The 72,089-nt window shown below is 42.1% G+C and overlaps 1 protein-coding gene and 1 pseudogene across 1 annotated transcript; one reads left to right on the top strand and one right to left on the bottom strand.

Annotated features, from left to right (window-relative positions):
- Nucleotides 1-27,760: 27,760 nt before the first annotated feature.
- LOC122661312 lies at nt 27,761-31,331 on the top strand (the record flags this gene model as incomplete). Its single annotated transcript, XM_043856670.1, has 5 exons — nt 27,761-27,999; nt 28,177-28,617; nt 29,065-29,325; nt 29,896-29,959; nt 30,318-31,331. Coding segments are annotated over 5 exons (2,019 nt in total), but the record flags the coding sequence as incomplete, so codon positions are not given.
- A 12,232-nt stretch (nt 31,332-43,563) lies between these two features.
- Nucleotides 43,564-43,876, bottom strand: LOC122662294 (annotated as a pseudogene).
- Nucleotides 43,877-72,089: the final 28,213 nt, after the last annotated feature.

Genomic DNA, 72,089 nt, shown 5'->3' with positions numbered 1-72,089 from the left:
TCTATTACAAGAAGGAGGGTCACTGTAAAAGAAACTATTGTGCTTACTTGGCAACTTGGAAAGACAAGAAGGCAGATGAAACAGAGGCTGCTAAAGAAGGTATATGTGATGTTCACGTTCTTTATAAGTCTAATTTATCTTTTGAACCGACCAATTCTTGGTTGATGGATAGTGGATCCACTGTTCACATTGCAATGATTTCCAGGGGTTCAAGGAGACAAGGAACCAGGAAAGAAATGAAGTGCATCTTCGGATGGGCACTGAAGCTGAGACCATGGCGTTGGCTGCGGGAACTTTTATTTTAAATTTTAGTTCTGCTTGTTTAGTTTTAAAGGATTGCTATTATGTACCCTCTTTCAAGAGGAAGATAATTTCAGTTTCAAAACTTGTTTTGGACGGATATAGTTTTTCCTTTAATTCTAAATTGATTATTCGTTTTAATAATTCCTTTGTGGTATCCGGATATATGCAAAGTGGTTTGTATTTTCTAGATTACCCTATTAGAACGAATGTTGTTTCAAATGTTGATTTGAAACGGAAAGCAGCTCTAGTGAACTCAACATATCTGTGGCATCTAAGATTGGGTCACATTAATGTGGACCGAATCAGTAGATTGGTGAGGGATGGGCCCTTAGAGAGTCTGAGGGTGGAACCATTCCCCACTTGTGAGTCATGCCTTTAGGGCAAAATGACCAAGAAACCCTTTAGCAATAAAGGTGCTAGAGCCACAGATCTGTTGAAGTTGATACACACTGACGTGTGTGGACCCATAAACATACAAGCAAGATATGGGTATGAGTACTTTATCACGTTCACCAATGATTACTCTAGCTATGGTTACATATACTTGATGCGTAGGAAATCGAAAGCCTTTGATAAATTCAAAGAATTCCAAGCCGAGGTCAAAAGACAACTCGATAAACACGTCAAGTCCTTATGATCAGATCGTGGAGGGGAGTATCTATCGGATGAGTTTAAAGAACATCTCATATCCAAAGGGATAGTTAGTCAGCTAACTAATCCAGGCACACCACAATAAAATGGTGTATCCGAACGACGCAATTGGACCCTATTGGATATCGTCAAGACGATGCTCACTTATAGTGAGCTGCCTATTTCTTTCTAGGGGTACGCTTTAGAGACGGCGATATATATCTTGAATAGGGTTCCATCTAAGTCTGTAGCCAAGACACCCTTTGAGTTGTGGAAAGGGCAAAAGCCTAATATTCAACACCTTAGGGTATGGGATTGCATAGCACATGTGCGAAAGCAATAGCCAGACAAGTTGGAATCCAGGACTTCGAGATGCTATTTCTTAGGCTACCCCAAAGGCATGATAGGCTATTATTTCTATGACCCAGTTGACCAAAAGGTCATTGTAAGTAAACATGTCACATTTTTGGAGGAAGAAATGATGACCCAGAGGTCCGAACCAGTAGTCATAAAAGAGCTATCAGATGGCTCAGAAACATCACTTCCAGAAGTAAGACCAACTGACATATCCACTGAAATACCAACACCTGAGGAACCTCGACGCAGTGGGAGGACTATTAGACCACCCACCAGGCTAACTCTTCTAACCGAAGAGGAAACTGTGGAAGAGTTCCACATGGTATCGGTTGAATCGGATGATGATCTGATGACATACTTTGAGGCTCTAAAGGATGTTGATGCCACTAGGTGGCTGGAGGCAATGTGCTCTGAAATCGATTCGATGCATTCCAACAAGGTCTGGACTCTAGTCGATCCACCAATTGGCGTCAAGCCAATTGGATGCAAATGGATCTTTAAGAGGAAGAAGGGCGCAGATGGAAAGGTCGAAAGATTCAAAGTGAGACTGGTGGCAAAGGGCTATACCCAGAAAGAGGGTATAGACTATGAGAAAACCTTTTCACCAGTAGCGATGATGAAATCCATCAGGATTTTATTGGCTATCACAACACACTTTGATTATGAGATCTGGCAGATGGATGTGCAGACTGCATTTCTAAATGGGTTCCTTCATGAGAAAATCTACATGGAACAGCCAGAGGGGTTCTCTTCCTTGGAGGAAGAAAGAAAGGTGTGCAAATTACAGAGGTCCATTTATGGGCTGAAGCAGGCTACGAGGAGCTGGAACATCAGGTTTGATCAATCAATCAAATTGTCTGGTTTTGATCAAAACATGGATGAACCATGCGTTTACAAGAAGATCAGTGGGAGGGCAGTATGTTTTCTTGTTTTATACGTAGATGACATATTGCTGATTGGTAATGATGTAGGATTCCTTTCATCTGTAAAACAGTGGTTATCCACAACGTTTTCGATGAAAGACCTTGGTGAAGCTAGCTATATCCTTGGGATCAAACTCGTAAGAGATCACCAGAAAAGGATGCTAGGCTTATCACAGGCTACCTATATAGACAAAGCCCTGGCTAGATTTAGTATGGAGAAATCCAAGAGGGGAAGTGTTCCCTTCAGACATGGAGTCAGTCTTTCCAGATCTCAATGTCCTCAGTCTCAGACAGACATTGAAGAGATGAAGAGGATTCCCTCTGCCTCAGCAGTAGGGAGTCTTATGTACGCTATGTTGTGTACGAGGCCAGACATTTTCTATGCAGTAGGTATGGTAAGTCATTATCAATCTAACCCTGGACGCGAGCATTGGAGTGCTGTCAAGAATATCCTCAAGTACTTGAGAAGGACTAAGGAATATTTCTTGGTTTTTGGATCTGATCAGTTGTCAGTAATGGGATACACAGATTTGGATTTCCAAACTGACAAGGATGATAGAAAATCCACGTCCGGGATGGTATATCTAATGGGTGGAGGTGCCATTGTGTGGCGGAGTGCGAAACAAAAGTCTACAACCGATTCTACTACCGAAGCAGAATACCTTGCAGCTTGTGATGCACTAAAAGAAGGTGTTTGGCTGAGAAAATTCCTATCAGATTTAGAGGTAGTCTCTGATCTTGTCAAGGGCCCTATTCCCCTATTATGTGACAACAGAGGGGCCATTGCCCAAGCCAAGGAGCCTAGGGCTCATCAGAGAAACAAGCACGTGCAGCGAAAGTATCACCTCATCAGAGAGATTACCTAGTAGGGTGACGTGAGTATCTCCAAAGTGGACATAATTGAAAATATGTCTGATGCCATGACAAAGGGTTTGTCACCAGGAGTGTTTGAGAAACACATGGAGGGCATGGATTTAAAATGTATGGAGAATTGGCTTTGATGTACAAGTGGGAGATTGTTGGACAAGTGTGTGCCCATCAAACCTGGTTCGGTCCGGTTCAACCCGGTTCACCTTTGTATTGAACATTTATACATTTTAGTTTAACATTGTCACATGCGATATAAACTTTTTGAGCATTATATGTCCGTAAGTTATACTTAAAATGGTAGTCACGACTAGGGTTTGGGCTGGGCACCCTTATCATATGGTCGTCGCATTGGGTATGCCTAGACATGTGATGTTAGGGTACGAATGCGAGTGCTCACATGTTTGATGTGTGCATTGGCGAAGAATCTACTTTGTCAATTCCCTCATGTATTACTGCCAGATGTAGGAAGGGATAAACATGTGTCACCGACACCCTGTACCTGAGGGAACCCTGTCACTACAAAGTGTGATTGCATTCTTTGGTTCATCAATGACTGAGACTCAAGCGAGTCAAAGCCGGTGTTCTGGGAATGCATGAACACTTTGTGAGTGAATGAGTTATCCAACACAGTCACCACTGCCTGATTGGGGAACACCAAGATAGAGACTGTCTGTGCATGGTCGTACCAGAATCTGGATCCAATACCATTTTGGAAATGGTTTTGCAAAATTTATTTTACATAAAATGATACATTATTTATAGTTATTTCAAATAAAGTGTTTTATCAAGTTTTGCGGGAGCCGATCGGATGCACAGACGCTCTTATATGGACATGTACTATGGATTGGGGTTTGGCAGTACATGTGTACATGCCCTAGATTCCATAATGATGGTGTTGATTAGTGGGGGGGTTGTATATGATAAATTGTTATCATAGAGGGAGTTATTTGGAATTTACTAATTTAATTGGCTCTTTATTTAATTAATGAATTTGGTGCTAATTGTAGTTATCCATTAATAATTAAATAAAGAATCTAATTAATACTTTCCCTATTAGATTCTGCTTCTTCACGTAGCACTTTGAGTTTAAACAGAATCGCGATCGAGAGAGAGAGAGTCAGACTCTCACTAGGGCTCTATTAAATCTATCTAGGATTTAATTAAACCCTATTATTATAAATAGGGGACCATAAAACATAGAAGTGGGCAGCTCTCCATGTTTCTGGAGCAGACACTCTCTCTCCTACATTTTTGGTTTCTCTCTCTCCCTCTTGTGATCTCTCTTCTTCTTCTTGCTTCTCTCACCTGCGTTTGAGAGTTAGGGTTTGTGAAACCCTAGATCTGTGCTGAGGTGTTTGAGGGCATCTGGGATTGGCGTGTAGAACCTTGGTAGCACCATTGGAGGTTCAGATCTATTTGCTTGGAGCGCTCAGTGGAGGAAGAACCACTGTCTATTGGAGGAGCAACACTTGAGGCTCACCAGGTTAGCAGTTCTTTATTAATTCCTTCTGTTCATTGATTATTAATATTTATGGGATGCGAAAGAAACTCGAATCGACCTTTTCCGCTGCACATTCGAGCCAGGGATGGATCCCCCTTGCCATGTGATGGACCAGGGATGAGTTTCTTCGTCCCTACTGTGATAATAAATTTTATGGGACACATGAGGGAAGGAGAAACCCTAATAGGGATGCACCAGGGTTCCCATGGGCGGCCATGCAAAGCCCTAAAAATTAAATGGGGCACCCATGGGACACCATGGGCTAACCCAGGGCATGCAAAACCCTGAGGATAAATATCTTGGTCTCCCTAGGGAACCATGGTTTGACCAGCAGACATATGGCTAGGGGATACATGCACCTCAAATACAACACTTACTCGCCAAACCAGTCCTATGCTAGACCTTTTCAGCCACAGGACAATCGAACACGAGGAAAGGTATTTGCGCTGACTAATGAAGAAGCGGGGGTAAACCTCGATGTAATGATAGGTAAGTCCACTGAACACTACTAAATTATAGGGAATGACCTGTGGATACGTGAAACCTAAATTTTATACAAACCCTAGGTACCCTGAATGTCTCAACCATTCCCGAGCGAGTACTATTCGACTTAGGCGCTTCCCACTCTTTCGTTTCTACTAACTTTGCGAGGAGGATGACTGATCAACCAAGGGACATCAGGCATGATTTAGTAGTCAATAAGCCGACAGGTAGTGTCATGAGCCTGAAGGAAGTCTATGACCCTTGTTAGGTAGAAATTTGTGGGAAGAACCAGACCGCACGTTTGATAAAGTTCGATATGAAGGACTTTGACATAATACTAGGCATAGATTGGCTATCTGCCTATGGAGCGAATGTCATGTGTGCAGAGAAGAAGATTATATTCAAGTTAGATGATGGCTTGGTCTTCACCTACCAAAGTAAACCGATGAGAAAGCCCAAAAGATTAACCTTATTTGCCCTCCAGGTGCGGAAGTTGTTGGATGACGGGTGTCAAGGCTTTTTGGCCTCTATGAAGGACACCGAGGTAAAGATAAAGCCTTTGGAGGAGCTTGACATCGTCAGAGAATTTCCTAATGTTTTTCTAGAAGATTTGACCTAGCTACCATTGGATAGCGAGACAGAATTCGTAATTGATCTGATTCCTTGTGCAGCACTGGCATCCAAGGCACCGTATCGAATAGCACCTATCAAGCTGAAAGAATTGTAGGTCCAACTACATGACTTGTTGAAGAAGGGTTTCATATAACCTAGTGTATCTCCCTAGGGAGCACCCGTGCTATTCGTGAAGAAGAAGGATGATAGTATACGGTTATGTATCGACTATCATGAACTATATAAATTGACGATAAAAAATCGATACCCTTTACCGCGCATTGATGACCTATTTGATCAACTACAAGGAGCAAGAGTTTTCTCCAAGATCGATCTTAGGCTCGGATACCACCAGTTAAAGATCAAGAGTGGTGATATTCATTAAACGACATTTATACCTCGGTACAGACACTATGAATTTCTAATATTATCGTTTAGGTTAACCAACGCCCCGACAGCATTCATGGATATGATGAATAGAGTGTTCCATGATGTGTTGGACAAGTTTGTCATCGTATTTATGACGTGTTACAGCATTTGCGAGAACACCAGCTGTATGCCAAGTTCAGCAAGTGTGAATTTTGGCTTCACCAAATTGGATTCTTGGGGCACATCATCACCAAAGACGGCATCAAGGTACACCCTGACAAGGTGAAGGCAGTTCTTGAGTGGGAGACCCTGAAGAATTTGGTGAAGCCATTATCTCTACGGTGAAAAGAGTGAGATCTTTAGTGATCACAAGAGCCTGAAGTATTTCTTCATCGAGAAGGAGCTGAATATGAGACAGAGATGGTGGTTAGAATTGATGAAGGACTACGACTGTGAGATCCAGTACCACCCGACAAGGCCAACATAGTGGCGGATGCATTAAGCAGAAAACCACAAACCGCATCTCTTGCTTCCTTGGTTGTAAGCAAGCAACTGATAGAAGAAGCTCAAAAGTTTGATCTAGAGCTTATGATCAAAGGAACGGCTATGCAGCTAGCAGCTATGGATATACAACCGTCGATCCGGGAGGAGATAATTGAAAAGCAGCCTTCTGACCCCGAACTAGCCAAGATAATCTGGGAAGTGCAGCATGGTGTCTACAAGGACCCAGACTTTTCATTGGGCCATGATGGGGCATTGAAGTTCAGAGATAGATTGTGCGTGCCTGACAATTATGAGGTACAAGACCGAATCCTTAAAGAGGCACATAACTCGCCCTATTCAATCAACCCTGGGAGCACAAAGATGTATAAGGATCTGAAGAAGTACTTTTGGTGGATTAGGATGAAGGAAACCATAGCTATATACGTGCCTGAATGCCTCACCTGCCAGTAAATAAAGGCAGAGACACACTGACCGTATAAATTGTTGCAGCCACTCCCTATTCCTGAATGAAATGGGAAAGAATTACCATGGATTTTGTGACCAATTTACCCAACACCAGGAAAGGGATGAAAGCAATCTAGGTGATTGTAGACGGGCTGACGAAAGCGGGTCACTTCATTCCCATCAGAATAAACTATTCGATGGAAAAGCTCACCCAGTTATACATTGAGAATATAGTCTGCTTACACGGCGTACCTGTCAACATTGTTTCTGATAGGGATCCCCGATTTACCTCAAGGTTTTGGAGAAGTTTGCAGAAGGCATTGGGATCTCAACTAAATCTCACGCTTTCCATCCTTAGATAGACGGATAGTCCAAAAGAACAATCCAGACTCTGGAGGACATGCTCAAAGCCTATATATTGGAAATGAACGATAGTTGGAATGCCCACATACCTTTGGAGCCTACATGTATACAACAATAGTTACCACTCCACCATCGGCATGGCACCGTATGAAGCTCTTTATGGTAGGAAGTGCCAGACCCCATTATATTGGGACAAAGTTGGAGAACAAAAGTATCTTGGGCCCGAGATGATATATGCAACCTGTGAGAAGGTGGATATCATTAGAGAGAAGATTAAAGCGGCCCAATCAAGACAGAAGAGTTATGCTGACCATCGGAGGAAGAATATTTAATTTAGGGTTGGAGAGAAGGTATTCCTCGGAGTGTCTTCAACAAAGGGATTGCTATGTTTCAACAAGAAGGGCAAGCTGAGCCCAAGATTTATTGGTCCCTATGAAATCCTCAATAAAGTGGGACCCATAGCATATCAACTGGAATTACGACCATCCTTATAAGGTGTCCATGATGTTTTCCATGTGTCAATGCTAAGGAAGTACATCAACGACCCGACACATATACTCTCAGCTAAACCTGAACAATTAGATGTGGATATGACCTATGTAGAATAACCTATAGAGATATTGGATAGAAAAGAACATAACCTCCATAACCGCACGGTCGCATTCATCAAGGTTCGATGGGGAAACAGTCCCATAGAGGAAGCATCATGGGAACGCAAAGAGGAAATGTAGGAAAAATATCCCCAACTCTTTGAGCTACAAGGTAAGCCAATTTCGAGGATGAAATTTTTATAAGGTGGGAGAAATGTCAAACCTGCCCCTAACTGGCTAGGAATTTGAATGAAGGACAGGAACCCCTGGCCAATCATCCAAGCACCCTATGGAGCATCACACCAGTAGCTGATCCATTGGGAATGACCTCTTACATACCTGCCAGAAGGTGGATTACAGCTCCATGCTGCTGTATTGCACACTGCATGTATAGCTTAGATTCTAGGTATTCTCTCTCCTCTCCATAAATGTGGAGCCCACACCTGGAAAGATGTGGATTGGACCCTGGGTGAGGTGTAGGTACAAGGCCTAAGCCCTGGGCCAAGCCCCTATGCAAGCACAGTGAGTTTACAGCTTTGTTGTATTCTCTGGGTGATGCACTGGGCGATGCACCTATCACCCACTGAATCGACCAGAGTGGTTAAATTGATTATTTTAAACTCCAAACAAGTGGGGACTATCCATACAGACCATGGACACCCTCTAGGGGTAGGTGGGAGTCTTGGGAACCATAACCTACCCTTGGACCACTATGGACCCCACTAGAGTGGCCAGAATGGCCATAATCAGTTTCAAGAATGCATTTTGAGGGGGCGGCTGACTGCCAAATAGACCTTAAGTTGGACTGATCTATAAATAGGCAGACCCAGCCCAACATTTAAACCCTTACACTGATGAAACCGTGGAGGGGGAGAGAAGAGAGAAAAGAGAAGAAAAGGAAGAAGAAGAGGAAGGAGGAAGGAGAACATGGGTAGGTCATCCAGTCTTGATTCCTATAGCATAGTCAGTCCATTCTTAGGTATAAAACCATGCCCCTATATGCTACTCTACTATTTACTATTCTCTCCTTTAGATCCCTGCCTTTTGGAAGTGAATCTGGCCAAGGATAGACCAGAACACTAGGGCGCTGCCTTGCACTGCCTCAGATATAACATGCAAACCTATTACATGGAAGATCTGAATGTTTTTCATGTGTTTGAACTGCTGTTCCATACCTGAGACTGAGATCAGTCTCTGTGCCAGACTGAACTGCCTTGTTGCACCCAGAACAGGCAGTCTGGGCTTGGATCTATCCACACAAGATGCTCTCTTCCTAGCCCTATGTTGTAACAGCTTCCCACCACCCTATTTTACGTGGAATCCTCCTTGCATGCAGCCCAAATTGTGGCCTTATGCTGGAACACAGCTGGGCTGCTGTTCTCTGAGCTGGCTGGACAACTCCTGGCTGCCAAATGGTGGGCCCAGGCTATGATCATATGGACCATTGGAATTTACTCTTCAGGGGGTCCACAACAGCCCTACATGCATTAAAGATGGACCTAAGCACTGCCCATGCTATAAAATCTCAGTTTTGGAGCCTGTTCACGCTTCAAACAGGCTCTGGGTGACGCACTGGGCGATTGTCATATCGCCTAGAGAATCGCTCAGAGAATGGAAATGGGCTGTAATGCTAACTTAACTCTGTGGGCCTTCACCAGTGGGCCATGTACAGTGTAAGGAGGTGTTAAATGACCAAAAAACCCCTCCTCACATCTATCCACTAATATTTACACCTTGGGTACCCAAGTGGGCCCCACAGGGCCTGGAAACCCTACCAGAGATGGTCCAGCTGAACTGCTGACCTAAGGACTGACTTGTGAGACTGTCGGAACCATGTACTACATGTTACACTGGTAAAATACCAGACTTGACCCTAAGCCACATCTCCAGATGATGCACTAGGACATGGACCCAAAGGCCTAGTGCAAGACCCGGAGAATTCCAAGTGATGCCAGACTAAGCAGCGAGTCAGACCAGTGAGCCTAGATCAATACTAGGACCTCCGAAATAGTTTGATTAATTAAATAATACATTTCTAATTTATCACTTTAGGGTTTGACCCCGCGCTCGAGATACACTGCCAGACTCCAGCCAGAATTGAACCAGCAACAGAACCTATAGGACCAAACCAAGGTGAGTGGAATGTCATCGTGTGTGTAGATGTAACATAATTAGTATGCTAAATTAAATAATTACTTTAATAATGCTATGCTACATATTTAGTTCTTGAATCTTGAAAACTCAAAACAACATTGTGTTGACTGCTGGAAATTATGGTTGAACACTGTATGTTGAATGTGTATGCTAGATTAGATGCCGTAGCCGGCTTGGAAATGAGGCTTGTGGTAGCCCGTAGAATGGGATACGGTTGACACTGCCTGACTCATACAATGCCATATAGATATGGGGTTAGAGTTTCATCACCCATGCTACACACTCTTGCCAACAGGGGTTAAGGTGTTGGATGCCTGTGGGAGTGACCATATATGAGAAAAGAAAAGAAAAGAAATATGATTGCACCGGAATGGTGAATATGGGCTATATGTAGGGCTATAAGCCAGAAAAGAAAAAAAAAGAGTAAAAAGGATGAATGCCTCACAGGTTAATCACAGAGGGCTGGTCGGGCTGACCTTGGTGAACGAATGTGGGAGCTGACTGGTCCTCTCCAACAACTCAATGGGTGTATCCCAGGAAGGGATTAAAAGCCTGCACCAGGGATACATGTATTGGGGATTGTATAGCACTAACCTGCTTTAGTTGTGATGTTAGGGGGCTAATAAATAATTAGACTGCACTTCATGTAGGATCCATATGATCATGATTACATATGCATGCAAGATGATATGTTTCATTCACGGGCTCGGTGGAGCTCACACTCTGTTATACATGTTTTCTGTTAGATGATTCTGCAAGTAGATGTCACTGTGGCGGGGAGGCTTATTATGCGAAGGAGAGCCATGGTGGTTATGACCATATTAGTGTGACCCCAATGGAGGTCATACCGATGATACGAGTATTCTTGGTGACTACTAATGATGGCCCATGAAGGGTGTTGACGCTGATGCTTTTTGTCTTGGGGACTCCTTTTTGTTTTTGACAGGAGTTCATCCCCGTTCCTGCCTTTAGTCTTCTTGTTCTTCTTTCTTTTTGGAGCTTGAGTTACCTCGCCCTGTGTATATTTTTCCTTTTGTTTTAGTTGATGTATATGGTAGTTATAACAGTTCTATCTGTGGGAGTGAGCAAGGGAATGATCAGACTTATTATTGCATATAACATCATTTTTTGTACTGCTACGCTTCTTTTATATTTTAATGTAAATATAGTTTTCTACAGCACTCTGAGTTTTACATGTTGTATTACTATGGATGTGTGTCTGTGAATGGATTAACTGCTTCTAGATCCGTGGGATTTGACGGATTGCTGGCATGCAATTCGGGTCACCTGCCCAATCCTCCCAGGGGGTGGTTTGGGCTGTGACAAGTAAGGCCAGGTGATCCCAGCAGCAGCCAATCCAACATCCCCAAGAAATAAGCATAGGCCGAGCCACCCCAATCTAAGGTCCTCGCGTCGTCGAAATCAAAAAAGAAGTAGACAAGAGAAGTAGCTATGCGGCCTCACTCATCGTAGAAGAGAACATTAGAGATCGGGTAGAGAAGGAAGCTCCTAGTGGCCTGATCTAAGAACTCCTAGGAGGAGTCATCATCTATATCTCGACCGTCCCACTCTTTCTTTAGAGTGGATACAAGCATGACGTGCTCAGTTATTGTGAAGCCAAGAAGCCTACAAATTTCCCCCAGTGACCTCATCTGGTCCGCTAAGGTCAGGGAAACTGATCTCGGAGAAGGGAAGTCCAGTAATCTTGAAAAAGTCTAGGGGAGTAATGGTCACCTCCCTATCCGAAAGATGGAAAGTATGGGTTGATGGCCACCAATGATCTGCAAGAGCCCAAACTACTGCTGTGTCGAGCTTTGGGCCAACCACTTGGGTCATACGGCCAAGCCTCGTCCTATCTACTCTTTCCCTTACCAAGGGACGAAGCTTGAAGTACCATGTCTGAACGTTGTTCGTGCGACAATACTTCTTATAACAAGGAGAATAAAGGTCCTATATAATGAATGGTAGAAATTAAATACTAAACAAACTATATGTCATGAAAGGAAAAGAAGACTTTAGTCACTTACAGTTTTGAGGCCCTGACCACAGATGCTACAACACTTCTGGCGAGCCGTGTCCGCCACACTAGTCCTTGAATACCACTCAGCTTGCGTGTCTCCCAGCGACCCCAAGGCCGGTTCTGCTTCTTCGACGACATGGCAAAGAGAAAGAAAAAAGGCAAAAAGAAACAATAAAGAAAAATGAAAAAAAAAAAAAGGCAAGAGGAAAGAAGCAGGAGAGAGAAAGAGGAGACAGTGCAGAGCCTTAAAGAAAAACCAAAAAAGCAAGAGGGAGGAGAAGTGAGAAATGAGAGGACTCCCCCCTATTTATAGGAAATTGGCCTGGGCATGCCTGGCAGTGCTGCGTGTGGCCAACGGCCCCACACGGTTGCACCGTGCAGTTCTACGAAAAAACAAAATTCTTTTTCTCCCTCTTCACAGGCAAAAGACATCTTCAAGCAGACATTATCAACAACATTCAGCTGAGCGTTGCACATTTTCAAAAAACTGGTCACGATGCCATCCCATCGTTACACATTTTTAAAAAATCCGATTGTGACGTCATCTCATCGTTGCACATTTTCAAAAACTCAGTCGCGATGTCATCTCATCATTGCATATTTCCAAAGAACCGATCGCCATCCATCTCATCATTACAAATTTTAAAAAATTCGGTCGCGATGCAGTCTCATCATTACACATTTTCACAGATCCGGTCGTGATGCCATCTCATCGTTACATGTTTTCAAAGGATCAATCGCGAAGCCATCTCATTGTTCGATCACGATGTCGTCTCATTGTTACACCTTTTAAAAAAAAATCGATCGTGATGCCATCTCATCGTTACACATTTTTAAAAGATCGGTCACGATGCCATCTCATCGTTAGGTCATGATGCCATCTCATCATTACATTTTTTCAAAAAAAAAAAAAAGAAAAAGAAAAAAAATTTGATCGCGATACCGTCTCATTGTTACACATTTTCAAAGGATCGATCGTAATTTCATCTCATCATTCAGTCGCGATGCCATTTCATCGTTACACATTTTCAAAAATTAGGTCATGATGCGTTATCATCGTTACACACTTTCAAAAATTAGCTCGTGATGCGTTATCATCGTTACACACTTTCAAAAGATCGATCTCAATGCCATCTCCTCGTTCGGTCGCAATGCCATCTCATCGTTACACTTTTTCAAAAAAATTTTGATCATGATGCTGTCTCATTGTTATAGATTTTCAAAAGATCGGTTGCGATGCCGTCTCATCGTTACACCTTTTCAAAAAAAGTTCAGTCGTGATGCCGTTTCATCATTACATTTTCCAAACTTTGGTCACCTGTTGACTTTCTGGCTGATAATGACCCAATGATAGGTTTTTATTGAGTATGGTTTTACTATCAATTTTACCAAAGCATGGCTCTGTTATCAGTTTTTAATGAAGATTTATCAATCGATTTGTCAAATGGATTTATCGTTCAACTCCGTCACCTATGAGCAAAAAGGTGGTGATGCATGCCCCCTCCCGGTGACAAAATCAAGCAGTCTTTTGTCTTTTCCCTTCAGCTGTTGACATAGGCCTGGGCCAAAGAGGGGCAAACTGTGGACGCTGAATTTTGTCACCCCTCAGTGATTACGAAAACTGGGCGCAAAAGACTAGCATTGTCCCCCCTGAACTCACCAACATCACAGAAATATAAAAAAACCCCGAAAAGGATGCATACCGTACATACGGCACCACCTCAAACGCATGCACCCCTGCCTGGCAACACCACAGGCATTCACCCCCTTTTCTTTTGATTCTATGGCCCCACACGGTAGCACCGCGGGCTCTGCACGGTCCCACCTGGCAATGTCGTGGGCATCCAACCCCCTTTCCTTCCAATTTTACGGCCCTACATGGTAACACCGCAGGCTCTGTGCAACCCTGCCTAGCAGTGCCGCAGGCCTCCACCCCCCTTTCCTTCTTATTTTTTTGGCCCCACACGGTAACACTGCAGACTCTACGCAGCCCCACCTAGCAACACCGTGGGTGTCCACCCCCCTATTCTTTCAATTTTCACGGCCCCGTAGGGCAGTGCAGTGGGCTCTATGTGGCCCCGTATGTAGTATCGTAGGCTCTGTGCGGCCCCGCCTTGCAGCGCCTCAGGCGCATACCCCCTGGTTCTGATTTTTCATGGCCCTACATGGCAGCACCATGGGCTCTGCGCGGCCCCTCCTGGCAGTGCCGCAGGCGTCAAACCCCTTTTATTCAATTTCTATGGCACTGTTGTGCAGCCCCAGGCACTTTACCGTAGCACTGCCGAACCCAAAATTTATTTTTAAAAAGGGGGTCCCCCCTTAATTGCATATTCAAAGTTTGTGGGAGAGGGGGCACCCCCAAAGCACCAGTTTTCTAGTTTTTCCTAGTTTCTTTGTTTCAGAGTCTTCCCCAACTCGATTACAAGCCTTCGAGCCTCGTTCCTCTATCCAAAGTCCTGGCTATTCGAGTCTAGCTTCCCCTACCCTTTTCACCTAGATTTGGGAAATCTCCCATGGCGTAGCCACTCTATCCGACACTTGAGTCCTGGGTTTCCAAAACCTTGGAACACCATTATTCTGCCCGAGATCCTAAGATCCGGTCCTTGCAAGTCGTTACTCTATCCGATGAAGGACAAAGCCAATCTTTTGCCTTCACCTGAGCTGGGGGACGCCATCCATCTTGCATAATTGCATTTGTTTAAAGCGCACAGGTATATATTTCTTCCATTAACTTTTGGTTTTGACACAATGTAGTCCTTTAAGTAATCTTGTTTATTATACAGTAGTTAGTATAATGTAGTTTAATTTTATTGAATAGTTTGTGCATCATTATTTAGCCATACATGTGGGTATAGGACATTCATAAAGGCATATTCAAAAACTAACATCTAGTAGAAAGATCAGTTTACCCGGGCTAGGTGGGTGCCTAACACCTTCCTACTCTCGTAACCTAACCACTTATCCCAAATCTCTGACCAAACCAAATGAAGTCTTGTAGCCCTTCATAGGGCTACAACAACGGGTCCCAGGCCTTAATCCTAGGTGGCAACTCCATTTCATAATTATTGTATGACCCCCATCTCTAGATAATCATAATCCCGAGAAGACGCATTCCTTCTCTCCGACGAAGGAGCATAATAACACCCTCCATGCAGGAGCTCACAGGGAATGGATCCTCATAGTGGTGGCATGTCCATGATTGTCTTAGTTTTGGTAGGGTCAACTTCAATGCCTCTATGGCTGACTATGAACCCTAAAGTTTTCCAGTTGTGGTTTCAAATACACACTTTTGGGGGTTTAACCTTAGTTGGTATGTCCTAATTCTTTCAAAGAATTTTCTTAAGGCTTTAATGTGTCCCTCTCGTTCTTTTGACTTAACGATCATACCGTTGACATATACCTCGATATCCTTGTGCATTAGGTCATGTAAAATAGTAGTTGCCGCCCTATAATAGGTTGTCTCGACATTTTTGAGCCCAAACGGCATTACTTTATCACAGTATGTCCTACATTATAAAGGATGTTTTTTGGTGCCATTTTGATTTGGTTGTACCTTGAGAACCCATCCATAAAAGATAGAAGGGTGTGTTTGGCCATATTGTCTACGAGTATATCGATGTGAGGTAGGGGAAAATCGTCTTTTGGACTTGTTTTGTTTAGGTCCCTAAAGTCTACACACATTTGTACTCATTCATCTTTCTTAGGCACTGGTACATTGTTGGCCAACCATTCAGGGTATTCCGTCACTTCTAGGAATCCTGCTTTAAGTTGTTTAGTGACTTCCTCTTTGATTTTTAAGATACATTCTGATCTCATCCGTCTGAGTTTTTGTTTTAATGGTTTCATCCTAGGGTATAAAGATAGACGAGGTGTGATAACCCTTTTGTGTTAATTCTGGAGATGTCATCATATGACCATGCAAACACTTCTATGAATTCTTTTAAAAGTTTAATTAGAGGTTGGACCTCTTGTTCATTCAAAGTTAAGCCTATTTTTATCTCTCTTGGTAATTCTGATTATCCTAAATTGATGATTTTGAAGCTCTCTAGGATTGGTTAAGCTCTTTTCTCTTAATGAATTCATTACTTGTAAGTTCGGGATTACCTCTTGAAATATGGGGAGAAGTTATATTAACGGCTTGTTATATACTCAATAGAGTACCCTACAAAAAGATGGATATGTTGTCTTTCGAGTTATGGAACAATCGAAAGCCAAGTATTAAACACTTAAGAGTTTGAGGATGTTTAGCTAAGGTAGCGATACCTAAACCAAAGAAAATGAAATTTGGTTCTAAGATTTTTCATATCGTATTTAATAGGATACGCAATGCACAGTTCTGCATACCAATTTATGGTATTAAAGACCATAGAAGGTGTATTTGAAGAATATGATATAGTCAAGTCCAGAGATGCTGAATTGTTTGAAAATATTTTTTCTAATAAGTCAAATTTGTTGACTAATAAGAATGATAGTGATGATTTGGTCTTAGGAAAAGAAGTGTCGAATGATTTTGGGAATGATCATGGCTTAATTGATGATGATATAAGTCAATTAAGAAGAAGTAAAAGATGAAAGAAATATAAGTATTATGGACATGATGGACAGTTTATCTAATAAATGATGAACCTCACTGGCTTGTCTATCTTATATATAAGGATCCTGGTACCTATAGAGAAGCAGTAACATCTCAGGATATTGTATTTTGGAAGGAAGCAATAAAAAGTGAGTTAGATTCAATCATATCCAATAATACTTGAGAACTTGTTGACTTGCCACAAGAATCTAAAGTATTAGATACTAAGTGGATATTCCATAAAAAATTGAAAGCAGAGGGATCACTTGACAAGTTTAAAGCCAGAACAGTAGTCAAAGGCTTTAGATAAAAGAAAAATATTGATTATTTTGATACTTTTGCTCCTGTAGCCAGAATTATTACTATAAGAGTTCTGATCGCAATAGCATCAATATACAATTTGGTGATACACCAAATGGATGTCAAAATAATATTTTTAAATGGTGACTTAGAGGAATAAAATTATATAAAATAATTGGAAGAAGGTTGTAGTGTACCTGGACAAGAACAGAAAGTGTGCAAATTGGTGAAGTCTTTATATGGACTAAAATAAGCACTAAAATAATGACATGAGAAACAATGGCACCAAAAGAATAAAGTGTACAATGGAAAATGGAGACGTATTCATCTACGCTATAATTTTGTTAGGAAATATATAAGTGAAGAAACAATAGCTATTGACTTTGTGAAATTCGAAAGAAATCTAGCGGATATGTTCACAAAACCACTGCCTACAATACTTCTTTATGAAGCATCTAATGGAATGAGCTTAAAGCCTGTGTTATAGGTCATGTGATGGACACCCAACCTATGTGAAGAGGACTAATCCTAAATTAGATTCAAAGGGTAAAAACAAAGTCACTGGCAAACATGTTTAGTACTACTATATATTTGCTCATTTTGATTAGATGGAAAAGTAGTACCCCCATAATGAAATGAGGATGAGTTATATACTCTTAATTAGCTGAATCCTATGAAATGTGGGGGTGTGTTAACTATGGTGCACACTAGTTAACATAAATGAATGTAGGAGCTATAGCTGCCTGCCGATAAGAGTTTTTAAAAGGAGAACTCTTTTAACATTAATGAGACCAAGATAGAGGACAAGGCCATATAATGTCCAATTTTATATTTAAGACGAGGTCATGAACGTCGACTAGTAGGATATGGATGGTGAGCTAGCTTGTTACACAAAAAAGGAAAGGTTTAAGAAGTCTGATGTCAAACCCTGCCCCTGACTGGCTGAAATTTTGACTGAAGAACAGGAATTCCTGACCAGGCAACCAAGAGCATTGTGGAGTATCACTCCAGTGATTTGGATTAATGAGGAAACTCTATGCATGTCTTCCTACATACCTGTCAGAAGATGGATAGCTGACCCCTGCAGCTGCACAGCTCATGTCATTATGTATGGCCTGGACTCCAGGTAATCTCTATCCTCTCCAAAAAGTGGGACCCACCCCTGAAAATATGCTTAAAGAACCCTAAATGGCATGTGGGGACAATGCCTTGACCAAGGGTCAAACCCCTGTGCAAACCCTACTGTGTTTCAGCCTTGCTGGAACCGCTGGTCGATGCACTAGGCAATGCAGACAAGGCCCAGAGGCATCGCTCAATGTGCAAAACAGCATATTAAATTGATTTTTAATTATGGGGACCACCCATAATGAACATGGGCACCCTCCATAGATAGAAGGGAGTCTGAGGGACCACCTCATACCCTTGGTTCACTTTGGACCCCACCAGTGTGCCCAAAATCACTGTGAATCAGTTTAAAAACTCATTTTCAAAAGGGACCTTAACAGCCAACAGACCCTAGTATGGGATGGGCCTATAAATAGGTGAGCCTTGGGCTCATTTAGAGTTCTTTCTACTGCTCATTTTGTGGGAGAGAAAAGAAGAGAGAAAAGAGAGAAAGAAGAGGAAGAAGAAGAAGAAAGAAGAAGAAGGAAGGGAAGGAGGGGCTGCCACCCATCCAAGGCTGGAACCCAGCATCCAAACATCTGTATAGGTATATAATCCTTGCTCACACCTTCTGGTTTCTTTGTTGATGCTTGTGTTGATGTGTTCTTGCCCTCTGGTAGCCTAGAATAGCTGGGAAATGCTATGGATGGCCTCAGATCTGCCATGCAAACCTGATGCATGAAAGATCTAAGTGTTTTGTGATGTATTATACATCTGTAACACAGATCTGGAACTGATACTGGTTGTGCATGGCTGCACTGCCCTGATTCACTGTTGGCTGGCTGTTTGGAACCATGGAAGCAAGCCCTGGCTACATGAGACCAAGCCCTAGGTGGTAACAGCCTTGAATCACCATTTTACACCTATTTTCAGCTTAACATATAGCTAAAACTGAGTTTCATACCAGAAGAAAACCCTGTGATACTATTCACTGGGCTGTCTGGGCAGCCTCTGGCAGCTAAGTGGTGGGCCCAGTGGAAAATCCACATGGACAATATTGAGGATCACCCCTAGGGGTACCTAGCACCCTAACATGCAAGGGGAGATGATTTGGGCACTGCCCACAATCAACAACCTAGGAATCTCAGCCAGATGTCGATTTGAAGACTCTGGGCGATGCACTGGGTGATGCACCCAACGCCCAGAGCCATCGGCCAGTAAGTGAAACACTGCCATTTTGGCATTCTGACTTGGGGAGCCTTACCCATTGGCCATGGTGCAGTGTGGAAAGGTGGAAAATGACCTAAAAGCCCCTCTTCACATCTGTCCATATGAAGGTTTGGCTTAGGAACCCAAGTGGGCTCCACAGGTGATGAAAACCCTACCTGTGCTTGGTTCTGCAGCACTAACAAGCTGTGGACAGCACAGTAAGCCTATTATGACCTAGGGTCAGGTACAATTATTGAGAATGACCATTTTACCCCTAGACCACCATCTCTGGATGATGCAATGGGACATAGGCCTAAGGTCCAATGCAAGGCCCAGAGAAATCTAAGTGAAAACCAACTGAACACCGGGTCAACCCAGTGAGCTTAGGTTAACCCTAGGATTACCAGAGATAGATTGGAAACTTAATATGACAATTTCTCATTTATATCTAGGATTTGATCCCGCGCTCGAGGTCTACAGCCAGACTACTATTGGAACTGAAATTGCAACCGAGTTCTTAGAACCAGACTCAGGTGAGTGAAATATTATTGTGTATGTACATGTAACTGTGATGCTATGCCGATAACTAAAATTTATATTATAAATGCTGTGTTATTTAATTCTGTTCAATTTCTCAAATTACTGCACAATGATTGTCTGTTGATCAACACTATGAATATTATCTGATGATTGTGAATGTTAGATTAGATGTCGTAGTCGGTTTGGAAATGAGGCCTGGTAGCCCATAGTATGGGATGTGGTTGACACCACCTGAGTCATATGATGCCATATAAACATGGGGTTAGAGTTTCATCACCCGTGCTACGCACCCTTGCCAACAGGGGCTAAGGTGTTGGATGCCTGTGAGGGTGACCATATGTGTATATGAGAAAAGAAAGAAATGAAAATAAATGAAATGTGTTTGCACCAGAATGGTAATTATGGGCTATAAGCCAGAAATGAAAAGAAAAGAGAAAGGATGGATTGCCCTACAGGTTAATCACAGAGGGCTGGTCGGGCTGACCTTGGTGAATGAATGCGGAAGCTGACTGGTCCTCTCTGACAACTCAATGGGTGTATCGCAGGAAGGGGTAACCAAGCCCGCACCGAGGATACATGTATTGGGGATTATAGTCGCACTGACCTGAATTAGTTGTAATACTAGGTGGCTAATAAATAATCTGGACTTGCATATCATGTAGGATCATGTGGATTGCGGTTGCACGTGCATGCATGATGATATGTTTTACTCACGAGCTCAGTGGGGCTCACACTCTGTTATACATTATTTTTCTTTAGATGATTTTGCAGATCGATGCCGCTATGTCATGGAGGCTCATTACGAGGAGGAGAGCCTTGGTTATTATGATGATATTGGTGTAGACCTCGACGGAGGTCATGTTGATGATGCGTGCATTCTTGGTGGTCATTGATGAAGACCGTTGAAGAGTGCACTTAATGCTTTTTGTCGGGGGACTTCTTTTTGCTTTTGTTAGGAATTTATCCCCGTCTTGCTTGTGGTTTAGCTGTAGTTTTTCTTACTTTCTTTTTGGAGTTGAGTCAGCTCACCCTGTATATATATATATGTATGTATTTTCTTTGGCTTTGTTTCTTGTCAGCTTTACTTTCCAGTTTGTGGGTAGTTTGGGAAATGTATCAGGACAAACATATGTATGTATATATTATCATCATTTCCCATATCGCTATGCTTTCTCTTTGCTATTGTAATTATAGTTTATCTGTAGCACTCTGATCTTACCTGTAGTAATGTGATGAATGTGGGACTGTGAATGTAATAACTGCTTCTAGATTTGTGGGATTTGGCGGATTGTCGTTATGTAATTTGGGTCACCTACCTAATCCTCCCAGTAGGTGGTTTGGGGTGTGACAGAGCTTAGCATCAGAGTGTGAGGCTCTTCATACATTCACGGGATGCAGATTTGGGTTAATAAGCTACCACCACTAAAACAAGTAATAATTAAAAGCTATAGGGGAGGTAAATGCAATTAAGTAAAAGATGCATAATTTTCATTAAAATAAAGACAACTGTGGCTGAGCCACTACATCAGTTGATTGAAAGTATTACTTCAATAATTACATAAGCTGAAAAAAAAAACTAAAACTAAATACATCCCGAACAAAGGAAAGTACATAAGCTAAAAAAAAATGAGATACGTCTGAGCCACGTAGCACTGAGTCAGAAGATGGCTGGAAGAACTACCCCGGTAGAGGTAAGTCGCTCGAAGGAGGCTGTGACTGGCGTGAGTCAACATGATAGACTCTGTCCCAAAAGTCCAAGCACTGCTCGACAGATCCTACCCTGCTCTCCAATGATGTGAAGCCCTCTCCAATGATGTGAAGCCTTGATCCATCCTGGTCGCTATGTCAGAAAGCTGGGTACTGAGGCCCTGAAAATGTGACATCATCTGCACCGACTCAGAAGGCCCTGGAACCTGAGAACTGGTAGCACCTGTCGCCTCATAGGCAGGTAAGTCTATAAACTATGTGCCAACACCCTCGAAGTCGCCCTGACCCACAACCTGCTCATCAACCCCCTGCTCCTCTCCATGGTCGCCCTGGATGTCTCCCTCAATATCTCCCAGCTCCACATCCTGCTCATCATCACCTGGCATCCCTCCTAGCCCCTCATCCTCTGGTGGATCCTCTCCCGGTACTGTTATCTTCAGTGTTGAGGTTTTATCAATAGGCCTGGATCTATCCTTCTCCATGTACTGCCCCGCCAAAGGAACCTCAAAATGCCGGAAGACTAAGGTAAGGAACTTCCCATATGGAAGAAGGTTCCCATCACCTAGGTTCTGTGCATGATATAACATGGCCTGAAGTAGAAAATAAGGGAGGTTTATAACCGGACCTCCTCTACCCGCTCCTAAAAGGCAATAGGTGATGTAGGCCCTCATCATAGATATGCTACCTCTGTTCCCGCCCTTCGGGTAGATATTGTAGGACACACATCTACTAATCACTCGAGCACTGGGCTTGTAGGAAGCCTCAGACTTGGGTGTATTCTCAGACCCAGTCAGTGCTTTGAAGACCATCCTCCTAGTCTCCAAAGAAAACATCTTAGAAATGTCCATCCTAGGCTTATAGTAACACCTCTCTCTAGTGTTGGCTAAGCCCAAAATCCTTGCCGGTGAAGCAGTGGTCAACCTAATGTCCACCCCCTTCACTCTACCTCTACTCTCCAACCCAAACTCTTGTGCCCCAGATGGCACCAAGTTGCAGTAGAAGTACCGAACCAAGTTGGGATAACAAGGCTCGGTAGGTGACAACATAGAGGCCCAACCTAGGGCATTGAACCTAGCAAAGAGACTATACTGGTGAAAGTCTTCCACCTGAACAACCCAGCCATTTACAATTTTTAGGGATTTAAAGTTCTTCCAATCTCTAAAATGCTTGTACCTATAGAAGAGGAACCGGTCAAACTAGGGCTCCTCCGAAGAAGAATCATCTCTAGGTGAAGATGGTGGCACTGTGGATGATGATGATGAGGAATGATCACTCTCCACCCGAAGTCTCTTCTGGGCATGCGGTGGCTAGTGGACATTTTGCTGCAAAAAGAGAAGGAAAAAGGGGTAGTTAGGGTAAGGAAATCTAACAAAAACCCTAGCTAAAACAAGATGGAATAAAAGAAAACCTAATAGGAGAATGTAACCAAGGAATCTTACCTAGGCACGCGTGGATTCGTAGGGAACTCGAAGGAATGTGAGGATTTGGTGTGGGAATAGTCACACTACCCTCCAATGAGTCTCTCCAAGTGTTTAGGGAAGTTTAGAAGAAGTTAGGATTGAAATGGGCCCCTCTCAGACTCATATACCTGCGCCCCGATTCTCTAGGCGATGGCACTGGGCGATGCATCCAACGCCCAGAGACATCGCCCAGTGAATGTATTTGGCTGATTTTGAAGTTTTAGCACATGGGAACTTGGATTTCACCTATAATAGCTTTGTTAAACATAAAAATAAATATTTTCACTAATGTGTTATAAAAAAAAATAATAATAATTAATTAAGCAAACACAAATTTCATGAAAATAAGGGAATACAACTTCTACTTGGGGATCTTAGTAAAGCACATAGGAAATTGAAATTCCTTGTTTATGTGTTTAATATAAATACTTAAAATATATATGTGTACTTATGACAATTGGTGTGTGTAAAATATTTAGTTATTATGTGCTTGATATTGTGATGTACGAACTGAGTGGAGTGCTGCTATGCAAAACCAAACATAGCTATGTAGGTTTGTTGTAATACGCATTTACGACATCTAGGGAGCGTAGATCTTACCCTATCCAAAGTCTAGGATAGCTAAGAATAGGGTCTCATAGCTTGCTGATGAGCACATTTATGTGTGAAATTTTAGGGCATAAATTATACATTTTACCACATTGGACAGAGTTACTCGGTGCTTTCTTGTGCTTTTCAGGGTTTAGGTGAATTCTTGTGAAAATGAAGGAGATGTTTTTAAGCTTTTTAGAAGTGTAAATGGATGCATAGCCCATCGAGTCAGCTTCGTAATGGTTCAAACGACACTTAATTCCGAGTTGAAACGAAGAAGTTATGGCCGTTTCCGTAACGACGCGTGAAAATGGTCTGCGGGGGTTTATTTATAATTATTGACAGTCGGATGGGGACAAAGTGAAGCGGAAGTTGGGATTTTAGGGGCCTTAATGCAATTATCAGAAGTTACTTTACTGTACCCAAAAGATTCCATTTGGAAGGCTCTGGACAGTCCAACTTCAACTTAAGATATCTTGGGCTCCCCAACTCCGAATTGGATGAAATTTGGGTCTATTTTGTGTGATTTTTCGCAAGGAACACAATGGTGAGACCTATATAAGCACCCCATGCTCCACATTTTCTGAAGGACAGAATGGGTATTTTATTTATTCTTGAAGGAATCCTAGTCATCACCCTTACTCTCTCTCTCCTCCAACTTCTCAAGGGCACTTCTGGAATTCTACTTGGGATAGATTTATAGTTTCTCATCTATGGAAGGTTGAAAAATCAAAGATGCTTTGATTTTATTGCTTGGAGAAGATATCTACAAAGAAAAGGAAGCACTTGTTAGAATTGGAAATTTATTTTTCTAGAAATCGAAGGTCTATGTAAACAATCTTCTCTTCTTCTTCTTTCTATTTTTTTCTTTTTTCTTAGGATTCAAGGCATTGTAAAAGAGGAAAGAGAAAAGAATATTCTCTTTTCTTAGGGAATATTTCTCCTACACTTCCATCTTCTCTCTTCTCCTCTCTTCCACCTATAAATACCCCCTACCTCTCTTGTAAAAATTGGCTCATTCACTTAGTGAAATTTCTTCTCTTCTTCTCCTTCTAATTTGTGATTTTTGGCTTTTCTAAGTTCTAGTTTGCTTTTATAATTTTTAGTTAATGGTTATAATAGGTTTAGTTTATACTTTAATTTCAATTTAAGTCTTCAATTGGGTTGTAATTTCTTAATTCTAGTTTAGGTTTTAAGCCTTCTAGTCTAAGTTCTTAAGTTGATGACAAGACTTGAAGATTTAGAAGAGGAGGCCATGGTAAGTTTATGCAAGTATTCAAGCTTTTCATTTACATTCATGCAAGCACATCCAGGTTTTACTATCTAAACTCTCAATCTCATTCTCCATCTCCTCTATCTCTCTCTATCTTCTTCTTCTTCCCCCTCTATTTCTTTTATTTTAATTTTATATGATTGTGGTTTATGGATGCATTTTTATTCCCTTAGTTCTTTTTATGTGGTTAGTATGTGTGGTTGCATTTTTATTCCTTTCAATTCGCTTTAGTTTGATAGGTTAGATGCTCATGTGTTAGGACGCCGATTTAATCCCTTAATTTTGTTAGATGCTTATGAGTTAGGATGCATTGATTTTCGTTAGTTTAATTAGTTTAATTTAACACTTTAATTTGATTCATTTTGCATTACTTTTAAGTTAGTTAAATAGAGTGGCGTATATCTCCTCGTGTTCGACCCGTAGCTACGATTGACCCGTACGCTTGCGATTTTATTTTAACTCAAACAAATTTTTGGCGTCGTTGCCGGGGAGATTACTGTTCATTTTATTTATCTGATTTTTAAGTAGTTCGAAGTGTTTTAGTTTATTATTTTCTCTTCTTTTTTTTAAAAAAAAAAAAAAAACCAGTTTTTGAAAACCTCTTCTTGTTTTTCTTCTGTTTCAAATAGTGTGCGCCCAATCTAAAGTCCTTCATATGCTTCAACCCTCCATCTTTTGGTGTCCCTCATAGGATTAAGTTACCTATGACGCTACATCTTGACTTGGTTGGGTGGATTGACATGTGACTTATCTTTGGAGGTGACCACTCTTGATAACAGGAAAGTGACATAGTGAGAGTGTTGGAAACATAAACGTATAGTAGACCTCCATTCTACATTAGAATCCATATTGGAGTCGCACGTAGGTGGCTATAGAAGACTATACGGGTTCCCTTGCTGTCAACCTATATGGCATCCTTACAGCTTTTGAACCATTGTTTCGCTTTTTTGAGGGATAGAGATGCACTATTTACCTTGGGCTCCCTCTTGTTTCTAGTTTTTTTTTTTAAGTGTTTTATTTTTCTTTAATTTTTCTAAAGGAGACCTCATATCTGTTTAGGTGGCTAAGGTGTGGATTCGTGATTCAAGTAATCGTCTTATTAGAAGACCACCTTCTCTACCACCTTTGACCATGGGTGACCAACAACCCAAGACTCTTAAGGATAGGTTTTACCCCACCAGGGCCGCACAACCCTTATGCATTAGTCTGCCTGTTGTTACAGGGAATAACTATGAACTCAAGACCAACTTCATCAGCATGCTACCCCATTTCCATAGGATGGCTAATGAGGATGCGTATCTCTTCCTTAGGGAATTTAAGGAGGTCTGTGTTCTAATTAAGGTCCAGAATTTGACTGATGATGCAGTTAGGCTTAGGTTTATACCATTTGCCCTGAAAGACCAGGCCAAGAAGTGGCTCTATGGACTGCCAACAAACTCCATTAATACATGGGATGAGTTCACCATTGTCTTTTTGAGAAAATTCTTCCCTCTTCACAAGACCAATAAGCTTAAAAGTGACATCCTCCAGTTCAGGCAAAAACCACATGAGTTCTTTTCTAAATTCATGAAAAGATTCAAGGACCTCCTCTTAGAATGCCCTCACCATGGTTTTGACTTGTGGCAGCTATGCCAAATTATTTATGAGGGTATTGATTATCAGACCAAGCAACTTGTAGAGTCTATGTGTCCAGTAGGCTTTACTTCTTTTTCTGAGGAGAATGATGCATGGACATTCTTAACCAACTTGGCTGATAAGACTAGGGAATGGGAATCTTTCCAAGAGGCTGAAAGGACCACTAAGGGGTATCTCATTGAGGGTATGCCAGCCAAGGAGGCCAAACTTGACAGCCTCATAAAACGGTTGGAGTCCATAGTTCTTAAAGAGTCTATACCAGTTAATCCGGTCAACCAGGTCAACCATGTGTCGGTATGCAGTTGGTGCCAAACCCCTGGACACCTTTCTGAGGAATGCCCCAACACCTTAGTTGGCAATTCCAGCACTGAGAATGTAAGTGCTCTCTACCAAAATAACCCATATAGCAATACTTATAATCCAGGATGGAGAAATCACCCCAATTTCTCATGGAATCAAGGGAACCAAGCAGGCCCATCCAACTTTAACCATCAAGGCCAGGTTGGTGCCCAAAGGCCCAACTATGCACCACAAAGCCAAGGAATATCTCCTAACCCCTTTCCCTCTCGTCCTCATCTAAGACCTTCTATTAATTCTGCTAGGCCTCCTCTCCTTGCACCTTATCAACAACCCCCAGGGTTTACCAATATAGGAGAGGCAACAAAACTGAATGAGATGGACAACAAGATAGCTCTTCTCATGACAAGCCATAATAACATAAAAAAACAACTCACCCAGCTTGTCACAATCCTGCATGAGAGGGAAATAAGGAAGTTACCTAGCCAGCCTGAGCCAAATCTTAGGCATCAGGTTCATATTCAGCAAGGTACCCAAGCTCCTCCAAATAATGTTGCACAAGGCCAATAGCACCAAGGGCCCTCCAGACAGGTAAATGTTGTTTATGCTTTAAGGAGTGGCCGTGAGTATCAACAGGCTAGTGCACCTCAGTCTTTATCATCTCATACTCCTGTTGATTCTCCCCCTTCTGAAGAGGTCATCAAAGTGCCTACTGTTTCAGGTTCTTCTGATGAACCTAAAGATATACCAGATGATTTGGTTGAGGAAACCAAAGAGGATTCTGTTGAGGAAGTTAAAAAGACCAACCCTGAAAGAATTTATACCCCACCTGCCCCTTTCCCAAATAGGTTGGTTAGCAAGAAGTCTCCTTCTGTGGAGAAGATATTGGATGTGTTCAAACAGGTTCAGGTGAATATCCCCTTGTTGAATGCTATTGCCCAGATCCCCGCTTATGCTAAAGTCCTCAAAAACTTATGCACCCAAAAGCGGACCACCAATGGGCCCAAAAAGGCATTCTTAGCTGCTAACATTAGTTCTCTAATCTCACAGCCAGTAGCAGCCAAGCATAAGGATCCGGGAAGCCCCACCATCTCTTGCACTATAGGCCATACTACTATTGATCATGCCTTATTAGACCTTGGTGCAAGTGTGAACCTCTTACCTTTTTATGTCTACCAACAACTAGGATTGGGAGAACTGAAACCGACCAAAATTACTCTTCAACTTGTAGATCGGTCGGTTAAAGTTCCTAAGGGAATGATTGAGGATGTCCTGTTGAAGGTTGGGGAATTTATTTTTCCTGTAGATTTTATTGTTTTAGATACCCAACCCACTGCCAACTTCAAGGACCAAATCCCAATCATATTGGGTAGACCATTCCTAGCTACCAGTAATGCTTTAATCAATTGCAGGAATGGTCTCATGAAATTATCTTTTGGCAATACTTCTATTGACTTCAATGTGTTTAGGTTGGGCAAGCAGCCTGACATGGATGAAGAGGTGCATATGCTTCAAGGATTTCCCAATGATATTGATACATTCTTTGAGATTGATTTTGATTCGGGATTTCAAGAATGTATGCAAGAATTGAAGGGTGTTGATGATACTCCCTTATTTGAGGTCTGGAGCATCCAACCACCTTTGGAGCCCCTTGGACCCCTATCCACTTCCATTCCCAAATCCTCTATTATTGAGCCCCCCACATTAGAGTTGAAGGCATTGCCCTCCAACCTCAAGTATGTCTTCTTAGGACATGATCATACTCTTCCTGTTATTATTGCTTCTGATTTGACTTCTATTCAGGAAGAAGAGTTGATTAAGCTTCTAAAGGACAATAAGGAAGCCATAGGTTGGACCATGTCTGACATCAAAGGTATTAGCCCCTCCATTGCTCAACATCATATACATCTGATGGAGAGTTCCAAACCTTCTAGGGAACCCCAAAGGAGGGCTAATCCTGTGATGAAAGAGGCAATCAAGAAAGAGATCCTAAAATGCTTGGATCATGGCATCATTTATCCTATTTCTGATAGCCAATGGGTGAGACTTGTGCAGGTTGTGCCTAAGAAAGGAGGAGTCACTGTAGTTGAGAATGCTAATAATGAGTTGATTCCAACCCGTATCCAAACGGGATGGAGAGTGTGCATTGACTATAGGAAATTGAATGCGGCAACTTGGAATGACCACTTCCCCTTACCTTTTATTGATCAGATGTTAGAGAGACTAGCTGGCCATGAATATTATTGTTTTCTAGATGGTTATGCAGGGTATAATCAAATTCCTATTGCTCTAGAGGACCAACACAAGACCACTTTCACATGCCCTTATGGAACCTTTGCTTACCGGCGTATGCCTTTTGGGCTTTGCAATGCCCCTGCTACATTCCAAAGGTGCATGATGAGTATCTTTTCTGATATGGTAGAGCACTTCCTAGAGGTGTTTATGGATGATTTTTTTATTCACGGGTCTAATTTTTCTAATTGCTTGCATCATCTCTCTTTGGTTCTTAAAAGATGCATAGAAAAGAACTTGGTCCTGAATTGGGAGAAGTGCCTCTTCATGGTAAAGCAAGGTATAGTTCTTGGTCACATTGTGTCCAAAGAAGGGATCAAGGTTGATAGATCTAAGGTGGACCTTATTGCCAATTTACAACCACCCAAGAGTGTGAAGGACATTAGATCTTTTCTTAGCCATGCAGGTTTTTACAGGAGATTCATCAAGGACTTTAGGCAGATAGCTAGACCTCTCACCTCTCTTTTGGCAAAAGACTGCCCATTTGATTTCTCTTCTGAATGTCATGATAGTTTTGAGCAATTGAAAAGAGTGTTGACTTCAGCCCCCATTATTTAAGCTCCAATTTGGACAGTTTCATTTGAACTTATGTGTGATGCCTCTGATTTTACTATAGGGGCTGTTCTTGGGCAAAGAATCAATAAATTGCCCCATGTGATTTATTATGCAAGTAGGACTCTTAATGATGCACAGCTTAATTATACCACCACTGAGAAAGAATTTTTAGCTGTTGTGTTTGCTTTAGAGAAGTTTAGGCCCTACTTGGTTGGATCACATGTGATTGTTTATACTGACCATGCAGCTATCAAATATCTTATGCAGAAGAAATATGCCAAGGCTCACCTCATTAGGTGGGTCCTTTTGTTACAAGAATTTGATCTTGAAATTAGGGATAAGAAAGGGTGTGAAAATTCGGTTGCAGACCATCTATCCGGCTGCCTAATTCCTTGATGTTGATTCTCCAGTCAACGAGAATTTTCCGATGAGTATCCGATGGCGGTGTCTAGTGAACCTTGGTTTGCGACATTGTTAATTATCTGTTACTGGTGTGACACTGCACATTGGTCCACCCAAGATAAGAATCATTTTTTCACAAGTTAAGTATTTCTTTTGGGATGATCCTTATCTTTTTAAGACCTGCCCGGATCAAGTAATCCGGAGATGTGTCCCGATCATGAGCAACAATTTGTCTTATCTTTTTGCCATGATCGAGGCTTGTGGAGGCCATTTTGGGCCTAACAAGACTGTGGCCAAAGTTTTACAGTGTGGATTTTATTGGCCTAGTCTGTTTAAAGACGCTTTTACTTATTGCAGGGCATGTTCTTCATGCCAATCCTTAGGGCGTCTTACTAAGAGAAATATGATGCCCCTCAACCCAATTCTGGTGGTTGAGGTGTTTGATGTATGGGGTATTGATTTCATGGGGCCTTTCCCTAATTCTTTTGGTAACCTGTACATATTACTTGCTGTGGACTATGTGTCCAAATGGATTGAGGCAGTTGCTTGTAAGACCAATGACCACAAGGTGGTTGTGAAATTTTTGAAGGAGAACATCTTCTCCCGTTTTGGTACTCCCCGGGCTCTCATTAGTGATCAGGGCAAGCATTTTTGTAATCGGCCTTTTGAGGCCCTTATGAAAAAGTATGGTGTCGTCCATAAGTTGGCCACACCCTACCATCCCCAGACCAATGGCCAGGTTGAGGTTTCAAATAAGCAGATCAAGCAAATTCTTGAGAAAACCATCAACTCGAACCGCAAGGATTGGTCTAACCGATTGGTAGGTGCATTGTGGGCCCATAGGACAGCCTTCAAGACCGATCTTGGTCAATCTCCGTACCGTCTGGTGTATGGAAAGGCATGTCACTTACCTGTAGAGATTGAGCACAAGGCCTTTTGGGCTATCAAGAAGCTTAACTTTGACCTACGCACTGCAGGTGCCCATAAGAAACTCCAACTATCTAAGTTGGAAGAGCTTAGGAATGAGGCATATGAGAATGCCCGAATTTACAAGGAAAAAATCAAGGCTTTCCATGATAGGCACATTTTGAGAAAATCTTTTGAGGTAGGCCAGAATGTTTTGTTGTACAATTCTCATTTGCATATCTTTCCAGGTAAGCTGCGTTCTAGATGGGATGGCCCCTATATTGTTCAAAAAGTTTATCCTCATGGGGCTGTTGAAGTCCTCAATCCAAGTACAGGAGCTACTTTCAAGGTCAATGGCCAAAGATTGAAGCTGTACATAGAGATGCCTACTCCAGTTGACGAAGAGGTCATGAATCTCCATGAACCTCTTTACCTTGACCCCTGATATCCTGGTATGTATCCCCTCCCTTGTCCTTATTCTTTCTTTTCTGCATGCATTGAGGACAATACATGAATTAAGTGTGGGGGGGGGGTGTGTTGGACTTTAATTGTGAATTTTGTGAATTTTGATTGTGGCGATAGTTTTTGGGTATGTGCATAAGTCTCTTCGATTTGCAAAGCGAGAGTGAGAGGGAATTAGGTGCCCTCCTAGCATGCGAAATAATAAAAAATCCCTTTTCGGGGATGGTAGTTGGTTTGTATCCGGTGATGGAGATTGAGTTTGAAAATATGAGTGCTACTTCATGTGATGGTTAGATTCCTCTATGTGTTTATGGACCCCTTTGATCTTTTGGCTAGTAGTTGAGACCAATTTGTTTGTGGCAAGGCAAGGCATGAAAGTGGAAGTGAATGAAAAAAAAAAAAAAAAAAAACAAGGAACGAGAAAAGAAAGTGGAATTCCTTAGGACTAGACAGGAGACTTGTGCCTCATGAAGCGGGGTGACTTGATCGAAATTCCTTGGAAGGAAACTCAACAAAAAAAAAAAAAAAAAAACTCTTGCATCAATGTCTCAATGTTTTATGGATATATGCAAAAAGCGAAGCTACTAAGTATTTGGGTGTCTGGTGTATGCTCCACCATGTCATTCAGAGAACAGTAGTGGAGTAGAAATAGAGTTTGTGGTTGAGAAAGAAAAAAAACTTTTGGCTTAATGCCTGAAAAAAAAAAAAAAGTATGGTCAACAATACTCAATGCCTAAGTCTTTGGTTCCATCGATGCTATGGGGGGTTTACTTGAAGGTGAGTAGTGTTCAGAAAATATGAGGAGATCCCTTGAACTTGATGCATGCTTGTTACTTGAATTGATGTGGGGTGATAAAATTCAAGTGTGGGGGAACCTTTGGCTCCTTGATCATTAGTTGAACACTTTTTGGGATTATGTGCACTGTCCTACTTATGCCATGATTAAAATTTACAACATTTATTTACAATTGAATTTTGGGTGTATATTCACTACAAACACCCACGAGACACAACTCGTCCACTAGGGGTAACCTAGGGGTTTAAAGGCTTGTTGCAGATGCTAGGTGCAACCGTGATTCCTACGAAAGTGAGTTAGGATTTTTTGCATTCTAGGTTAGTTTTTGTTTTTGCTTTACTTGAGGACAAGTAACGTTCAAGTGTGGGGGAATCTGATGAGCACATTTATGTGTGAAATTTTAGGGCATAAATTATACATTTTACCACATTGGACAGAGTTACTTGGTGCTTTCTTGTGCTTTTCAGGGTTTAGGTGAATTCTTGTGAAAATGAAGGAGATGATGCTAAGGAGATGTTTTTAAGCTTTTTAGAAGTGTAAATGGATGTATAGCCCATCGAGTCAGCTTCGCAATGGTTCAAACGACACTTAATTCCGAGTTGAAACGAAGAAGTTATGGCCGTTTCCGTAACGACGCGTGAAAATGGTCTGTAGGGGTTTATTTATAATTATTGACAGTCGGATGGGGACAAAGTGAAGCGGAAGTTGGAATTTTAGGGGCCTTAATGCAATTATCAGAAGTTACTTTACTGTACCCGAAAGATTCCATTTGGAAGGCTCTGGACAGTCCAACTTCAACTTGAGATATCTTGGGCTCCCCAACTCCGAATTGGATGAAATTTGGGTCTATTTTGTGTGATTTTTCGCAAGGAACACAATGGTGACACCTATATAAGCACCCCATGCTCCACGTTTTCTGAAGGATAGAATGGGTATTTTATTTATTCTTAAAGGAATCCTAGTCATCACCCTTACTCTCTCTCTCCTCCAACTTCTCAAGGGCACTTCTAGAATTCTACTTGGGATAGATTTATATTTTCTCATCTATGGAAGGTTGAAAAATCAAAGATGCTTTGATTTTATTGCTTGGAGAAGATATCTACAAAGAAAAGGAAGCACTTGTTAGAATTGGAAATTTATTTTTCTAGAAATAGAAGGTCTATGTAAACAATCTTCTCTTCTTCTTCTTTCTATTTTTTTCTTTTTTCTTAGGATTCAAGGCATTGTAAAAGAGGAAAGAGAAAAGAATATTCTCTTTTCTTAGGGAATATTTCTCCTACACTTCCATCTTCTCTCTTCTCCTCTCTTCCACCTATAAATACCCCTACCTCTCTTGTATAAATTGGCTCATTCACTTAGTGAAATTTCTTCTCTTCTTCTCCTTCTAATTTGTGATTTTTGGCTTTTCTAAGTTCTAGTTTGCTTTTATAATTTTTAGTTAATGGTTATAATAGGTTTAGTTTATACTTTAATTTCAATTTAAGTCTTCAATTGGGTTGTAATTTCTTAATTCTAGTTTAGGTTTTAAGCCTTCTAGTCTAAGTTCTTAAGTTGATGACAAGACTTGAAGATTTAGAAGAGGAGGCCATGGTAAGTTTATGCAAGTATTCAAGCTTTTCATTTACATTCATGCAAGCACATCCAGGTTTTACTATCTAAACTCTCAATCTCATTCTCCATCTCCTCTATCTCTCTCTATCTTCTTCTTCTTCCCCCTCTATTTCTTTTATTTTAATTTTATATGGTTGTGGTTTATGGATGCATTTTTATTCCCTTATTTCTTTTTATGTGGTTAGTATGTGTGGTTGCATTTTTATTCCTTTCAATTCGCTTTAGCTTGATAGGTTAGATGCTCATGTGTTAGGACGCCGATTTAATCCCTTAATTTTGTTGGATGCTTATGAGTTAGGATGCATTGATTTTTGTTAGTTTAATTAGTTTAATTTAACACTTTAATTTGATTCATTTTGCATTACTTTTAAGTTAGTTAAATAGAGTGGCGTATATCTCCTCGTGTTCGACCCGTAGCTACGATTGACCCGTACGCTTGCGATTTTATTTTAACTCAAACACTTGCCTAGCCAATCAAAACACTTTAGACGCTAAGGTACCTCAAGCCAACCCAAGTAAATTTTTATTGATTCTTAGTTATGTAAATTCCATTAGACATGTACTTAATTCTTTTAATTAAGTATAACCTGACGCTTAGAACCATTTTCCATGACAGGACCCATTACCTCAGCCAAGGCTAGAGACCCCAGCACCATGCAGTAAATTAGGTACTTGAGAAGGAGATTGATCAGAATATGTGAAGTACGAGCACGTGCTGAGAACCAGCTAGTAATTTATTTAGCCCTAGCAGACATTAGAGCCTGTGGATCAAGCCACCTACCTATACTTAGCAGACGAAGTTAGAAGTGACATAGCCTACCTCTACATGCAGAACATTATTACCAGTTGGAAGTTACAGAGATTGCCTGTTAGACCAGGTAAATAATTAAAAGCCTTCTATTTAAAAATTTGAAATCTCTCATATAGTGTCATACATAGCATACCATTACATAAAATATTTAAGAAGAGAAACAAAACACAAAATGAAAGAAACACCTCATAATAAACAAAGACAACATATCTAACAATCTGCCTTACTGGTGCGGTTCATGAAATTCACTGGAACTATGGACTAGGTTTGTACCTACACTAGCTAGGAAATAATTGTTGACCCTGATGAGCGATATTGGAATATTGAACATGCTCCTCTTTTCAGAGAAGCCACAATGGTCAACACAATAAGAAGTTCTCGTGGTGGTCGCAAAGGGAAACAACCTTGTGTTATACCGGAGGTTGAACTGCCAAATGGGACTAAGGTTCAAAATTTTGAAGCATCAGCTGCTTCGTCAGAGGCACCAGCGGCTGCACAAGTCACTGGTGCAGTACCTCAGCCAAATGTGGCAGCCGGCGATGTGACTGCATTCATGACCACTATGATGTGGACCATGCAACAACAACAAGAATTGCTTGGTCAGATGTCTACACAGTTTGCAACCATGATGCATGAACGTGTGGCACCACCACCACCACCCAACCGGCCCGTACTATTTCCATCGCCTATACCTCAACACTTAGCGGAGAACTCTACCGCCAAGGTTATGGAGAGATTTAAGAAACTCCAACCGCCTGCGTTTTCCAAAATAACTTCCGAGGCAATGCAGCCGGAACGGTGGCTTAGTGCCCTAGAGAAGGCATTTGAAGTACTGGAGTGTACGGACGCACAGAAACTAATATGTGTGGGTTATCAGTTGCAGAATGAAGCCGAAGCTTGGTGGAAAGCTACTAAGCCTAACTTGGAAGCTACTCACCCAAACCCCACGTGGGAGCAATTCAAAGAAGTTTTCATCAAGAACTACTTCACAAAGAGTTTCAGGGATACGAAAGAAGCAGAGTTCATTGCACTGGTGCAAGGGACCAAGTCAGTGTTGGATTACCAACAATGATTTGAAGACTTGTTCCATTTTGCTCCAGAGCACCTGGAAGGGGAAGTTAGTAAGGCCAAGAAATTTGAGAAAGGACTCACAAATGAGATTGGATCAGTACTGTCAATTATGGACATTTGGGATTATGCTCAAATGGTCGACAAGACAAAGATGATGGAAGATAGATTTAAAGAGAAAGAGAAAGAGAAGGCTATGACGTCGCTTGGGTTGAACAAAAGGCCAAATAATTTTCAAACATTTGGATGGCCAAATAAAGCTTATCGAGGAACAAGTTCAAGCCCTAATCCAACTCCATATTGTAGGCCGAACGTGGGTCAGAACCCTTTTCGCCCCACTTTCAATCGACCTGCTCAACCAACTACGAGTTAAGCGACAACAGCAGCTTCGCCGACCAGCACAAAGTCAAGTTAGCCAAGCCTCAACACCTGCTGTTCCAACGTATAAGTGCTATGTGTGCAATAAGGAAGGGCATATGGCTAGAGATTGCAGATCGCGTGGGTATAGCAGCAACTCGCCAAATCAGCCCTACGCTAGACCTTTTTAGCCACAGGACAATCAGACGCGAGGAAAGATGTTTGGGATGACAAATGAAGAAGCTGAGGTGAACCCCGATGTATTGACAGGTAAGTTTGTTGAACACTACTAAATTATAGGGAATAATTGGCTTACTTCATGTAACCTAAACTACCTACAAACCCTAGGTACCCTGAATGTCTCGACCATACCTGCACGAGTGTTATTCGACTCGGGCGCACCCCACTCTTTCATCTCCACCACTTTTGCGAGTAAGATGAAAGATCAACCAAGAGACATCAGGCATGAATTAGTAGTCAACACACCAATGGGTAGTGTCGTGAGTTTGAAGAAGGTTTACGACCCTTGCCAGATTAAGATTTGTGGGAAGAAGCTAACTGCACAGTTGATAAAGATGGATATAAAGGATTTTGACATGATACTAGGCATGGATTGGTTATCCATCTATGGTGCAAATGTCTTGTGTGCAGAGAAGAAGATAGTGTTTAAAATGGATGATGGGCTGGTTCTCACCTATCAAAGTGAACAAAGAAGGAAACCCAGGAGGATAACCTTATCAGCACTCCAAGCACAAAAGTTGTTTGATGATGGATGCCAAGGCTATTTGGCCACTGTAATAGACATAGAGGCAATGATAAAACCCTTGGAGGAACTCGAAGTCGTCAAAGAATTTCCTGATGTTTTTCCAGAAGATCTGACGTAGTTACCGCCTGACCGCGACATAGAGTTCGCGATTGATCTGATTCCTAGTGTAGCACCGGTATCCAAGGCACCATATCAGATGGCGCCATTCGAACTAAAGGAGTTGCAGGTTTAACTTCAAGACCTGTTGAAGAAGGGATTCATATGACCCAGCGTATCACCCTGGGGAGCACCCGAGCTATTTTTTAAGAAGAAGGATGGTAGCATGCGGCTGTGTATCGACTACCGCGAGTTGAACAAGCTGACTATTAAAAATCGATATCCGTTGTTGCGTATTGACGACCTATTTGATCAGTTACAAAGAGCAAGAGTTTTCTCCAAAATCAATCTTAGGTCAGGATAGCATCAATTGAAGATCAAGAGCGGTGATATTCAGAAAATGGCATTTCGAGCCCAATATGGACATTACAAATTCTTGGTTTTGTCATTCGGATTAACCAATGCCCCGGCAGCATTCATGGACATGATGAATAGAGTGTTCCATGATGTGTTGGATAAGTTCGTCATTGTATTTATTGATGACATTCTGGTGTACTCCAAGAATGAGGAAGAACACGCTTGACACCTTACCTTCGTGTTGCAGCGGTTGCGAGAGCACCAACTTTATGCCAAGTTTAGCAAATACAAATTTTGGCTACGTCAGATTGGATTCCTGAGACACATCGTTACTGAAGACAGCATTAAAGTGGATCCAGGAAAGGTGAAAATGGTTCTCGAATGGGAAACCCCAAAGAGTGCCACTGAGATCCGAAGTTTCTTAGGTTTGGCTGGTTACTACCAACGGTTTATTGAAAATTTCTCACGGATTTCAACACCCATGATAAAACTTACCAAGAAGGGAGCCAAATTTGAATGGAATGAAGCATGCGAGAAGAGTTTTCAGGAATTGAGAAACCGATTGGTGACAGCTCCAGTCTTGACCATTCCGAATGGTATCGGAGGAATGGTGGTATATGCTGATGCATCTAGGACAGGATTAGGTGGCGTCCTAATGCAGAAAGGTAAAGTAGTCACCTATGCCTCCAGACAATTAAAAGAACACGAGAAGAATTACCCCACTCATGACTTAGAGTTGGCAGCAGTAGTTTTTGCGTTAAAGATATGGCGGTATTACCTATATGGTGAAAAGAGTGAAATTTTCAGTGATCATAAAAGTCTGAAATATTTCTTCACCAAGAAGGAGCTGAACATGAGACAAAGACGGTGGTTAGAACTGGTGAAAGATTATGACTGTGAAATCCAGTACCACCCTGGTAAGGCCAACATTGTTGCTGATGCATTGAGTAGAAAATCTCAAACTGCATCTCTTGTTTCCTCAGTTGTAACCGAACAGTTAGTAGAAGAAGCTCGAAAGTTTGATTTGGAACTCATGATCGAAGGAACGGCTATACAGTTAGCGGCCATGGATCTACAGTCCTCGATACGAGAAGAGGTAATTACGAAGTAACCATTAGACCCCGAGCTGGCCAAGATCATTTGGGAAGTACAACAAGGTGTCTATAAGGACCCAGGATTTTCTTTGGCCGATGATGGCGCATTAAAGTTTCGAGACAGACTGTGCGTGCCTGATGATTTTGATGTCCAAGACCGAATCCTTAAAGAGGCGCACAACTCACCCTATACAATCCACCCCAGAAGTACAAAGATGTACAAGGATTTGAAGAAGTATTATTGGTGGATGGGAATGAAGGAGACCATAGCGATATATGTGTCCAAGTGCCTCACCTGTCAACAGATGAAAGCAGAGAGACACAGACCGTATGGTTTATTACAGCCACTTCTTATACCTGAGTAGAAGTGGGAAAGGATCACCATGGATTTTGTGACAAATCTGCCCAACACCAGGAAGGGCATGAATTCGATTTGGGTGATCGTACATGGACTGACAGAGGCAGCTCACTTCATACCAATCAAGATAAGTTACTCTATAGAGAAGCTTGCCCAATTATATATAGAAAATATAGTCCGCTTACATTGCGCGCCTGTCAGTATTGTGTCTGACAGAGATCCTCGGTTTACCTCAAGGTTTTGGAGGAGTTTATAGAAGGCAGTGGGATCTCAACTGAATCTTAGTACAACTTTCCATCCACAGACGGACGGATAGTTGGAAAGAACTATACAGACCTTGGAGGATATGCTTCGGGCCTGTGTCTTGGAAATGAAAAGTAGTTGGGATGCTTACATACCTCTGGTGGAATTTGCATACAATAATAGCTATCACTCCACCATTGGCATGGCACCATTTGAAGCTCTATATGGACGAAAATGTAGAACTCCGTTATATTGGGATGAAGTTGACAAACGAAAATATCTCAGACCTGAGATGATACAAGCGACCTGCGACAAGGTGGATGTTATAAAAGAAAAGACCAAGGCAGCCCAGTCAAGATAGAAAAGTTATGTGGATAATCGAAGGAAGGACATTAAATTTGAAGTCGAAGAAAAAGTATTCCTTTGAGTGTCTCCAACTAAAGGATTGCTACGTTTTAATAAGAAGGGCAAGTTGAGCCCAAGATTCATCGGTCCTTATGAAATACTCAATAAAGTGGGACCCGTAGCTTACCAACTGGCACTACCACCATCCTTGTCAGGTGTCCATGATGTTTTCCATGTGTCAATGCTGAGGAAGTACATTAACAACCCGACACATGCACTATCAACTGAACCTGAATAGTTGGATGTGGATATGACCTACAAAGAGCAACCTATAAAGATATTGGACAAAAAGGAGCATAACCTCCGTAGCCGCACCGTCGCTTTTGTGAATGTTCGATGGGGAAACAATCTGGTAGAATAAGCTTCACAGGAACGTGAGGAAGAAATGAAGGAGAAATATCCCCAGCTCTTTGAATTGCAAGGTAACCAAGTTTCGGGAATGAAATTTTTGTAAGGTGGGGAGAAATGTCAAACCTTGCCCCTGACTGGCTGGAATTTTGACTGAAGAACAGGAACCCCTGACCAGGCAACCAAGAGCACTGTGGGGTATCACCCCAGTGATTTGGATTAATAAGGAAACTCTGTGCATGTCTTCCTACATACCTGACAGAAGATGGATAGCTGACCCCTGCAGCTACACAGCTCATAGCATTATGTATGGCCTGGACTCCAGGTAATCTCTCTCCTCTCCAAAAAGTGGGACCCACCCCTGGAAATATGCTTAAAGAACCCTAAATGGCATGTGGGGACAATGCCTTGACCAAGGGTCAAACCCCTGTGTAAACCCTACTAAGTTTCAGCCTTGCTGGAACCACTGGTCGATGCACTGGGCGGTGCAGACAAGGCCCAGGGGCATCGGCCAGTGTGCAAAATAGCATATTAAATTGGTTTTTAATTATGGGGACCACCCATAATGGACATGGGCACCCTCCATAGATAGAGGGGAGTCTGAGGGACCACCTCATACCCTTGGTTCACTGTGGCCCCACCAGTGTGCCCAAAATCACTGTGAATCAGTTTAAAAACTCATTTTCAAAAGGGGCCTTAACAGCCAAAATGACCCTAGTATGGGCTGGGGCTATAAATAGGTGAGCCTTGGGCTCATTTAGTGTTCTTTCTACTGCTCATTTCGTGGGAGAGAAAAGAAGAGAGAAAAGAGAGAAAGAAGAGGAAGAAGAAGAAGAAAGAAGAAGAAGGAAGGGAAGGAGGGGCTGCCACCCATCCAAGGCTGGAACCGAGCATCCAAACATCTGTACAGGTATATAATCCCTGCTCATACCTGCTGGTTTCTTTGTTGATGCTTGTGTTGATGTGTTCTTGCCCTCTGGCAGCCCAAAATAGCTGGGAAATGCTATGGATGGCCTCAGATCTACCATGCAAACCCGATGCATGGAAGATTTGAGTGTTTTGCATTGTATTATACATCTGTAACACAGATCTGGAACCGATACTAGTTGTACCTGGCTACACTGCCCTGATTCACTATTGGCTGGCTGTTTGGAACCCTGGATGCAAGCCTTGGCTGCATGGGACCAAGCCCTAGGTGGTAGCAGCCTTGAATCACCATTTTACACCTATTTTTAGCTTAACATATAGCTGAAACTGAGTTTCATACAAGAAGAAAACCTTGTGATACTATTTACTGGGCTGTTTGGGCAGCCTCTGGCAGCCAAGTGGTAGGCCCAGTGGAAAATCCACATGGACCATATTGACGGCCACCCCTGGGGGTACCTAGCACCCTAACATGCAAGGGGAGGTGATTTGGGCACTGCCCATAATCAACAACCTAGGAATCTCAGCCAGATGTCGATTTGAAGACTCTGGGCGATGCACTGGGCGATGCACCCAACGCCCAGAGCCATCCGCCAGTGAGTGAAACACTGTTGTTTTGGCATTCTAACTTGGGGGACCTCACCCATTGGCCATGGTGCAGTGTGGAAAGGTGGAAAATGACCTAAAAGCCCCTCTTCACATCTGTCCATATGAAGGTTTGGCTTAGGAACACAAGTGGGCCCCGCAGATGATGAAAACCCTACCTGTGCTTGGTTCTGCAGCACTGACAAGCTGTGGACAGCACAGTAAGCCTATTATGACCTAGGGTCAGGTACAATTACTGAGAATGCCCATTTTACCCCTAGACCACCATCTCTGGATGATGCACCAGGACACAGGCCTAAGGCCCAGTGTAAGGCCCAGAGAAATCCAAGTGAAAACCAACTGAACATTGGGTCAACCCAGTTAGGTTAACCCTAGGACTACTAGAGACAGATTGGAAACTTAATATGACAATTTCTCATTTATATCTAGGATTTGATCCCATGCTTGAGGTCTACAACCAGACTGCTGTTGGAACTGAAATTGCAATCGAGTTCATAGAACCAGACTCAGGTGAGTGAAATATTATTGTGTATGTACATGTAATTCTGTTCAATTTCTCAAATTACTACACAATGATTGTCTGTTGATCAACACTGTGAATATTATCTGATGATTGTGAATGTTAGATTAGATGCCATAGTCAGCTTGGAAATGAGGCCTGTGGTAGCCCGTAGTATGGGATGTGGTTGACACCACCTAACTCATACGATGCCATATAGACATGGGGTTAGAGTTTCATCACCCATGCTACGCACCCTTGCCAACATGGGTTAAAGTGTTGGATGCCTGTAAGGGTGACCATATGTGTATATGAGAAAAGAAAGAAATGAAAAGAAATGAAATGTGTTTGCACCGGAATGGTGATTATGGGCTATAAGCCAGAAATGAAAAGAAAAGAGAAAGGAATGGATTGCCCTACAGGTTAATCATAGAGGGCTAGTGGGGGCTGACCTTGGTGAACGAATGTAGGAGCTGACTGGTCCTCTCTGATAACTCAATGGGTGTATCGCAGGAAGGGGTAACCAAGCCTGCACTAGGGATACATGTATTAGGGAATGTAGTAGCACTGACCTGACTTAGTTGTAATGCTAGGTGGCTAATAAATAATCTGGACTTGCATATCATGTAGGATCATGTGGATTGTGGTTGCATGTGCATGCATGATGATATGTTTTGCTCACGAGCTCAGTGGGGCTCACACTCTGTTATACATTGTTTTTCTTTAGATGATTTTGCAGATCGATGCCGCTGTGGCATGGAGGCTCATTATGAGGAGGAGAGCCCTGGTTATTATGATGATATTTGTGTGGACCCTGATGGAGGTCATGCCAATGATGCGTGCATTCTCGGTGGTCATTGATGAAGACCGTTGAAGAGTGCACTTGATGCTTTTTGTGTTGGGGACTCCTTTTTGCTTTTGTTAGGAGTTTATCCCCATCTTGCTTGTGGTTTTGCTGTAGTTTTTCTTACTTTCTTTTTGGGGTTGAGTCTGCTCACCCTGTATATATATATGTATGTATTTTCTTTGGCTTTGTTGCTTGTCAGCTTTACTTTCCAGTTTGTGGGTAGTTTGGGAAATATATCAGGACAAACATATGTATGTATATATTATCATGATTTCCCGTATCGCTACTCTTTCTCTTTGCTATTGTAATTATTGTTTATCTGCAGCACTCTGATCTTACCTGTAGTAATGTGATGAATGTGGGACCGTGAATATAATAACTGCTTCTACATCCGTGGGATTTGATGGATTGCCGTTATGCAATTCGGGTCACCTACCTAATCCTCCCAGGGGCTGGTTTGGGGTGTGACATCTGACTTTACGTGTACTCTGTAGCGTAGTTCATCAGACCTATTGTAGGTTCAAATCCAAAAGATACCTCCAACAATGTGTCCTACTATGTCTAAATTTACTCAGTAGTCTATTCTATTTTATCGATATTTTGAAACATGTGGGGGATCGTTGGATTTTATATTTCAAAAAGATTCCTTTTTGAAAAGTTAAAGTTTTAAATTATGAAAACCCCTTCCTCTGCTTTGTTTCGTTTGGAAACACTTGTGTGTGTGTATGGTGACTTGAACCATGGACCTCTTGTATAGACTTGTAAGGGGAACATTTTTTTTTTTTTCGATCGAACCTGATTTCTGTTAAATTGCCAAAATGTTATAGCGAAATGTATCAATATAATCATTGATTAATGTAAATTCTTCACTTTACTACATATTGACTTAGCCCCCTTTCTTCTACCAAAAACAACCAAAACTCAATGAGATAATGAAAAACCCTAACCCTAACTTCCAAACCCATAAAAGGGTCCTACCTTGCCTCTTAAGAGCATAAACCACATCCATGGTTGTCACGGTCTTCCTGCGAGTATGCTCTGTGTAAGTAACCGCATCACGAATAACGTTCTTGAGGAAGATCTTAAGAACTCCTCAAGTCTCTTCATAGATCAAACCACTGATACGCTTGACACCTCCACGACTTGCGAGATGAGGAATTAAAGGCTTTGTGACGTCTTGAATATTATATCTTAGTACCTTCTGATGCCTCTTTGCTCCTCCCTTTTCCAATCCCTTCCCTCCTTTGCCTCTCCCTCACATCCTCACTTCACTCTCACACAAAAGGATCTACTGCAACTCTACTGTTTCTCACCCTGGTTTTTGAAATCTAACGCTTTGCTGGTTGGGAAAACTTTTATTTTGAAAATAGTATGGGAAACTTGAAAAGGCATAAGAACCTCTTCAAGTTTAGTCCCACATTGGTTATGGACATGTCGAATGGTGAGCTTATAAGTGTTCATGTAGCTTATAAGGGACATAGGGTTCCCAAGGGAAATCTCCCTTGTCCCATGTGTGAGGATGGGATCCGGGGTGCTTTTCACACACACACATATGCATGCACTGAGCTAAGCCAGATCGGATTGGACCATGGCCAAGGCTGAGGTCAGGGTCAGGCACGGGTACAGGTACGGGTGTGGGTGTGATGACATTATATATTCTTTTTTGGTAAAAGAGATATATGCACCACATAGATGTACCCATACGTAGGGACATGGTATATACATGCACCCATTCGTAGGGGTTTCTGTACATAGGGTCGTACATGTATAGTACAATACAGTAATGTGTAAAGACACATCTATAGATACATGTACAATATGCCTATAAATACAGAAGGCCATTGGGCTTCCAGGACATACAAAACGTGCAACTGTTTTTGTTCTCTCACTCTCTCTCTTCAAAATAGTGCTCTCTATATTCTATTTTATCTCTTTCTTCTTCTTTTGGACTACTGAGTATTACCTTCAGATACTCTGTATTGTAATCACATTAGGGGTGTTGCCATCTGTGATTGGAGTGGTTTTAGCTTGGAGGTGAGAACGTAAAGGTTAACCTGGTTCTACACACATTCGGGGCATTCAAATACCATAAGGAAAGTACACTTTGTACGAATCCATTTGTGCTGTTGTTTGCTGTTTTTGAAGATACAAGAAGATAGTCATCTAGGTACTATAAGTTGATTTATTTTTGTTGTTTTATTTGATATTTCATTTGGTCATACTTTATATATATATATATATATATATACAGATTCTATCCCCCCAGGGTTACTATTAATTAAATATTGACGGTTGCTCGCTTGGTAATCTAGGCAGGTCTAGAGCTGGGGGGATTTTTAGGGATTGGTTAGGCTCCCCTAAAAGATGCTTTGCGTATTATGAAGGAGTTGGGACCAATTTCATGGCAAAGTTTGCCACATTTTTCAAAGGTCTCTAACATGCTTCATCAATGAGAATGACTAATCTTTGGATTGAAAGCGATTCTCAATCTATGGTAGATCGAAATAAAAAAATTCCATGGTGTTTTCAGGAAAAAATGGTGGTTTTCTCAAAAACATCTTAGATAGAATCACATGACAGGTCTCTCACTGCTACTGTGAAACTAACTCTGTGGCAGACAGGTTAGCAAAATATGCAGCAGCAGCAAGAGTAACAGCAGTTTAGGAGTCAGTCCCTCCATTTATTCTTCATGATGTTAACTGGGATGCTCAAATGAGACCCAGATACAGATTTTGATGAGTTTTCCCTTCTCTTTTGCTTGATTCGCTTCTCTGCTGATGGCCATGCCGAAGATGGAGTAGTGGACCAATGGTGTTTCTCATTCTATTGTACCATGTTCTTTATCTTTTATTAAAATACTTTTAATGATCTTTAGAAAAAAAAAAATCAATTCTTATACCGGTTGCTTAGAATCCTATTTCTAACACTTGGGCTTCAGAATTAAACTGCAATGTCACACCCCGCTCCCTACACCTAGAGATGTGTGACTGGAATGCCCCAGTATTCCACATCAAGCCCCAAGGATCACACTTTGTTGTGCCACATTCATTGCCCCGACCAAAGAATCATAATTCAGAGTTGCAGTGAAAGATAGATAATATAGAAATGTTAACAATAATTAATAGGTTTCAAAGCTAAAGTGATATCATATATGTAAGTGTCATTTTATTCCAATGGTAGCATTGTCTCCCACTAAACATAAGTATAAAGATTAAATCCAGCCTTTAATTACATTATTCCCAAATAACATACTCAAATAAACATAAAGTAAAGTCCATGTCCACTGGGTCCATGGCCTGCACTACTGTGCCTTCTAGGCACACGCCTCACAAACTCTTTCCGCTCCATGATCCTCCTCACCTAGAACTCCCCAGGCTTCGAACACCTCACTACCTTGGGATTCTTGATCAACCTCAATTGGTCCAACGACAACTACATCCATATCTAAAAGAGTGGTCCCTTGAGGGATGAACTTCCAACTAACCCTAGTGAGCAATTAGATCACACAAGCATACGCAGCCAATCATGAATGCATAATCCATCAGGATGCAAAGAATGAATAATGAGTTCATTTTAATATTATCCACCTAACAAATAGAATGCCTAAATCTCTGGGGTAAAGTGCTACTATAACATCCCTTAGGTGGGATCCCCGACCTCCGGAGTCCACACAGATAACTATCCAACAATGGCACCCGAGTTGTGGTTGGAAACCTACGAGACCAGAACCCCTCACTGGGTTGTCCGCAAGCTCTCGAGACAACCCTAGCTCTCACCCAAATACTAGTGTTCTATTGAGAATTTCACCCCAGTCTGTAGCAAGTCACCATCAGTTACCCAATACCTTTCCCCCTATGGGTAAGGGATGTAGCACAAAGGAATATGATCCTAACCATATTCATCTATATGAATAAAGGTGCAAGCATACATATAGGCCAGATGTCGAGTCCATAATGCCAAAATACCAGTCGGCCCAACTATTCTTTTGCCCCATCTAGGTTACGCATACACATACAAGTAGATTGGGTGTGATATCGAAAACACAATCGTCCGGTCACATCCCAATCCAAATCCACATTACCAACACACATCACAATTCACCATTCACATTTCTATCTCATGGCAATCACAAGTCCGGCATCACTCACGACACTTGGATCCCATCAATAACATTCACTATGCATTCGCATATTCATCTCATTCACCAATTCACATGTAACCAATATCACCATAATCCATATCACATGATTCATAATATTTTTCGTAATCAATAGCATGTCTTAATTCTCTAGCATTCAACATGATACATGTATCTCATAATCACAATGCTACTTCATCCCCATAATATTTGAAATAAACAACACATGTCTCCACATATCCACAATCATATAATAGTTAACATGCATATGAATGAATAACATCCTACGCAAACCAAAATACTTCACAAATTAAATCTAAGTATCTAATCTACTCACAATCGTAGAAGCGTAAGCAATCACAAGTTATGTTATGTGCAGTGTACACCCTCCATCATAGGTGTACATTACCCTAACATGTCATCATACAAGTGTGAAAAAGTGAGAGAGTGCATGGATGGAAGGTTCGGAGTTAAAACTCTAAAATAGTACCAAAATAGCTTGGGCAGATGATGCATCGTTCGCCTACTATATAATCCGCCCAGGCCAAAAATGCTGCAAATTGCCTTGAGCTCGAGTCCAGCTTTGGCCAGTGGACATGGGGCCAACAAGGGTCTATGGTGAAGTGTTATTAGCCTCCAAGGAAGCTATCAAACATGAGGGTTTGATCCAAATAGGATCCATAAGGTATGGACTTCGTTTTCAACACCAAAATCCCAAAAAATGGAGGTCTACAATGGGGTTTCATGACATCTGAGCTAAAGGACTGGGAATGGAGCATTCCAAAGTACCAATTAATGCTATAAGCATACAATTAGATAAATAATTATAATGAAAAGCACTAAGGTTTGGTAGGAGATTGGATGGATTCCAACATCAAGAATCCCCTAATTTGGAGTTTCTTCAAGGGCTTTCATGGCAACTAAGCCATGGGACTGGGGATGGATGATATAAGGTCCACTTGTTAAGCTTCTAGCATCTAATAAGAGGTCTACTACAGTAGGGCAAGAAGCACTAAGGTTTGGCTAAGGATTGGATTCGATTCCAATCAAACCCAAAGGAGAATAGCCTAGAACTAGCATAGTTTAACTTACTTATAATGGGGTTAGCTTAGGATAGCAAGGGGGCAAGCTTCTAGGCTGGGATTGAGCTACAAATCCCCCTTCCCACGAGCTCCAAGGTCTAAGGGTATCTTCTAGGTTGGCTGAAGTGAAGATTGAAGCTCAAGTATGGCTCCAATGGGAGTTGGGGCTTCTCCAACGCTTCCTCCTTCTTCCTTCTTTCCCCCTCTAGCTTAGCTCTCCATGTGTCTCTCTCCTCTCTAGGGTTAGGAAATGGAAGAAAAGAGGAGAGGCTGGGTTCTTTCCTTGTTTAGCTAAGGATCCTAGGCCTTGTTTGGTTGGGGTTGGTTTTAAGGTCCAAAATGGGTTTAAGCCATGTTATTGGTCTAATAGGTCTTAGGTTTATGGTCTTAGGGTTTAGTTAGGCCACATGGGTCATGAATGGTCTAAAATAACCAAGGGCTAAGCTCTGGCCTACCAAAATAACATTCACAGAGAAAGTTTTACACTGGGATGATGATGCACCTGGCAGATCATGTATCATCCGTAGGGTTTGACCCATGCCCATAGTTTTGGCCATAACTCAGTCGATACATAATAAAATGATGCAATTCAAAATGATTTTTAACTAGACTTAAAGGGCTACATTTTTTATGCAGAAACCTTTAACAAAATCATAAGGTAAGGCCATCAAAATTGGGTTTGAATATGGCTATTATGCAATGACCGCAAACTAAAATCAAATTGACTCCGATGAACTCGCCTACATCAAGGATGTTTTAGGTAGGAGTTGAGAGAGGTTTTAATAGGGGTTGTCCACAATTATTAGCATCTTCAAAACATACTAAATTAGGCAAACACAACCACTCGGATTTGGGCACGGGTGTAACATTCCCCACACCTTATAAGAATTTCACCCTCGAAATTGGCTTATAGGATGGGTTGAAGAATTATGGGTACGTTGCCCGCAATTCAACCTCAAACTCCCGAGATGCTTCCTTGTCGGAAAGACTGTTCTAATGCACCTTTGCCTCGACAAAGGGATGGTTCCGAAGGTGGAGTTTCTTTGGGTTCAAGATCTTGGTTGATTGCTTCTCTTGAGTTAAGTCGGCGGCAAGTTCGGATTGCTACTGAGTTAAGACACGAGTCGGGTCCAGGAGGTATTTCTGCAACATCGATACTTGGAAGACATCATCAACTCCTGCCAATAATTGGTCAGTTTCAAACTACATGTGTCACACCCCCATCCCTCGACTTAGGGAAATGTGACAGGAATACCCCTATATTCCACACCGAACAATAGGATTGACATACATTGTTGTGTCATGTACACTACCCGGCTTCTCATTCAATGAATAAGAAGGAATCAGAGTTAAGGAGGAAGAATATAAACATAATTATCACAATTGATTGGGAGTTCTGTGTGATACCTTATAAGTAAATTAAATAGTTTAATTCAAATACCTCAACTCATAGGTATAACACCAGTACTAATCACCATATAAGAGTAACAAAAGAAAATTAAGTAATATGTCATTATTACATCCATCCTCAAATTCATAAGTACGAAGTATCAAATCCAAAGTTCAAGCCCTAGGATCAAACTAATACCCCTCATGGGTGCACTCATCGCAAAGATAAATCGACGTTTACTCCGACTCTGGCTGAGCGCCCCAAGCCTCAAAGTCCTCGCCTAAGGGTAACATCGAATCTCCCTCAACTGTGTCCGCTGTCCCTATATCCACATCTAAAAACAAGATTCCTGAGGGATGAGTTTACAAAGCCCAGCAAGCGATCAAACCATCCACAATATACAACAATAGATACACTATCAATGCATGCTAAGGTATGCATATCACATATGATGCATGAATGCTTTTACCCAATTTCCCACCTAGCAACAAGATTCTAAGTCAGGTCAAGTACTACAATAACACAGGCAGCATCGTCGGCAAATGGTACCATAAATGGATGACAATTAACGGTGCCATTATTGGATGACAAGTAACGGTGCCATATAAATGGATGGTATTCTGACCATGTCAACCCCAAGTTACCAAGAAACCCGTAAGATCGGACCCACTCACCGAGTTATTTGCAAGCCCCCAATACAAACCCCATCCTGGAGTCATCAAAATACGGCATGACTTCATGGTGGGCTACCCCAAAATACGGTCGGGACCCATGGGCTTGGCAGACACCTACACCCCTGTCGGAAGGGTCGTAGTACTGGGTATATCATCACCTAGCCAACAAACAACTATTGAATGCAATATTTATATTTATAATCCCACACTATGTGAATGTAGTTTGGAGATTGAGTCCATAGTGCCTAATCTGGAGGTCACCGCCCTCTCGTCTCTCCAGCTTATACCCAAACCCAAATAACAATATGGCGGGTGTGATACCAAAATAATGGTCGGCTAGTCACCACCTAAATCAAATCAATAAACCAATTAATATGAAGAATTATATACATATAAAACATTCTACAATATGCATGTCTCCTTCTCAATATTACCAGCATGTAAAGCTGATCATGACTCCTTTTATATAGAGTCTGATTCCATTAACTTAAATATATTAAAGATAAAGCAAACATGCGTATCATACTCATAGCCAAACATCATGCACACCTAGCTTAATGCCTAACGAAAAACATGCCATAAAATAGTTCATGTGTTCGATCCACTCACAGAAGTCCACGCATAGGTGATAAGGGCTTTCGTGCAATGTACGTCCCTCCCACTTGCGCATATCAACCTAACATGTCATAAAATGAGTGTGCAACAAGTGAGAGGGGGCTCAACTAAAGTCCCAAGGCTAGAAGCACCAAAATAGAGCAATTTGGTTTTGGCGAATGATGCCCTATATAACCTGGCAGATCATGCATTGTTCGCCAGACTCAAGAGAGCTATATTCAACTCAGATGGCATCCAAACTGAGGCCAATGGTCAAGGGTTCTTCGAGGATAGCATGGGGGTGTTAAGGGTCCCTAATGAAGTCATTAGGTCAGTAGATATGACTCCAATTAGTATCCAATGGGCTGGAACTTGATCCAAGCACCCAACATCCATGGAAATGGTGTTCCAATTGGGGTTTCCAAGCTATTTAAGCTAAGAACTGAGGGATTGGTCCCTTCTTGGATATTAATTGATGAAATAAAGCCCAAATCAAAGGTCTAGGTCCTTAGAAATCGAAAGCCCCTTAGTTGGAGCATGGGTTGGACATCTATACATGATATCTACATGGATTAGCATAAGAACTAAGTGGAAGTGATGGCTTACAATGAGTTCCAGCCAAGAGCAACAAGAGAATGAGTTCCTAAGCTGAGCTTGGGCTCCAAGACACCATTTCCACAAGCTTCTAATCCATAGGTGAGTGAAGGGCTGGTTGGGGAAGAGGTGTGAGCTCAAGGTTAGCCCAAATGGAGGTGGAGTCCTTCCTCTCTCTCTCCTTCTTCTCCCTTCTTCCTCTTCCTCCCTCCTTGGCATGCTCTCCACGTTTTCATCTCTCTCAAGGGTTGTGAGATGAGTGAAATAAGGAGGGATAGGGTTTGGTTGGGTTATATGAGTGGTTTAGGTCATGTTTGGCTTGGGGATGTGTTTAAGGTCCACAAATGGGGTTACACTAAGATGTAGCCCAAACAGGTCATAGGCTTATGGCTTGCAGCTTAATTGGGTCCCTTGGGTCCCAAATAGCCTATGTTAAACATTGGCTAAGCCCTGAGTCAAGGCAAGGTCGAACCAAGTGGTTCTTAGCCACACAAAGACAATTCTAACATCTAACGGATCATGGGCTGGTGGCTCATGCATGATCCGCCAGTTTTCTGTTGCATGATCTGCCATCCCAGATGGCAGTTCAGGGGTCCCAAAGTGTTAAGACCTTTATGAGTGAGCCCCAACCAATGAGGGGGTATTAATGGGCATCAATGGAGGAGGTTGTTACATAATTTCCCTCAGGGGTATATGTTTGACTTTAAAATAATACCGCAAGCGTATGGGTCAATCATATCTATGGGTCGAACACGAGGAGATATATGCCACCCTACTTTACTCACTTTAAAGTAATGCAAAGTGAACCAAATTAAAGTGTTAAATTAAACTAATTAAACTAATAAATTAATGCATCCTAACTCACAAGCATCTAGCGAATTAAATTGGCATGAATTAAATTGGCGTCCTAACACATATCCATCTAACCTATCAAACTAACGCGGATTGGAAGGGATAAACTGCAGCCACACACCACAACCACATAAAAAAAAATAAAAGAAGAAGAAGGAGAATGAGATAGAAGAAGAGAGAATGAGATAGAAGAGAGGGAGAATGAGATTAAGAGTTTAGAGAGTAAAAACCAGGATGTGCTTGACACAGACTGAAATTGCTTGCATGAATGTAATTGAAGAGCTTGAATACTTGAACAAACCTTGCATGGCTTCCTCTTCTAAATCTCCAAGTCTTGTCATCAACTTAGGAACTTAGACTAGAAAGCTTGAAACTAAACTAGAATTGTTACAACCATATTGAAGACATAAAATTAAAGCATGAATCAAAAGCATTATAACCATGAAATTGAAAGCATGAAATCAAACTAGAACTTAGAAAGCCAAAAACTAGAAGAAGAGAAGAAGAAATTTCACTAATTAATTGAACCAAAAACTGAATTAAAACTAAACTAAAACTAACTTAAAAACTGAACTAGAACTAACTAGTTACAACCCAAATGGCAAGGGATATTTATAGGGGGAAGGAAAGAGGAAGGGAGAAAAGGGAAGAGGGAGAGAGGCCTCCACGATTTTGGGGGCTCTCTCCTTCTAAAAATCGTGGAGGGGAGAGAGAGAGAGAGGGAGAAGAGAATCCAAAAATAGGAAATATTCCCTTCTCCTTCCTCCTTTACAATACTTGACTCCCAAGAAAAAAGAGAAAAAAGAGAAAAACATAGAAAGAGGGGGAGAAGAGAATCCTAGCTACATAAACCTTCTATTTTTACAAAAGTAACTTTCCAGTTCTAACTTGTGCTTCCTTTTCATTGTAGAACCAATGACATCAAGGCATCTTTGAATTTTCAACCTTCCATGGATGAAAGAATATTTTTCAAAAGAAATCTATCCCAATAAAATTCCAAAAGTGCCCTTGAAAAGTTGGAGGAGAGAGAGAATAAGGGTGATGACTAGGATTCCACTCAATCAATTAATCAAATACCCATTAAGTCCTCTAGAAAAATCGTGGAGTGTGTGAGCACACCCTCTAAAAATCATGGATAGCTGTGGGCCTTCAAAAATTGTGGAACCCTGTGGTAGTGTGGGTCCCCCCCATGTGGGTAGCAGTCCTTCTCTCTCTTTGAAGAATGAAAAGTTGCCGAAACAATCCTGTACTTGTAGTAGATCTCCACCATTGTTTAGAAGTACCTTCGTTAATGTCAAAAATGTCCTTGGGCAGTGGCAAAAATGACTATGGGCTTACACTACAACTCCTTTCTGACCCATTATCCTTTCTTGGCCTAAAAAGAATAATCGATTGCACGGTGGCATAAACGAATGCATACTTACGTTCCGTCACGTCCATCTTGCTCCAAACAAATGGCAACTTTACATGTAACTTGGGACATGCAGCTCCCGATAGTCCAGAATAGCCCAAAATAGCCCAAAACCTAAAAAGCACAAGAAAGCACCAAAGTAACTCTGTCCAATGTGGTAAAATGAATGCTTTATGCCTTAAGATTTCACACATAAATGTGCTCATTAGTATAATTGGAATTAAAATAGTGTAAATTGTATATACTTTCAATCCTCCAAAGGGGGTAGCCCCGGGGGAAGGTTGACATGTGCAGAGTTGTTGATGAACCTTCCTTGATCCCTATCAAGAAACCTCTCCTTAGCGGGCTCACCATCCGACATATTGAAGATCTTATAGGTTGGTTTCATGGTGATGTTCCAGAGGTCCTCAACATAATTGAGCTCCGCCCCTACACACATGCTTAAGTTAGTAAAGATTTGGTTACGAGTGTAACATTCTTCCCACCATATCAGAAATTTCATCCCTGAAATTTAACGTACTTCGCCCTCAGTTCGCTCTCGAGCTCCCAGGATGCCTCCTGATCGGCGTGGTTGCTCCAATGCACCTGAACATAAGGGATAGAGCGGTTCCGAAGGTTATACTCCTTCTGCTCCAATATTGTCACCGGCCATTCTTCATAAGTCAAATCTTCATTTATATTCGAAAGCTCCTGGGAAAGAACATAAGTTGGGCCCAAGACATATTTCTTTAGCATGGACACGTGGAACACATCGTGAACTCCTGCCAAGGTAGGAGGTAGGGCCAATCTATATGCCACCTTCCTAATGTGAGCTAAGATCTCATACGGTCTGATCTATCTCAGACTCAACTCCCCTTTCTTCCCAAATCTCATCACCCCTTGGGTGGGTGAATGTCACACCCCAAATCACCCCCTGGGAGGATTAGGTAGGTGATCCGTATTGCGTAACGGCAATCCGCCAAATCCCACGGATCTAGAAGTAGTTATTACATTCACGGTCCCACATTCATCACATTACTACAGGTAAGATTAGAGTGCTGCAGATAAACTACGATTACAATAACAAAGAGAAAGCATAGCGATATGGGAAATGATGATAATATATACATACATATGTATGTCCTGATACATTCCCCAAACTACCCACAAACTGAGAAGTAGGTTGACAAGAACAAAAGCCAAAGAAAATACATACATATATATATATATATATATACAGGGTGAGCTGACTCAACCCCAAAAAGAAAGTAAGAAAAAATACAGCTTAACCACAAGCAAAATGGGGATAAACTCCTATCAAAAGCAAAAAGGAGTCCCCAAGATAAAAAAGCATCAAGTGCACTCTTCAACGGTCTTCATCAATGACCACCGAGAATGCACGGATCATCGGCATGACCTCTGTTGGGGTCCACACCAATATCATCATAATAATCCGGGCTCTCCTCCTCGTAATGAGCCTCCATACCACAGCGGCATCGATCTGCAAAATCATCTAAAGAAAAATAATGTATAATAGAGTGTGAGCCCCACTGAGCTCGTGAGCAAAACATATCATCATGCATGCACGTGCAACCACAATCCACATGATCCTACATGATATGCAAGTCCAGATTATTTATTAGCCACCTCGCATTACAACTAAGTCAGGTCAGTGCTACTACAATCCCTAATACATGTATCCCTGGTACGGGCTTGGTTACCCCTTCCCGCGATACACCCATTGAGTTATCGGAGAGGACCAGTCAGCTCCTGCATTCGTTCACCAAGGTCAGCCCAACCAGCCCTCTATGATTAACCTGTAGAGTAATCCATTCCTTTTCTCTTTTCCTTTCATTACTGGCTTATACCCCATAATCACCATTCCGGTGCAAACACATTTCTTTTCATTTCATTTCTTTTCTTTTCTCATATACACATATGGTCACCCTCACAGGCATCCAACACCTTAACCCCTAATGGTAAGGGTGCGTAGCACGGGTGATAAAACTCTAACCCCATGTCAATATGGCATCGTATGAGTCAAGTGGTGTCAACTGTATCCCATACTACGGGCTACCACAGGCCTCATTTTCAAGCCAACTACAACATCTAGTCTAACATTCATAATCATCAAATAAAATTCACAGCGTTGATCAACAGACAGCCAATGTGTAATAATTTGAATAATTAAACAAAATTAGATAACACAACATTTATAATTTAAGATTCTTACTGCCAGCATAATAACACAGTTTCACATACATATATGATAATACTTCACTCACCTGAGTTTGGTTCTAAGAACTCGATCGCAAATTCAGTTCCTACTGCAGTCTGGTTGTAGGCCTCGAGCACAGGATCAAATCCTAGATATAAATCAGAAATTGTCATTTTAATATTCCAATCTATCTCAGGTGGTCCTAGGGTTAACCTAAGCTCACTAGGTTGACCCGGTGCTCAGTTGGTTTTCACTCAGAATTCTCTGGGCCTTGCACTGGGCCTTAGGCCTATGTCCCGGTGCATCATCCAGAGATGGTGGCCTAGGGGTAAAATGGTCATTTATAGTATTAGCACCTGACCCTAGGTCATAATAGGCTTACAGCGCTGTCCTCGACTTGATAGTGTTGCAGGACCAAGCATAGGCAGGGTTCCCAAGTCTTGCGGGCCCACTTGGGTTCCCAAGGCATTCCTTCCTATGGACAGATGTGTGGAGGGGCAATTTGGTCATTTTCCACCTCCCCATATAGTTATCTGACCAATGGGTGAGGTCCCCCAAGTCAGAACACCAAAACAGTAGCAAATCCCTCATTGGGCGATGGCTCTGGGCATTGGGTGCATCGCCCAGAGTCTTCAAACCGAGATTTGGCTGAGATTCCTAGGTTGCTACTCATGGGCAATGACCAAATCATCTCTCCATGCATGTTAGGGTATTAGATAACCCCAGGGGTGATCTTCATTTTGGTCCATGTGGATTCTCCACTGGGCCCACCACTTGGCTGCCAGAGGCTGCCCAGACAGCCCAGTAAATAGTATCACAGGGTTTTCTTCAGTAGCAGATCTGGATTTTGGCCACATGCAAGGCTGGAAACAAATGTAAAATGATGATTCAAGGCTGCTACCACCTAGGGCTAGGTCCCATGCAGCTAGAGCTTGCATCCAGGGCTCCAAACTGCCAAATAACAGTGCATCTGGCAGTGCAGCCATGCACAGCCAGATTTCAACTTCAAGATCAGCAGAACAGATCTGCATTTTTACTTAAAATTCTCAAATCTTCCATGCTTCATGCTTGCATGGCAGATTTGAGGCAGCTCTAGGCTATTCCTAGCTGTTCTGGGCTGCCAGAGGGGAGAAAATCATCCAAAGCACAGGCATTCCAAGGGAGCAACAAGTAGGGGCAGTGATTATATACCTGAGCTAAGCTTGGGTGCCACGAAATCTGAGCTCAGATGTGTGAGCTGCTCCTCCCTTCCTTCCTTCTTCTCTTGCTTCTTCTCTTTCTTCTTCTTCTCTCTCTCTTTTCCTCTCTTTTCTTTCTTATCCCTTCCCCACGATTTGAACAGTAGCCAAGGGGTCTAAATGAGCCCATGGTACTGCTATTTATAGGCCCACCCCTTACTAAGGTCTGTTTGGTTGCTAAGGTCCATTCCCAGAATGCATTCTTGACTACATTCTCAGCCATTCTGGGCACACTGGTAGGGTCCATAGTGGTCCAGGGGTATGAGGTGGTTCCTCAGACTCCCCTCTAGCTATGGAGGGTGCCCATGTCCATTATGGGTGGTCCCCACAGTTTAGAATCATTTAAAGATGTTGTGATTCTAGCAAGGCTGAAACTCAGTGGGTTTTGCACAGGGATTTGACCCATGGTCAAGGCATTGTCCCCACATGCCAATTAGAGCCTTTTACACACATTTCCAGAGGTGGATCCCATAGTTATGAAGAGGAGAGAGGGGTCAATTGTCTATCTTATGACAGGTATGTAGGAAGACATGCATAGGGTTTCTTCATCAATCCAAATCACTGGAGTGATACTCCACAGTGTTCTTGGTTGCTTGGTCAGGGGTTCCTATCCTTTAATCAAAATTCTAGCCAGTCAGGAGCAGGGATACTTCGCCTTCATTTCCTCTTCACATTCCCATGAATCTTCTTCTATCGGGTTGTTTCCCCATCGAACCTTCACAAAGGCGACCGTGCGGTTACAAAGGTTACACTCCTTTCTGTCCAATATCTCTGTAGGTAACTCTTTATAGGTCATATCCACATCCAACTGTTCAGGTTCAGTTGATAGTATATGTGTTGGGTTGTTCATGTATTTTCCTCAGCATCGACACATGGAAAACATCGTGGACGCCCAACAAAGATGGTGGTAATGCAAGTTGGTATGCTATGGGTGCTACTTTATTGAGTATTTCATATGGACCAATGAATCTTGGACTCAACTTGCCCTTCTTGTTAAAACGTAGCAATCCTTTAGTTGGAGACACCCGAAGGAACACCTTTTCTCCGATTTCAAATTCAATGTCCTTCCTTCGATTATCCATAGAACTTTTCTATCTTGACTAGGCTGCCTTGATCTTCTCTCTTATGACATCCACCTTGTCACAGGTCGCTTGTATCATCTCAGGCCTGAGATATTTTCATTCACCAACTTCATCCCAATATAGCGGAGTTTGACATTTTCGTCCATAAAGAGTTTCGAATGGTGCCATGCCAATGGTGGAGTGATAACTATTATTGTATGCAAATTCCACCAGAGGTATGTGAGCATCCCAACTATCGTTCATTTCCAAAACACAGGCCCCAAGCATATCCTCTAGAGTCTGAATGGTTCTTTCTGACTGTCTATCTGTGTACGGATGGAAAGTTGTACTAAGATTCAGTTGAGACCCCAATGCCTTTTGTAAACTCCTCCAAAACCTTGAGGTAAATAGAGGATCTCTGTCAGACACAATACTGATAGGCATGCCGTGTAAGCGGACTATATTTTCTATATATAATTGGGCGAGCTTCTCCATTAAATAACTTATCTTGATTGGTATGAAGTGAGCTACCTTTGTCAGTCCGTCTACGATCACCTAAATCGCATTCATGCCCTTTCGGGTATTGGGCAAATTGGTCACAAATTCCATAGTGATTCTTTCCCACTTCCATTCAGGTATAGGAAGCGGCTGCAATAATCCATCCGGTCGGTGTCTCTCTACTTTTATCTGTTGACAGGTGAGGCACTTGGACATGTATATTGCTATGGTCTCTTTCATTCCCATCCACCAGTAATACTTCTTCAAATCCTTGTACATCTTTATACTTTCGGGGTGAATTGTATAGGATGAGTTGTGTGCCTCTTTAAGGATTCGGTCTTGGACATCATAATCATTAGGCATGCACAATCTATCTCAAAACTTTAGTGCGCCATCATGGGCCAAAGAAAAGTCTTGGTCCTTATGGACGCCTTGTTGTACTTCCCAAATGATCTTGGCCAGCTTGGGGTCCAATGGTTGCTTCGTAATTACCTCTTCTTGTATCGACGGCTGTAGATCCATGGCTGTTAATTGTATAGTTGTTCCCTCGATCACGAGTTTCAGATCAAACTTTCGAGCTTCTTCTACCAACTATTCGCTTACAACTAAGGATGCAAGAGATGCAGTCTGAGATTTTCTACTTAATGCATCGGCAACAACGTTAGTCTTACTAGGGTGGCACTGAATTTCACAATCATAATCTTTCACCAGTTCTAACCACTGCCTCTGTCTCATGTTCAGCTCTTTTTGGGTGAAGAACTACTTCAGACTTTTATGATCCCTGAAGATTTTACTCTTTTCACCATATAGGTAATGCCGCCATATCTTAACACGAAGACTATCACTGCCAACTCTAAGTCATGAGTGGGGTAGTTCTCTTCGTGTTCCTTTAATTGTCTGGAGGCGTAGGCGACTACTTTACCTTTTTTGCATCAGGACGCCACCCAATCCAATCCTGGATGCATCAGTATATACTACCATTCCTCCGGTGCCATCCAAAATGGTCAAGACTGGAGCTGTTACCAATCGGTTTCTCAATTCTTGAAAACTTTTCTCGCACGCTTCATTCCATTCAAATTTGGCCCCCTTCTTTGTAAGTTTTGTCATGGGTGCCAAAATCAGTGAGAAATTATCAATAAACCATCGGTAATACCCGGCCATTCCTAAGAAACTTTGGTTCTCAGTGGCACTCATCGGAGTCTCCTACTCGAGAACCGCTTTCACTCTTCCTAGATCCACTTTAATGTCGTCCTTGGTAACGATGTGTCCCAGGAATCCAATCTGATGTAGCCAAAATTCACACTTACTGAACTTGGCATAAAGTCGGTGTTCTCGCAACCGTTGCAACACGAAAGTAAGGTATCGAGCGTGTTCTTCCTCATTCTTGGAGTACACCAAAATATCATTGATAAACACAATGATGAACTTATCCAACACGTCATGGAATACTCTATTCATCATGTCCATGAATGTTGTCGGGGCATTGGTTAATCCGAACGTCAAAAAAAGGAATTAGTAATGTCCGTAACGAGTTCAGAACGCCGTTTTGTGAATATTGCCGCTCTTGATCTTCAATTGATGGTATCCCGACCTAAGATCGATTTTGGAGAAAACTCTTACTCCTTGTAACTGATCAAATAGGTCGTTGATACGCAGCAACGGATATCGATTCTTGGCAGTCAGCTTATTCAGCTCACGATAGTCGATACACAACCGCATGCTACCATCCTTCTTCTTTACGAATAACACGGGTGCTCCCCAGGGTGATACACTGGATCGTATAAATCCTTTCTTTAGCAGGTCTTGAAGTTGAACCTGCAGCTCCTTCAGTTCGATTGGTGCCATCCAATATGGTGCCTTGGATACTGGTGCTACACCAGGAATTAGATCAATTGCGAACTCTATATCGCGATCAGGTGGTAGCTGCATCAGATCTTCTGGAAAAACACCAGGAAATTCTCTGACAACATCCAGTTCTTCTAAGGGTTTTATCTTTGCCTCTGTGTCTATCACAGTGGCTAAAAAGCCTTGGCATCCATCGTCTAACAACTTTCGAGCCTGGAGGGCTGATAAGGTTATTCTCTTGGGTTTCCTTCTTTGTTCACTTTGATAGGTGAGGATTGACCCATCATCCATTTTAAACACTATCTTCTTCTCTACACATAAGACGTTTGCACCATAGGTGGATAACCAATCCATGTCTAGTATCATGTCAAAATCCTTTATATCCAGCTTTATCAACCATGCGGTTAGATTCTTCCCACAGATCTCAATCTAGAAAGGGTCATAGACCTCCTTCAAACTCATGACACTACTAGTCGGTGTGCTGACTACTAGTTTGTGCCCGATGTCTCTCGGTTGATCTTTCATCCTACTCATAAAAGTGGTAGAAACAAAAGAGTGGGTCCTGAGTCGAATAACACTCGTGCAGGTATGGTTGATACATTCAGGGTACCTAGGGTTCATACATAATTTAGGTTACATGTAGTAAACCAGTTATTCCCTATAATTTAGTAGTGTTCAGCAGACTTACTTGTCAATACATCGGGGTTCACCTCAGCTTCTTCATTCGTCATCGCAAACACCTTTCCTCGCATCCAACTGTCCCGTGGCTGAAAAAGGTCTAACGTAGGGCAGATTTGGCGAGTTACTGCCGTACCCACGTGTTCTGCAATCTCTAGCCATGTGCCCTTCCTTATTGCACACATAGCACTTATAGGGTGGAACAGTAGGTGTTGAGGGTTGGCTTACTTGACTTGTTGTTGGTTGGGCTGGCAAAGCTGTTGTTGTTGCTTGACTCATAGCTGGTTGAGCAGGTTGATTGGAAGTGGGGCGGAAAGAGTTCTGACCCATGTTCGGCCTACGATACAGAGTCGGATTAGGGCTTGAACTTGTTCCTCAATAAACTTTATTTGGCCATCCAAAAGTTTGAAAATTATTTGGTCTTTTGTTCAACCCAGGCGACGTCGTAGCCTTCTCCTTCTCTTTTTCTTTAAATCTATCTTCCATCGTCTTCACCTTATTGACCATCTGAGCATAATCCCGGATATCCATAATTGACAATACGGATCCGATCTCAGTCTTAAGTCCTTTCTCGAATTTTTTGCATTACTAACTTCCCCTTTCAGGTGCTCTGGTGTAAAATGGAACAGGTCTTCAAATCGCTATTGGTAATCCAATACTGACTTGGTCCCTTGCACCAGTGCAATGAACTCAGCTTCGTTCCTATCCCTGAAACTCTCTGGGAAGTAGTTCTTGAAGAAAACTTCTTTAAATTTCTCCCACGTGGGATTTAGGTGAGTAGCTTCCAGGTTAGGCTTAGTAGCTTTCCACCAAGCTTCGGCTTCATTCTACAACTGATAACCCGCACATATCAGCTTCTGTGCTTACGTGCACTCAAGTACTTCAAATGCCTTCTCTAGGGCACTAATCCACCATTCCGGTTGCATTGCCTGGAAGTTATTTTGGAAAATGCAGGCAGTTGGAGTTTCTTGAATCTCTCCATAACCTTGGCAGTAGAGTTCTCTGCTAAGTGTTGAGGCACAGGTGGTGGAAATAATACGGGCCGGTTGGGTGGTGGTGGTGGTGCCGCACGCTCATGCATCATGGTTGCAAACTGTGTAGACATCTAACCAAGCAATTCTTGTTGTTGTTGTATGGTCCGCATCATAGTGGTCATAAATGCAGTTACGTCGCCGGCTGCCACATTTGGCTGAGGTTCTGCAGCAGTGGCTTGTGCAGCCACTGGTGCCTCTGACGAAGTTGTCGATGCTTCAAAATTTTGAGCCTCCGTTCCATTTGGTAGTTCAACCTCTGGTATAACACGAGGTTGTTTCCCTTTGCGACCACCACGAGAACTTCTTCTGGTGTTGACCATCGTCGCTTCTCTAAAAAGAGGAGCATGCTCAATATTCCAATATTGCCCTTTGGGGTCAACAATTATTTCCTAGTTAGTGCAGGTACAAACCTAGTCCATAGTTCCAGTGAATTTCATGAGTCACACCAGTAAGGTGGATTGTTAGATACATCATCTTTGTTTGTTATGAAGTGCTTCTTTCATTTATTATATTTTCTTTCTTATACATTTTTATGTAATGATATGCTATGCATGACACTATATGAGAGACTTCAAGTTTTTAAGTGAAAGACTTTTAATTATTTACCTGGTCTAACAGGCAAGCAATTCTAGCTTCCTACTGGTAATAATGTTTTGCACGTAGAGGTAAGCTTTATCGGCTCTAATTTCGTCTGCCAAAGATAGGTAAATGGCTCGATCCACAGGCTCACTAACGTACGCTAGGGCTAAATAAACTACTAACTGGTTCTCAGCACGTGCTCGTGCTTCACGTATTCTGATCAATCTCATTCTCAAGTACCTAATATATTGCATGGTGCTAGGGTCTCTAGTCTTGGCCGAGGTAATGGGTCCTGTCATAGGAAATGGTTCTAAGCACCAGGTTATACTTAATTAAAAGAATTAAGTACATGTCTACTAAAATTTCAAACGACTATAAACAATGAAAATATTTTTGGGTTGGCTCGAGGTACCTTAGCGTCTAAGTGTCTTGATTGGCTAGATAACCTATTGGATCCTATTCTTGGCTAACCTAGTCTTTGGATAGGGTAAGATCTACGCTCCCTACACATCGTAAATACGTATTACAACATACCTACGAATCTATGTTTGGTTTTGCATAGCATCACTCCACTCAGTTTGTACATCACAGTATCAAGCACATAATACTAATTATTTAAATACAAATTATTTCTTATAGGCATATATGTGTTTATCTATCATTAAATATTTAGGCACAAAAGAAAATTTCAAATTCCTATGTGTCCTGTACTACAACCTCCTAAGAGATGGCTATATTACCCTATATGGGTTATTAAGCAACAAATGAATTGTTTTATTCATCAATACATATTTTATTTTCCATTATTTATATTTTAATATTATTTTTTTTATTATGATTAATTTATAAAAGTTTATATTTTCATGTTTATTAAGGTTAATTTAGGTAATATCCAAGTTCCTATGTGTTAAAACACAAAATCAGCAAAAATATAATCACTGGGCGATGTCTTTGGGCGTTGGATGCATCGCCCAGAGAATCGGGGCACAGGTATATGAGTCTGAGAGGGGCCCATTTCACTTCTAACTTTTTCTAAACTTCCCTAAACACCTAGAGGAGCTCTTTGGAGGGTAGTGTGACCATTTCCACACCAAGTCCTCACATTTCCTTGGGTTTCCCACGAATCTTCGCAAGCTTAGATAAGATTTCTTGGCTACATTCACCTATTAGGTTTTCTTGTTGTTCTTCCTTACTTTAGCTAGGGTTTTGTTAAATTTCCTTGCCCTAACTCCTTCTTTTCCTTTTCTTTTTGCAGTAAAATGTCTACTAGTCACCGTACGGCTAGGAAGTCCGTGGCACAGAAAAGGCTTCGGGTTAAGACTGAGGATTCATCATCATCCACAGTGCCACCATCTTCTCCTAGGGATGATTCCTCTTCGGAGGAACCCGAGTTTGACCGATTCTATTTCTCTAGGTATGAGCATTTTAGAGATTGGAAAAATTTTAGATCCTTAAAAATTGTAAACGGTCGGGTAGTACAGGTAGATGACTTTCACCAATACAGTCTCTTCACTAGGTTTAACACCTTGGGTTGGACTTCTATGTTGACACCTACTGAACCTTGTTATCCCAACTTGGTTCAGTACTTCTACTGCAACTTGGTGCCATTTGGGGCACAAGAGTTTGGGTTGGAGAGTAGGGTGAAGGGAGTGGATATCAGATTGACCACTGCCTCACTAGCAGGGATATTGGGACTGCCCAATACGGGAGAGAGGTGTTACTACAAACCTAGGATGGACATCTCTGAGATGTTCTCTTTGGAGACCAGGAGGAGGGTCTTCAAAGCATTGACTGGGTCTAAGAGCACACCCAAGTCTGAGGCTTCCTACAAGCCATGTGCTCGAGTGATTAGTAGGTGTGTGTCCTACAACATCTACCCGAAGGGTGGGAATAGGGGCAGCATATCTATGATGAGAGCCTACATCACCTATTGCCTTCTGGGAGCGGGTGGAGGAGGTCCCGTTATAAACCTCCCTTATTTGCTGCTTCAGGCCATGTTATACCATACACAGAACCCAGCTGATGGGAACCTTCCATATGGGAAGTTCCTTACTTTGGTCTTTCAGCACTTTGAGGTTCCTTTGACGGGCGAGTATGCGGAGAGAGATAGGTATAAACCTATCAACAAGACCTCAATCCTGAAGATGAAGGTACCAGAGGGTGATCCACCAGAGGATGAGGAGATGGATGAGGTGCAGGGTGGTGATGAGCAGCAGAGGGATGAGGAGCTGGATGAGGTGCAGGGTGGTGATGAGTAGGGTGACATCCAGGGAGATATTCAGGGCGAGCATGGAGAGGAGCAGGGTGATGGACATGATGACATTGAGGGCTTTGGTGCATAGTTTACAGACTTACCTGCTTATGAGGTGACGGGTGCCACCAGTTCTCAGGTTCCAGGGCCTTCAGAGTGGGCACAGATGCTCTCACATTTTTAGGGCCTTAGCACTCAGCTCACTGATATGGCGACAAAGATGGATCAGGGCTTCTCATCTCTGGAGAGTAGGGTGGGATCTGTCGAGCAGCACTTGAACTTTTGGGACATGTTTTACTATGTGGACTCACTCCAGTCACAGCCTCCATTGGGTGACTTGCCTCCATCGGAGTAGTTTTTCTGACCAGCATTGGTGTCTATGTAACTTGGTTCTGACTTACCTTTTTGTTTTCTTAGCTTATATACTTTTCTTTTGTTCGAGATGTATTTAGTTTTTTTTTTGTCAGCTTATGTAATTATCTGAAAGTAGCACTATCAGTCAAAACTTATGTAGTGGCTCAGCCACAGTTGTCTTTAAATTTAATGGAAAATTATGCATCTTTTATTTAATTGCATCTACCTCCCCTGTAGCTTTTAGTTATTACATGTTTTAATGTTGGTAGCTTATTAACCCTAATCTGCATTCTGTGAATGTAAGAAGAGCCTCACGCTCTGATACCAAGCTCTGTCACACCCTAAACCACCCCCTGGGAGGATTAGGTAGGTGACCCAAATTACGTAACGGCAATCCACCAAATCCCACGGATCTAGAAGCAGTTATTACATTCACGGTCCCACATTCATCACATTACTACAAGTAAGATCAGAGTGCTACAGATAAACTATAATTACAATAACAAAGAGAAAGCGTAGCAATACAGGAAATGATGATAATATATACATACGTATGTTTGGCCTGATACATTCCCCAAACTACCCACAAACTGAGAAGTAAAGCTGACAAAAACAAAAGCCAAAGAAAATACATACATATATATATACAAGGTGAGCTGACTCAACCCCAAAAAGAAAGTAAGAAAAACTACAGCTAAACCACAAGCAAGACAGGGATAAACTCCTAACAAAAGCAAAAAGGAGTCCCCAAGACAAAAAACATCAAGTACACTCTTCAACGGTCTTCATCAATGACCATCGAGAATGCATGCATCATCGACACAACCTCCGTCGGGGTCCACACCAATATCATCATAATAACCAGGGCTCTCCTCCTCGTAATGAGCCTCCATGCCACAGCGGCATCGATCTGCAAAATCATCTAAAGAAAAATAATGTATAACAGAGTGTGAGCCCCACTGAGCTCGTGAGCAAAACATATCATCATGCATGCTTGTGAAATCACAATCCACATGATCCTACATGATATGCAAGTCCAGATTATTTATTTACCACCTAGCATTACAACTAAGTCAGGTCAGTGCTACTACAATCTCCAATACATGTATCCCTGGTGCGGGCTTGGTTACCCCTTCCCGCGATACACCCATTGAGTTATCGGAGAGGACCAGTCAACTCCCACATTCGTTCACCAAGGTCAGCCCGATCAGCCCTCTGTGATTAACCTGTAGGGAAATCCATTCCTTTTCTCTTTTCTTTTCATTTCTGGCTTATAGCCCATAATCACCATTCCGGTGCAAACACATTTCTTTTCATTTCATCTCTTTTCTTTTCTCATATACACATATGGTCACCCTCATAGGCATCCAACACCTTAACCCCTATTGGCAAGGGTGCGTAGCACGGGTGATGAAACTCTAATAACCCCATGTCTATATGGCATCGTATGAGTCGAGTGGTATCAACCGTATCCCATACTACGGGCTACCACAGGCCTCATTTTCAAGCCGACTACGGCATCTAGTCTAACATTTACAATCATCAGATAAAATTCACAGTGTTGACCAACAGACAGTCAATGTGTAATAATTTGATTAATTGAACAAAATTAGATAACACAACATTTATAATTTAAGATTCTTACTGCAGGCATAATAACACAGTTTCACATACATATATGATAATACTTCACTCACCTGAGTCTGGTTCTAAGAACTCAATCATAAATTCAGTTCCAACTGCAGTTTGGTTGTAGGCCTCGAGCGAGGGATCAAATCCTAGATATAAATCAGAAATTGTCATTTTAATATTTCAATCTATCTCTGGTGGTCCTAGGGTTAACCTACCTCACTGGGTTGACCCAGTGTTCAATTGGATTTCACTCAGAATTCTCTGGGCCTTACACTGGGCCTTAGGCCTATGTCCCGATGCATCATCCAGAGATGGTGGCCTAGGGGTAAAATGGTCATTTATAGTATTAGTGTCACACCCCAAACCAACCCCTAGGAGGATTTGGTAGGTGACCCGAATTGCATAACGGCAATCCGCCAAATCCCACGGATCAAGAAGCAATGCTTACATTCACGGAACCACATTCATCTCATTACCATAAGTAAGATCAGAGTGCTGCAGATAAACTACAATTTCAATAATAAAAGGAAGCATAGCAATACGGGGAAATGATGATAATATATACATAAGAAAGATTGTTTTGGTACATTTCCCATCAACCCACAAGCATAAGTACAAAGCTGATAAGAACAGAACTACATACTTAGACATATACAGGGTGAGCATACTCAACCCCCAAAAGAAGTAAAAAGAAACTACAACTGATCCACAGTCAGAACGGGGATGAACTCCTAGCAAGAACAAAAAGGAGTCCCCAAAACAAAAAGCATCAGAATCACTTCTCAACGGTCTTCATCAATGACCACCGAGAAAGTATGTAGGATCGGTATGACCTCCGTCGGGGTCCACAGCAACATCATCGTAACAACCAGGATTCTCCTCCTTGAGATAAGCCTCCATGCCACACTAGCATCGATCTGCAAAATCATCTAAGAAAAACAATGTACAATAGAGTGTGAGCCCCATCGAGCTTGTGAGCAAATAACATCAATCATGCACATGCAATCACAATTCACAGTTCATATGATCCTACATGATGTGCAAGTCCAGATTATTTATTTGCCACCTAACAATACAACTAAGTTAGTTAGTGCTACTATAATCCCCAATACATGTATCCCTAGTGTAGGCTTCTAACCCCTTCCCGCGATACACCCATTGAGTTATCGGAGAGGACCAGTCAGCTCCCGCATCAGTCACCAAGGTCAGCCCGACCAGCCCTCTGTGATTAACCCGTGGGACAATCCATTTCTTTTCTCTTTTCTTTTCTTTTTTGGCTTATAGCCCATATGCACCATTCTGGTGTTCTTTCGTTCATGCACCGTTCCGGTGTTCTATCATTTCATTTTCTCTTTTCTCATTTTCTGATGGTCACCCCCACAGGCATCCAACACCTTAACCCCTGTTGGCAAGGCTGCGTAGCATGGGTGATGAAACTCTAGCCCCATGTCTATATGGCATCGTATGAGTCAAGTGGTGTCAACCGCATCCCATACTATGGGCTACCACAGGCCTCATTTCCAAGCTGACTATGGCATCTAGTTTAACAATGACAATCATCATATAAGAATTCATAGTGTTGATCAACAAATAGTCATTATGCAGTGATTTGAGTAGTTTGAACAGAAATAAATAACACAACATATATGATTTAATTTTGATTAGCCGGCATAGTATCATAATTACACATGTACACATGGTAGCATTATTCACTCACCTGAGTTGGGTTCTAGATACTCGTTAGCAAACTCAATTCCAACAGCAATCTGATTGTTGTCCTCAAGCGTGGGATCAATTCCTAGATGTAAATCAAAAGTTGTCATATTAGGGTTTTAGTCTATCACTGGTACTTCTAGGGTTACCCTAATCTTACTGGGTTGACCCTGTACTTGGTTGGTACTCATTTGGGATCACAGGGCTTGCACTGGGCCTTAGGCTCTTGTCCCGGTGCCTTAACCAGTGTCAGTGGCACAAAGGGTAAAACAGTCATTTCAATGGTTGCACCTGACCGTAGGTCAGATCAAGTCCACAGTGCTGTCCACAGCTTGCCCGTGCTGCAGGACCAAGCACAACAGGGTTCCTTTCACTTGTGGGGCCCACTAGGGTTCCAAAACATTTCTAATCAAGGGGAAGGGCTTTTTGGTAATTTCCCAACCATCCCACAGTGTCCAAGGGTCAAAGGGTGAGATCCCCCAAGTTTGTCCATCAATCCAACCAATTTTCCTTCACTGGGCGTTGGCTGTGGGTGATGTCTGCATCGCCCAGTGCATCGCCTAGTCACTGTAGAATCGATATGGGCTGAGTTTCCAAGGTGGGGCCTTATGGGCTGAGGTCAGATTGGATCTCTTGCATGTCAGGGGGTTTGGTAGCCCCTGAGATGGCCCACCTATTAGTCCAATTGGATCCTCCATCAGGTCCATCATCAGGCTGCCAATGGCTGCCCAGACAGTCCCAGTGAATAGTGTCCCAGGGTTTTGCCAAGCTTGGGAATCTTATTTCAGCCACATGCAAGGCTGGAAAAGTCTGAAAAACAATGGTTCAGGGCTGCAACCACCTAGGGTTTGGTCTCTGCAGCCCTAGATTGCATCCAGGACTCCAATCAGTTCATCTGGAGCAAATCTGGGTAGTGTAGTAGGGCACAACCAGATTCGGCTCCCAAGAACAGCATATCAGACTTTTTTTTTCCATAAAAATCTCAGATCCTCCATGCACAAGGTCTGCATGGTTGATCTAGATCAGATCTGGGCAAACCCTAGCTAGTTTGGGCTACCCAGAGAGCATAAACACAGTGAAAGCAAGGAAGGGATAGGGAACAGTAGCATATAAGGGTGTTTTATACCTGCACAGAGCCAAGAGAGGCTGGGTTCCAGCCTAGATGGAGGTGGTGGCAGCTGCCCTTCTTCTTTCTCCCTTCTTCCTTCTTCCTTCTTCTCCTTCTTCTTCTTCTCCTTCCTTTTCTCTCTACTCTCCCATGATTTCTCCAACAAATAGAAAGCTCTAAATGAGCTTAGACCCCTCCTATTTATAGACTCCCCCTTCACTGAGGCATGTTTGCCTATGAAGGCCCTTTTTAAAAATCAGTTTTTAAACTGATTCTGACTGATTCTGGGCTCACTGGTGGGGTCCATAGAGACCCAACAGCATGAGGTGGTCCCTCAGACTCCCCTCTATCAGTCGAGGGTACCCATGTCCATATTGGGTGGTCCCCAAAAATAAAATCCATTAAAATATTCAAAATCACTCACTGGGCGATGTCACTGGGCCTTAGTGCATCGCCCAGTGCCATCGTCCAGAGAATTCCAGCAAGCTGAAATTCAATGGGCTTGCATAGGGGTTTGACCCTTGGTCAGGGTATTGTCCCCACATGCCCATTAGGGGTTTTTGGCACATTTTGACATAGGTGGGTCCCACCATTATAAGGAGGAGAGAGATTACCTGGGATCCAAACCATATATCAAGAAATGAGCTGTACATTTATAGGGGTTTGTTGTCCACCTACTGGCAGGCATGTAGGATGATCCACATAGGGTTTCTTCATCAATCCAAGTCACTGGGGTGATGCTCCACAGTGATCCTGGTTGCCTGATCAGGGGTTCCTGCCCTTCAATCAAAATTTCCAGTCAGTTAGAGGTAGGGTTTGACATATCTCCCCACCTTACAAAAATTTCATCCTCGAAATTTGCTTACCTTGCTCTTCGAAGAGTTGAGGATATTTTTCTTTCATCTCATCCTCACTTTCCCATAAAGCTTCCTCTATCGAATTGTTTCCCCCATCGAACCTTTACAAAAGCGACGGTGTGGTTTTAGAGGTTATGCTCCTTTCTGTCCAATATCTCCGTGGGTTATTCTTCATAGGTCATATCCACATCCAACTGTTCAGGTTCAGTTGACAGTACATGTGTCAAGTTGTTAATATACTTCCTCAGCATCGACACATGAAAAACATCATGGACGCCTGACAAAGATGGTGGTAACACCAGTTAGTATGCTACAGGTCCCACTTTATTACGTATTTCATAAGGACCAACGAATCTTGGGCTCAATTTACCTTTCTTGTTTAATTGTAGTAATCCTGTAGTTGGAGATACTCGAAGGAATACTTTTTCTCCGACTTCAAATTCAATGTCCTTCCTTTTATTATCTGCATAACTTGTCTGTCTTGACTGGGCTGTCTTGATCTTTTCTCTTATAATATCCACCTTGCCGCAGGTTGCTTGTATCATCTCTGGTTTGAGATATTTCCGCTCGCCAACTTCATCCCAGTATAGCGGAGTTTGACACTTTCGGCCATAAAGTGCTTCGAATGGTGCCATGCCAATGGTGGAGTGATAGCTATTATTGTATGCAAATTCCACCAGAGGTATGTGAGCATCAAAACTGTCATTCATTTCCAAGACACAGGCTCGGAGGATCCCAATGCCTTCTGCAAACTTCTCCAAAACCTTGAGGTGAACCGAGGATCTCTGTCAGACACAATACTGACAGGCACGCTGTGTAACCAAACTATGTTTTCAATATATATATGGGCAAGCTTCTCCATTGGGTAACTTATCTTGATCAGTATGAAGTGTGCCGCCTTTGTTAGTCCATCTACAATCACCCAGATTGCATTCATGCCTTTCCTGGTGTTGGGCAGGTTTGTTACGAAATCCATAGTGATTCTTTCCCACTTCCACTCAGGTATGGGAAGTGGCTACAACAATCTATACGATCGGTGTCTTTCTGCCTTTATTTGTTGATAGGTGAGGCACTTGGACACGTATATTGCTATGGTCTCCTTCATTCCCATCCACCAGTAATACCTCTTCAAATCTTTGTACATCTTTGTACTTCCGAGGTGGATTGTGTAGGGTGAGTTGTGCGCCTCTTTAAGAATTTGGTCTTGGATGTCAAAGTCATCAAGCATGCATAGTCTATCTCTAAACTTCAATGCACCATCATGGGCCAAGGAAAAATCTAGGTCCTTATGGACACCTTGTTGAACTTCCCAAATTATTTTGGCCAGCTTGGGATCCAATGGTTGCTTCGCAATTATTTCCTCTTGTATCGACGGCTGTAGGTTCATAGCTGCTAACTACAAAGCCGTTCCTTCGATCACGAGTTCTAACTCAAATTTCTGAGCTTCCTCTATTAACTGCTCACTTACGGCCAAAGATGCAAGGGACGCAGTTTGAGATTTTTTGCTTAGTGCATCCACCACAACATTGGCCTTGCCGGGGTGATACTAGATTTCACAGTCGTAGTCTTTCACCAATTCCAGCCATCGCCTCTGTCTCATGTTCAGCTCCTTTTGAGTGGAGAAATACTTCAGACTTTTGTGATCGCTGAAGATCTCGCTCCTTTCACCATTTAGGTAATGTCGCCAAATCTTC

This window comes from Telopea speciosissima, chromosome 5, assembly GCF_018873765.1.
Source record: "Telopea speciosissima isolate NSW1024214 ecotype Mountain lineage chromosome 5, Tspe_v1, whole genome shotgun sequence".
NCBI classification, from domain to species: domain Eukaryota; kingdom Viridiplantae; phylum Streptophyta; class Magnoliopsida; order Proteales; family Proteaceae; genus Telopea; species Telopea speciosissima.
The sequence above is the reverse complement of the archived record's forward strand: the minus strand, read 5'-3'. Positions and strand labels throughout refer to the sequence as shown.